At 43.4% G+C, this 72,089-nt stretch overlaps 1 protein-coding gene across 1 annotated transcript; it reads left to right on the forward strand.

Annotated features, from left to right (window-relative positions):
• The first annotated feature begins 19,050 nt into the window (after positions 1-19,050).
• BTBD3 (BTB domain containing 3) lies at positions 19,051-53,137 on the forward strand. Its single transcript, XM_055426640.2, has 5 exons — positions 19,051-19,180; positions 44,171-44,921; positions 45,406-45,496; positions 46,051-46,169; positions 49,191-53,137. Exons 2-5 carry the CDS (start codon positions 44,590-44,592, stop codon positions 50,221-50,223), a joined length of 1,575 nt encoding a protein of 524 aa, XP_055282615.1. The 5' UTR covers positions 19,051-19,180; positions 44,171-44,589; the 3' UTR covers positions 50,224-53,137.
• Positions 53,138-72,089: the final 18,952 nt, after the last annotated feature.

Genomic DNA, 72,089 nt, shown 5'->3' on the forward strand with positions numbered 1-72,089 from the left:
CTGGCACTCCCAAGGTTTTGCCTGTGCCTTCTAACAGTGGACTCTCTGTTTCCCCTCATCCTGTGGGAGTCCTGTAATCAAATCCCACGGGCCTTCACAGCCAGATTACCTGTGGATTCTCAGTCTTTTTGCCAGATCCCCAGGTTGGGCAGTTCTATGAAGACCTACAAGAACTTCTAGAACTGACACCAAAACAAGATGTCCTTTTCATCAAGGAGATTAGAATGTAAAAGTAGGAAGTCAAGAGATACCTGGAGTAACAGAGAAGTTTGACCTTAGAGCACAAAATGAAGCAGGGCAAAGGGGAACAGAGTTTTGCCAAGAGAACACACTGGTCATAGCAAACATGATTTTCCAACAACACAAGAGACACGGACACATGGACATCACAAGACGGTCAATACTGAAATCAGACTGATTATATTCTTTGCAGCCAAAGATGAAGAAGCTCTGTACAGTTAGCAAAAACAAGACTGGGAGCTGACTGTGGCTCAGATCATGATTTCCTTATCGCCAAATTCAGACTTAAATTGAAGAAAGTAAGGAAGATCACCAGGCCATTCAGGTATGACCTAAATCAAATCCCTTACGATTATACAGTGGAAGTGACAAATAGATTCAAGGGATTAGATCTGATAGACAGAATGCCTGAAAAACTAAGGACGGAGGTTCATAACATAGTACCGGAGGCAGAGATCAAGAACATACTTAAGAAGAAGAAATGCAAAAAGGCAAAATGGTTGCCTGAGAAGGCCGTACAAATAGCTGAGAAAAGAAGAGAAATGAAAGGCAAAGGAGAAAAGGAAAGATAAATGCATCTGAATGCAGAGTTCCAAAGAATAGCAGGGAGAGAGAAGAAAGCCTTCTTAAGTGAACAAGGCAAAGAAATAGAGGAAAGCAATGGAATGGGAAAGACTAGAAATCTTTTCGAGAAAATTAGAGATACTAAGGGAACATTTCCTGCAAAGATGGGCACAGTAAAGGACAAAAACGGTATGAACCTAACAGAAGCAGAAGATATTCAGAAGAGGTGACAAGAATACACAGAAGAACTATACAAACAAGATCTTAATGACCCCAGATAATCACGATGGTGTGATCATTCACCTAGAGCCAGACATCCTGGAATGCAAAGTCAAATGGGCCTCAGGAAGCATCTCTATGAACAAAACTAGTGGAAGTGATGGAATTCCAGCTAAACTATTTCAAATCCTAAAAGATGATGCTGTGAAAGTGTTGCACTAAATATGCCAGCAAATTTCGAAAACTCAGCAGTGTCCACAGGACTGGAAAAGATCAATTTTCATTCCAATCCCAAAGAAGGGCAATGCCAAACTCTTCAAAATATGGCACAATTGCACTCATTTCACATGCTAGCAAGGTACTGCTCAAAATCCTTCAAGCGTGGCTTCAATAGTCCATGAGCTGAGAACTTCCAGATATTCAAGCTGGATTTAGAAAAGGATGAGGAATCAGAGGTCAAATTACCAACATTCATTGCATCATTAAAAAAGCAAGAGAATTCCTGAAAAATATCTACTTCTGCTTTATTAACTACCCTAAAGCCTTTGACTGTGTGAATCACAACATCACTGTGGAAACTTCTTCCAGAGATGGGAATACCAGACCACCTTCCCTGCCTGCTGAGAAACCAGTATGCAGGTCAGGAAGCAACAGTTATAACTGGAGATGGAAGAACAACAGACCGGTTCTAAATTGGGAAAGGAGTACGGCAAGGGCAAGGCTGTCTATTGTCACCCTGCTTATTTAATTTATATGCAGAGTACATCATGGGAAATGCTGGGCTGGATAAAACTCAAGCTGGAATCAAGATTGCCGGGAGAAATATCAATAACCTCAGATACGCAGATGACACCACCCTTATGGCATAAAGCGAAGAGGAACGAAAGAGTCTCTTGATGAAAATGAACGAGGAGAGTGAAAAAGCTGGCTGAGAACTCAATGTTCATAAACCTAAGATCTGGCATCTGGTCCCATCACTTCATGGCAAATAGATGGGGAAACAATGACAAACTTTATTTTGGGAGGCTCCCAAATCACTGCCGATGGTGACTGCAACCATGAAATTAAAAGACGCTTGCTCCTTGGAAGAAAAGCTATGACAAACCTAGACACCGTAGTAAAAAGCAGAGACATTATTTTACTGACAAAGTCCGTCTAGTCAAAGCTATGGTTTTTTCAGCAGTCATGTACGGACGTGAGAGTTGGACCATAAAGAAATCTGAGTGCTGAAGAATTGATGTTTTCTAACTGTAATGCTGGAGAAGACTCTTGAGAGTCCTTTGGATAGTAAGGAGATCAAACCAGCCAATCCTAAAGGAAAATAACTATGAATATTCATTGAAAGGACTGAAACTGCAATACTCTGGCCACCTGATGTGAAGAGCCGACTCACTGGAGAAGACCCTGATGTTGGGAAAGACTGAAAGCAGAAGGGGAAGGGGGCTACAGAGGATGAGGTGGTCGGATGGCATCCCTGACTCAAGCATATGAGTTTGAGCAAGCTCCAGGAGACAGTGAAGGACAGGGGAGTCTGGCGTGCTGCAGCCCAGGGGTCACACAGAGTGAGTGCGACATGACAGAGCAACCGAACAACAACAGTGGAGCTGACTGTGTCTGCAGTGAAAAGAGAGACGGTCAACTATCACTTTCACGGCTTTGTTCCTGGCCACCATAATGGGGGTGATGTTTAAGGAGATCTGAGAAAATCACGCCAGCTGTGCTGGGTGCTGGTTGCAGTCTCAGATCATCCTGAGACTTGCTTCACTGCTGCTCTAGACTCACTCTGGGAATCTGGAGGAACTGAAAACTAAATTCGTGTCATCCTGCTGTAATAGGCAAAGCCTATTCTTTGTACTGAAAAGATAAATTTCAACATGAAATGTACAACACAGTCTTACTTTATGGTACAAACTGATAGCTCAGTTGGTAAAGAATCCACCTGCAATGCTGGAGACTTCAGTTCGATTCCAGGTGGTCGGGAAGATCCGCTGAAGAAGGGACAGGCTACCCACTCCAGAATTCTTGGGCTTCCTTTGTGGTTCAGCAGGTAAAAACCCCACCTGCAATGTAGAAGACGTGGGTTGGATCCCTGGGTTGGGAAGATACCCTGGAGAGGGGAAACGCTACCCACTCCAGTATTCTGGCCTGGAGAATCCCATGGAATTCATGGGATTCATGAGGTCCATGAGGTTGCAAAGAGTTAGCGACTGAGCGACTCACTTTCACTTTCACTTCATAAAAGAAACACTGTTTGAGGTGTTTTATTAAGCAAATGGTTTCACTGTTTTCTAATTTTCACATGCTGGTTCCAATAAAGATATTTAATTAATCATGATACACTCTCTGATTTGCTGGGTCATCTTTCATAATTGTGGTATTTTTTTGGACAGTTCCAAATATTCATGTCTTAAGTGTGTTTAAATTAAACTGTAACTTATCAGATGATGGCCCGCCCTAAGTGGGCTTCAGAGAATGCTTATGTATCTGGCATTCGTGTTATTTGAAATTATATTTTTTCCCATTTTAATTGCATTGCTGCCAGTGGTATTTTTTTCTTAAAAAGTCGTCATCCTCTGCACGCTCTGTACCAACAAAGAATTCAAATAAAGGACATCCTGTTTTAAAAAAATTAGGTTAAAACAAAATGCAGTACCTTTATGATATGATACCACACCTAACAGAAGGAATTAAATGAAAAATGACAGATAAGATGAAACGTTGGCAAGGATAAGAAACAACTCTCAGACAATGGCTGTTGGAATTGTAAATTTGTACAACAAATTTGTTGAGTGGTGTCTACTAAGCTGTCTTATACACAAATCCTGACTCTGCAATCCTCTTTCTAGGTATATACACGTTAGTCGCTCAGTTGTGTTCGAGCCTTTGCAAACCCATGGACTGTAGGCAGCCAGGATCCTCTCTCCATGGGATTCTCCAAGCAAGAATACTGGAGTGGGTTGCCCTTCTAGGTTTAAGTCCAATGGAAATATGTCCCTGTGTTCACCAAAGACATGTACACGTACACCACTGTGGCTGGAAAACAGCCACCATGCCCATCAATGGTCACACTGGTTGATGAAATTTTGAACTAGTCACACATGGGATGAATAATCAGAATAACCTAAAACCAAACCCATAATCTGAATGGAGTTCAGAAACTTAATACTGAGCAAGGAAAGACAGAAATGAGACACAGTTTATGATTACATTTACAGAAAATCTAAAAACAGGCAAAATGAACCAATACTGTCAGAAACAAGTAAGGTGTTACCCTCAGGGATTGTGCAGTGGTGTTCAAAACGGGTATGAGGTAGGCTTTCGGGATGATGGTCATGCTCTGCTTCTTGGTCTGAGTGCTAGTTGCATGGATGCTTTTAGGTTGCGAAAAGTAATTTATTTGCACACTTATGGTGTACGTGCTTTTCCACATGTATGTTATACTTTGATAACATTTTTAAAATTTGATATTAAACACTGTCAAAGAAATATGATGTGATATGATGTGACAAAAATTTGCTTGTTTTTACAAATAGCAACACTGTATGGTTTCAATGAAAGAGAAAGTGTTAGTCGCTCAGTCGTGTCTGACTCCTTGTGACACCATGGACTGTAGCCCACCGGGTTCCTCTATCCGTGGAATTCTCCAGGGAAGAATACTGGAGTGAGTTGCCATTCCCTTCACCAGGGGATCTTCTCAACCCAGGGATCAAACCCATGTCTCCTGCATTGCAGGGGGAGTCTTTACCATCTGAGCCAGCAGGGAAGCCCTTAGTGTTTGCTATTTGTAAGACAACCAGTTATTTTTTTTGTGGTGGCTGCTTGAATTGCAGGGTATAGGCTCTTACTTCCCAGATAAGGGATTGAGCCTGCACGCTTGGCAGTGAAAGCACAAAGTCCGAACCTCTGGACTGCCAGTGAATTCCCGACAACCAAACTTTTATTTCAGTAAACTATGTTCTCTGAATTTTAGCTTCTTAATTTTAAAAATGGGAAAAATGTTATCTACTCTGTCTATTCACAGGGTTAATTTGAAAATCAAGTGAGTTAACAGGTATGAAAAAAAAGAAACTCTGTAAACTGTGAAAATGCATACACAAGGAAGACATTCTTGTTGGAATAAAGCAAAGAGGGCTTTGATTTTAATTTTTAAATGATTTTTCACTGTTAAGGATAACTCCCTTTGGCATATGACAGTAATTGTGTTTTAGATCAAGTCTTAAAAAGCAGGTTTGTCAATTATATAATGGTCTTTAATGTACCCAGATTGTCACTTTTGTTTCAGAAAACAGAAAATTACATGATAGCTTGTAAATGGCACATTCAATTTCACACACTGAGAATGCCTGAAAAGCAAAAGGTCCACATATAATGCAGGAACTCAAATTTAATGACATCAAATGATCCATAATTTGATGCATTCAGCCACATTTCCAGAAATTAATCACTGAGTGTCAGTGTCATTCTGTCCTTCGTGATTTGGTTTGTCAAAAGAAAACTGCCCTTTTTGCCATATCACTACTAATCGGCATTAGTTGATTCTTTGGATTTAACATTTCAATTCAGTGCCCAGCATCTGAAAACATTTTAAAAGGTCAGAATGCTATTCAATTTACTCGAGTTTCACAAACATAATGAGCCTCCCAACATGCTTAGAAACACCTTTAGAAATCAATGGAAACTTTGTTAGAGCAAAAATTGGGAGTAAAGATTAGGAGACGAAATTGGAATGAATGACATGTAGCTTCTTCCTTTCCCACTGATGTTTTTTCTCTAGGTCAGAGTCCCTCAAGGCTGTCACAACTGAACTTTTAGGATGGCTAATTCTCTGTGACATGGAAATTGCTATCCAGAGCATTGTAAGATGTTCAGCAGCAGCCTTGACTTCTAACCATCTTGCCCCCCATGATGAGACAAGCAAAAAGGTCTTCAGCTATTGCCAAACATCTCCAGGAAGGAAGAGAGGGTTAAAATTTCCTCCAGGTGAAAGCAACTGCCCTGGATGGAAATTGCCTACTGCCCATTCTTTAGATCCTCTCCAAAGTGTTGTTACCTTGGTACAATTTTCCCAAACTTTCTGGAAACAATCTGGATGTAAGGTGCCCTGCTGAGGTGTGCAAGTAACTGGCTCATTTGGCAAACCCATGTTGTCCTGGGCATGAAGTGTCAGTCACTCAATCATGTTCGACTCTTTGTGATCCCATGGACCATAGCCTGCCAGGCTCCTCTGTCTATAGAGTTCTCCAGGCAAGAATACTGGAGTGGGTAGTCATTCCCTTCTCCAGGGGATTGTCCCACCCAGGGATCGAAGCCAGGTCTCCCACATTGCAGACAATTCTTTACCACCTGAGCAAGCAGGGAATAGTGGGTCACTATCTGCTATGCACATCTTTAGGGCATACCTCTACTGAGAGGTTGAGGAAATCAGAGAGGATCAGAGAAGAAATCAAGGGACAAGAGACTATCATTGAGGGAAAGTAAACTATATGTAGCCTCCCAAGCCCCTGGGATGGGCCTGATGATGCCCCTCCGTGTCCCTGTATCCCAGATGCACATGGAACTGCCCTGCTCACATCCCTGCAGGCTTACTGGCCAGCAATTGAGATTCTTTGCCTTTTTTTCCTGGTCACTGAACCACCTTTAACTCACAAGCAAGAGTTGAATGGAAGTGCAGAGAAATCAGTTTTCCTGGGAGCTCAGATCACTAAGAACTCCTCATTGCCAATTCAGACTGATATTGAAGAAAGTAGGGAAAACCACTAGTCCATTCAGGTATGACCTAAATCAAATCCCTTATGATTATACAGTGGAAGTGAAAAATAGATTCAAGGGATTAGATATGATAGACAGAGTGCCTGAAGAACTATGGACAGAGGTTCATGACGTGGTACAGTAGGTGATGATCAAGACCAGGCACAAGAAAAAAGAAATGCAAAAAGGCAAAATGGCTGTCTGAGGAGGCCTTACAAATAGCTGAGAAAAGAAGAGAACCTAAAGGCAAAGGAGAAAAGGAAAGATATACGCATCTGAATGCAGAGTTCCAAAGAATAGCACGGAGAGATAAGAAAGCCTTCCTCAGTGATCAATGCAAAAAATACAGGAAAGCAATAGAATGGGAAGACTAGAGATCTCTTCAAGAAAATTAGAGATACCAAGGGAACATTTCATGCGAAGATGGGCCCAATAAAGGACAGAAACAGTATGGACCTAACAAGCAGAAGATATTAAGAGGTGGCAAGAATACACAGAAGAACCATTAAAAAAAAAAAAGATCTTCATTATCCAGATAACCATGATGGTGTGATCACTCACCTAGAGCCACACATCCTGAAATATGAAGTCAAGTGGGCCTTAGGAAGCATGATGACAAATAAAGCTAGCAGAGGTGATAGAATTCCAGTTGAGCTATTTCAAGTCCTAAAAGATGATGCTATAAAAATGCTTCATTCAATATGTCAGCAAATTTGGAAAACTCAGCAGTGGCCACCTGACCTGCATCCTGAGAAACCTGTATGCAGGTCAGGAAGCAACAGTTAGAACTGGACATGGAACAACAGACTGGTTCCAAATAGGAAAAAGAGTACGTCAAGGCTGTACACTGTCACCCTGCTTATTTAACTGATATGCAGAGTACATCATGGGGAATGTTGGGCTGGATGAAGCACAAGCTGGAATCAAGATTGCCGGGAGAAATATCAATAACCTCAGACAAGCAGATGACAGCACCTTTATGGCAGAAAGCAAAGAGGAACTGACGAACCTCTTGATCAAAGTGAAAGAGGAGAGGGAAAAAGCTGGCTTCAAACTCCACACTCAAAAAATGAAGATTATGGCATCCAGTCCCATCACTTCATGGCAAATAGATGGGGAAATAATGGAAACAGTAACAGACTGTATTTTCTTGGGCTCCAAAATCACTGCAGTTGGTGACTGCAGCCATGAAATTAAAAGACACTTGCTCCCTGGAAGAAAAGCTGTGACAAATCTAGACAGCACATTAAAAAGCAGAGACAGTACTTTGCCAACAAAGGTCTGTCTAGTCTGTCTAGTCTAGTTTTTCCAGTAGTCACATATGGATGTGAGAGTTGGACCATAAAGAAAGCTGAGCACTGAAGAACTGTGGTGTTGGAGAAGACTCTTGAGAGTCCCTTGGACTGCAAGGAGCTCAACCAGTCAATCTGAAAGGAAATCAGTCCTGGATATTCATTGGAAGGACTGATGCTAATGCTGAAGTTCCAATACTTTGGCCACCTGATGCGAAGAGCCAATACATTGGAAACGACCCTGATGCTTGGAAAAATTGAAGGCAGGAGGAGAAGAGGACGACAGAGGATGAGATGGTTGGATGGCATCACCAACTCGATGGACATGACTTTGAGCAAGCTCCGGGAGTTTTTGATAGACAGGGAAGTCTGGTGGTCTGTGATTCATGGGATCGCAAAGAATCAGACACAACTGAGTGGCTGAACTGAACTGAGGGAGCAGAACCTCAGTCTTTATGGTCTGGAGGAGAATTGGTGCATAATGATCCCAGCTACCCACGCCCAAAGCAACAAGCTCCAGTTGGTAACTTGGCTGTTTCCTGTTCAGTGTTTCACTTCACCATCAGTGTTTCCTTGGACCACCTCCAACAACACTACTTGCACTTGAATTCTGTTTGGAGGGCTTGGTTCTGAGGAAAATCAATCCAAGACTGTCTGGTGGGATACAACTTCTTGCTATCACATTCCAGAATATTCCCAACTTACAAAGCTAACCTTGGAAGAATTAGACTCCTCAAGGCTTCTTCTATTCCAAGTTATTTGATCAGCAATACTACCTTTTCCAGCTTTATGGGGAGCTGCTCAGTAATAACCCTTTGGGAATGGCAAACAGAGCAACACGAGTAGGTGGTGTTTTCTTCGTCTATTTTTTGTCGTTACTCACGTAGGCACGGAATGTTACATGGTAATTCACAGCTCCATGAACTGTAATTTACTCTTATAAGGTTATAGTCTAGTAACAAACAATTTACAATGACTGTTTAAAAAGAAAAAGGATAAAGGTTTCTATAGGACTCTTAACCTCCACAGATGCCAAGTAAGTAAACCCAGAGAAGGAAATGTACTTGCTTTTATTTCTTAAAAACACAGCTCAGTCATATAACCAAGTGATAAAATACAATGCCTTTTACTTTAAAGTCTGAGTTTAAGAAAATCTCTCTATTTACTCTTTAGTATATTTTCCTGAAAATTCAATCAGAAATGATTTTATATGATGAATTGAGCCATTAATTACAAATAAATACATTGGAAAACATACATGTGAATGACAAATGTTAAATGGATAACAGACAAGCAGGAAGTATTTATCAACACTGTATGTACATAAGCACTGGTTTACTTAATGATTTTGAACTAGATCTGATAGATAGAGTGCCTGATGAACTCTGGACAGAGGTTCGTGACATTGTACAAGAGACAGGGACCAAGACCATCCCCATGGAAAAGAAATGCAAAAAAGCCAAATGGCTGTCTGAAAATAGCAAATAGCTGTGAAAAGAAGAGAAGCTAAAAGCAAAGGAGAAAAGGAAAGATATAAGCATCTGAATGCAGAGTTCCAAAGAATAGCAAGGAGAGAAAAGAAAGGCTTCCTCAGTGATCAATGCAAAGAAATAGAGGAAAACAACAGAATAGGAAAAACAAGAGATCTCTTCAAGAAAATTAGAGATTCTCAGGGAACATTTCATGCAAAGATTGGCTCAATAAAGGACAGAAATGGTATGGACCTAACAGAAGCAGAAGATATTAAGAAGAGGTGGCAAGAATACACAGAAGAACTGTACAAAAAAGATCTTCACGACCAAGATAGTCACGATAACGTGATCACTGACCTAGAGCCAGACATCTTGGAATGTGAAGTCAAATGGGCCTTAGAAAGAATCACCACGAACGAAGATAATGGAGGTGATGGAATTCCAGTTGAGCTATTTCAAATCTTGAAAGATGATGCTGTGAAAGTGCTGCACTCAATATGCCTGCAAATTTGGAAAACTCAGCAGTGGCCACAGGACTGGAAAAGGTCAGTCTTCATTCCAATCCCAAAGAAAGGCAATGCCAAAGAATGCTCAAACTACTGCACAATTGCACTCATCTCACACGCTAGTAAAGTCATGCTCAAGATTCTCCAAGCCAGGTTTCAGCAATATGTGAACCGTGAACTCCCAGATGTTCAAGCAGGTTTTAGAAAAGGCAGAGGAACCAGAGATCAAATTGCCAACATCTGCTGGATCATGGAGATAGCAAGAGAGTTCCAGAAAAACATCTATTTCTGCTTCATTGACTATGCCAAAGCCTTTGACTGTGTGGATCACAATAAACTGTGGAAAATTCTGAAAGAGATGGGACTACCAGATCATCTGACCTGCCTCTTGAGAAACCTGTATGCAGGTCAGGAGGCAACAGTCAGAACTGGACATGGAACAACAGTCTGGTTCCAAATAGGAAAAGGAGTACGTCAAGGCTGTATATTGTCACCTTGCTTATTTAACTTATATGCAGAGCACATCATGAGGAACGCTGGGCTGGAAGAAGCACATGCTGTAATCAAGATTGCCGGGAGAAATATCAATAACCTCAGATATACAGATGACACTACCCTTATGGAAGAAAGTGAAGAGGAATTCAAAAGCCTCTTGATGAAAGTGAAAGAGGAGAGTGAAAAGGTTGGCTTGAAGCTCAACATTCAGAAAACAAAGATCATGGCATCTGGTCCCATTACTTCATGGGAAATAGATGGAAAAACAGTGGAAACATTGTCAGACTTTATATTTTTGGGCTCCAAAATGACTGCAGATGCTGATTGCAGCCATGAAATTAAAAGACACTTACTCCTTGGAAGGAAAGTTATGACCAACCTTGATAGTATATTAAAAAGCAGAGACATTACTTTGCCAACAAAGGTCCGTCTAGTCAAGGCTATGGTTTTTCTCGTGGTCATGTATGGATGTGAGAGTTGGACTGTGAAGAAAGCTGATGGCCGAAGAATTGATGCTTTTGAACTGTGGTGTTGGACAAGACTCTTGAGAGTCCCTTGTACTTCAAGGAGATCCAACCAGTCCATTCTAAAGGAGATCAGTCCTGGGTGTTCATTGGAAGGACTGATGCTAAAGCTGAAACTGCAATACTTTGGCCACCTCATGTGACGAGTTGACTCACTGGAAAAGACTCTGATGCTGGGAAAGGTTGGGGGCGGGAAGAGAAGGGGACGACAGAGAATGAGATGGCTGGATGGCATCACTGACTCGATGGACATGAGTTTGAGTGAACTCCGGGAGTTGGTGATGGACAGGGAGGCCTGTTGTGTTGTGATTCATGGGGTCGCAAAGAGTCAGACATGACTGAGCGACTGAACTGAACTGAACTGAAATCAGGTAAAGAATTTTGATGAAATATAAAGCATTTGAAACCTTTTTGGAACTCAATACAATGCACAGTCTTTTGAACATATTATATCCGTTTACTGATTGTTGGGCTGATCAAAGATTGTATTTGTTTTTGCTATTCATCTATAGAATCAATTTTAAAAAGAGGTTTTAAAAGTATAAAAATGACTAAACCCCAAAGAAAAGTTCTATAAGACAGAAGGATACTAGCAACACTCAGAGAAAGAGAAATCCTATCTACAATAGGAAGAGATATTCAACACTGCAATACCCTGAACAGATTTATAAAAAACACACAACACACCCTGCAGAGTAAGAACAACTGGAAATACACAGAATCAAGTGTGATAAGACTAATCAAATAGGACCAAGGCATGGCAGATTGAATGAATCTGCCTGTATTCCCCCGCTCTGGGCTTGCCAATGGCTTGCTTTGGCCAATGAAACAGTGTAACTTCATGCAGTCAGATGCTTTAAAATGTGCCTGCACACTTTTAGTTTTTGGAGGAACACCACTGCTCTGAGAACACACTTGGCTAGCCTGCTGGAAGACCAGAGACCATGAGTAGCAGTGCTGGGTTATTCCAGTTGTCCAGTCTAGGCCAACTAGCCTCCAGACACCCCACCAGCTAAATGAGGATGCTTGAGATTTTTCAGGCGAGATTAGGCAAGCCTGGCCCAGAGCAGAATTGCAGAGCAGACTCAGAGGCTTGATGGAAGTACTGATAATAAAGGTTGTTGTTTTAAATTCACTAACTCTTAAAGTGGTTTGTTACTGAGCAGTATTAGAATATACCTGATATATGAGGTACAGATAATCAACAATCACGGAATAGAAACCAGGAGGGGAAATATTTGTCACGAATGTGGGTTAGCTCTTATATTTTCAGTAGGAAGTTGGACACAAGAGTTAAACATATTAAATACATGCAGATATCATAGAAAAATTTTGTGATTCCATTGTCAGAGGTGATTTCTCCATTAGGAGATTTGCTAAACAAACATAAAGTTAAAAATTCCAGGGAACAGATACAGAAATGCCACTACTTAACAGTTCTCATTCAGAACTGGAGTTAAATCTTAACTGGAATTGTCCACGTTACAGCTGAATTCATGGCCAGATAACCAAAACTTGAAATCTTATTAGCAACTGTTAATTTTATTAAGAAATACTAGTGGACTTCCCTGCTGGTACAGTGGGTAAGAATCCACCTGCTGATGCAGGGGGCCTGAGACTGATCTCTGATTGGGGAAGATCGCATGTGCCACAGAGCAACTAAACCCAGGCATTACAACTACTGAAGCCTGCATGCCCTAGAGCCCATGCTCCACAACAAGAGAAGCCATCACAATGAGAAGCCCACATACCGCAACCAGAGAGCAGACCCTGCTGTCCGCAAGCAGAGAAAGCCTGCAAGAAACAACAAAGATCCAGTGCAGCCAAAATAAATAAAATTAAAAAAAATACTAGTGATATACGTGTGCCATACATGCCACATCACTAGTATGTTTCAGCATGATTTTTAAATTCTATTGGTTTCAAGGACAATTGACACTGCTTTCATAACATTAAAGTTTTGATAATGCCTTAAATAAAACCAGTGATTGTCAAACTTTGTTGCACATTAGAATCACCTGAATTTGTTTTTGAATTCCCAATGCCCAGCTGACACCCCAAAGCAAATACACTAGAATCATGGGACCATGACACAGGAATCAACATTTTTTCATCTTTTCTCAGGTGATTCCACTGTATAGCCATGTTCGAGAACCAATGACCAAGTCCTAGATCTTTGCTGTCCAGTTCTATGGCAACTAGTCATAGGCAGCTACTGCCAAGAACTATTTGAAACTGTTGTCTGGATTAGGATGAGCTGTAAGAGGAAAATACGAACCAGATTTTGAAGATTCAGTATGAAAACAAATGTAAAGTAGGCCATTAATAAATTTTTACACTTATTACATGATGAAATGATAATACTTTGAATATCTGGATTAAATAAAAGACATTATTAAAGTTAATTCACCTAGTCTTACTCTTTAAAATGCTACTGGAAAATTTTAAATTTCATATGTAGCTCAAATTTGTGGCTAACATGTCTTTACATTAGACAGCACTCACCTCGACTCTTCCACTAAACTAGAATAAAAATAATTTTAATATTCATGTGACTTTACAAACTGTTGCTTAATGAAGTATGTGTTTACATTCTGGCAAACTAAATATAATATTCTGTAGGCAGTTTATTTTTAAAGAAATAACCCTCTGTAACCCAGTACTGGGTTTGCCACACTGTTTTTAATCATTGCTTACACAAAATAATTCGCTGTTGTTTAGTTGCTAAGTCATGTCCAACTCTTTGCTAACCCACTGGCCATGGCCCACCAGGCTCCTCTGTCAAAGGGACTTCCCAAGCAAGAATACTGAGTGAGTTGCCATTTCCTCCTCCGAGGGATCTTCCTGGCCCAAGTATTGAACCTGCAATCTCCTGCGTCTCCTGCACTGGCAGGCAGATTCTTTACCACTGAGCCATCACAGGAGCCCTGATGGAAAGTTTACTTGGGATTTAAAATTATAAGCATAATTAAAATGTGCAAAGTCATCTTATTGAAAAGCTATGTGTCAATCAATGACATCTGTCAGTGGGATAAAATATTAAAAGGGAAGAGGAAGGTAGGATCTGAAAAAATAACAGCAAATGTGACTGCTGGGCATTCTAATAAATTTTAATTTTTGATAATCAAATATTCTTACAGTAAGAAATAAGTTCACTGGCGGCTCAGTGGTAAAAAAGCTGCCTACTAATGCAGGAGACTTGGGTTCCATCCTTGGGTTGGTAAGATCCCCTGGAGAAGGAAATGGCAATCCACTCTAGTATTCTTGCCTGGGAAATCCCTTGGACAGAGAAGCCTGGTGGGCTACAGTCCATGGGGTCACAAAAGGACTGGACACAACTTAGTGACTAAACAACATCAGCAACAAGAAATAAGTATATTGCAATTCTCTTCATTGAGAACGCAACACTCAGGATATTAATCAAGTCGAATACTTTTGAATATTTTTAAAATAATAATTTTTAAAGATCACAGAAAGAAGATGCTGTGTAGGAAACTGTAGTGTAGAGCTAATTGTGTTTGCAGCTAATTTTAAACCATTTAATGCCAGCACATTGCTTAAATTTGCAATGCACCATTCCAGGGTTGGTAATTTTTTTAAAAAATTTGACTCAGCATGTATTTTTTAACTTATTTCACATCTCCTATTATTATCATTATTATTCATCAGATGATAATTAACATCCATGGCTGGAGGCCATTTCTTGCAATTTTATTAAAACTCTTCCTCTTCTAGTATAGAGTTTCCTTTAATCCCAGATTAATTTATTTCCCATTCACTGTGGCAAAGCTCCTGAAATGAATATATTCACAAATTCTTATGATAAAATTTAACATCCTGATTATTTAAAAATGACTAAAATTGCTGTGTATTTTCCTCCAAATCACTTGCTTTTGTCAGTCCTACAGTTGGCTTATTCTCATCCATGGTGGAATCTTTTATTCTCAGCCAAAAGGAAAAAGGAGGTCACATCATGGCAGCAGCTACAGGTAAACATGATGGCCATCTCTGGCCAGCTGGTTCATGGTTTCCAACTCAATTATTCCCAGTCCTTTTAGGAATACCAGTACCCACCATTTGCTATTGTCATGTTTGTTTTTTATGTGTTTTCCTCATAAATCGTCATGAGTTCAGGGGAATTTGCCTTAGGTTTGTTTTTGTTTTCTGTTTTTAACGCTAAAGTAAATTTCCCTTTAAACGAAACAGCCTTGACATGAAAAGAAAGACAATGAGGAAAAGAGGAGCTTTCACCTCTGAATGGCTTGAAAAGGCCGGCCGCACCCTTTCTTATTATACCCTGTAAGCTCCAAAGTGAGTGAGTCAGGGGAATGAGGTTATTTTATTTAATATTCATCACTTTGTTCAAAATGTTTTTAAAAGATACTCCTCTGTTTCACTGGTTTACATCAAACCTATTGTGCAGAACTGCAGCCCACAGTGGAGGCAGGATGAGGAAAGGGAGCCCCCAACATCAGCCTCCTGAACGAGGTACAAATAGCTCAATCAGCTATGTTCCTCCTGAGGCTCCTGACACATTCTGCCTTAAATTACAGCTATGGTTACTCACAGGCTATTTGATCAGTTCCCTGAGGTCAGGAATGTTGCCTAGTATGTAATAAATGGCAATATTTGTAGATTAAATGGAATATCTTATCCATTTTTGCTATAGGCTTGTCCCAAAAGGGATTCAATAAACACGCTGATTGAGTGCTATATCATGCACCTACTCTGAGATTGGGAATTATTTCCAGTGTAAACAATTTTAAGGTTTCTCCTTGCTAGTAGCCAGTAGAGTTAATTGAACTGGCACTTGAATTGAAATAAAATGCTCAGATGTGAATTCACGTCTTTGCTTTGCATGTCTGGTACAGCGATCTTTAGCTAATGACTCTTTAGGCATTTACTTGAAAATAATTACAATCTTCATATGCTATCACCTTTTCGGTGTATCACAGCTAGGGAGACCAAAATTTTGTTATCTCCTAAATCAATTTTTTAAATTTAATAGTAGTACCCAGGGAACTGAGGAAAATCTCACAGGCTCAATAGACACCTTCTCTCCTCTTTTGGTTTTTTCCTTTGGTATTCATTCAAAAGTAATAGTAGTTGCCATTTATTCAGACCCTAACATCTGCTGGGTGCTTTACTCATTTTTATTTAACTTTTCACAACTTTATAAATTAAAGATTATAATACCTATTTTTTAGATTCAGATGATAATTAACTTATGTTATATTCATAACCACACAAGGTTCATTAGTCAGGGTTCTTCAGAGAAGCAGAACCAACTAGAGAGAGAGAAAAAGAGAGAGACTTATAAGGAACTGACTCACGTGATTGTGGAGGCCGACTAGTCCAAAATCTTCAGGGTGAGCAGGCAGGCTGGAGGCCCAGGGAAGAGATGCTGTTCAAGACCAGAATTATTATTTTTTTTTCCAAGGGAGTTCAGTCTTTTTCTGTTGTATAAGGCCCACCCACATTATGGAATGCAATCTGCTTGACTCAAAGTCCACTGACTTAAATGTCAATCTCAACTGAAAAAAACTTCACATAAACATGCAGACTATGTTTGACCAAATATCTGAGTATGGTGGCCTAGCCAAATACACACATAAAATTAACCATCATACAAGGTAAATATTATGATTCCATGCTACTGCAGGGGAACAAAACTTGCCATCCCAAATGTCTCTTTGGTATGCAGATTTGTTTAAAACTGAAAACAATCAAAACTAAAAGACTCAGGAAGAAACTTTGACCTTCCTCATAACTGCAACAAATTTTAGTTAGGCACTTCCCTGGCGATCCAGTGGTTAGGACTCCACATTTCCAATGCAAGGGGCTTGGGTTAGATACCTGGTTGGGGAACGAAGATCCCACATGATGTACAGTGCAATCAAAAAAACGTTTTTAATTATTTCAGATAAAAGGCATATTCCAGGAATAGAGCTATTATTACCAGAGACACCAGTCAAAAAAAAAAAAAAACATATGGGCTAAGGGTGGCAGGGGAACAGAGCTTACAGATCAGTCTACTCAGTGTTTCCTTGTCTTTGCGGGGCCTAGAAAACATTTATTTACAAAACATTTGCTTTTCCACCTTCATAAGAATTGTCTTCTTCCCCTCTGAAGTCCCAGCCACAATTGGTAACACCTTTTGTCTCTAAAATGAAGATATTTAAGGTGGGGTTTGAGCCATTTCGGTGAGTTATTCAGTTAACACGTTATTAAACTTTTGTTTTTTCTCCTGTTTCTCTGTCTCAACCTAATTCTTAGACCAGCCAGAAGAAGGGTAGAGTCAAATTTCTTCCTTCTTGACATTACAAATGACTACAGTAAGCACTGAACAACTTGCACAACATCCAACAGTTTGCTATGGAGGATCTGGAGTTTACAAAAGAACTTTTTGTTTTCCAAAATCCATTTATTTTTCATTTTGTGTACTATCTCCCAAATTAATGTTGCTGTTGTTGTTGCTGTTTTTCAATTAAGAAGAAGTATATTCTCCCAGGGCCAAATTCATTTTAAAAGTATTGGGTTGGCCAAAAATTTTGTTCGGGATTTTCTCTCACATCATACAAAAAACCCAAATGAACTTTTTGGCCAACCCAATATTTAGGGCTTGTAGCTGTATATTTTTGAGGTCTAATTTATCCACTAATAAATATCCACCAAGGATGATGATCGAGTCTAATGAAGTAGGTATCTGTCATGAGAAAGAGAAAGTTATTTCTCAAACAAGCAGTGACAAAAACTAGGCAGTGACAAAAACTAGGGAATTCTGTCTTTCACAATCTGAAAACTTGTCCATGCATTCCCTGAGGCCAACACTCGAATTCAGGACCCTACTACTTCTATAGCATTTCATGTATGGCCTTCACTTTATGTTCCAAAATTCGGCATTAATCAGACCCCCACACCACCGGACCCTTCTCCCCGACATCTCTAGTAGTTATCAATTGTCCACTGAAAAAAGCTGAAAATTTGAAGTGAAGCATCAACAGTCTTTTCCAAAGGAACATCAATTACCTTTCTAGTCACCATTTTTGCCCTTCACTATGAACAAGACATTCAGGTTCAATTTTGGCTCCAAAAATAGTTCATGAGTTCATGTATTATTTGCTTGTGTGTGTGTGTGTGTGTGTGATTTCTGCCTTTGCATTCACCCAGGTGATCTTGTCTTCTGACTCCATCTCTTTCCCCTCTAGGCTTCTCAAAGTTTTCTCAAGACCCCAGCCAGCGGCAACTCTCATTCCCCAAATTGCTTAACAGTGTCGTTAAGGTTTGCAGGTTCAGGTACTGGGTAATACTCTGGCCACCTGATAGGAAGAGCTGACTCATTTGAAAAGACCCTGATGCTAGGAAAGATTGAGGGCAGGAAAAGAAGGGGACGACCGAGGATAAGATGGTTGGATGGCACCACTGACTCAGTGGACATGGGTTTGGGTGAACTCCGGTAGCTGGTAATGGACAGGGAGGCCTGGCGTGCTGCGGTTCATGGGGTCGCGAAGAGTTGGACATGACTGAATGAATGAGGTGAACTGAATCTCTACTTATGCGCCTTTCTCATCTGGTCAAAGAGAGGGCTGGAACCAGTGCCCGAAAAGGAATCCCAAAGCCAAATGCAATAGGTTCCCCATGACCTGAGTATGTCCCGCGTTCTGCACGAAGGCTCCACCAAAGTAGGTGCTCAATAAATATTTAACACCTTAACTGACAAATGACACCGAGTAGAAGACTGCAGCCTCTCCGTGAAGGGTGCCTTTTGGCGCTCGTCCACCGGCCTAGGTTTCACTGGTGCAGGGTCAGCGCCCGCCGCCGCCAGGGCAGGGGCTGGCAGGGCAGTGCGCATGCCCGGTGTCCAGGGGTGCCTCCGGGCGCGCAGACCGCGCGGCCCCGCCCCCGGCGCTCGGGCGCGCGCACTCCTCGGCCCCGCCCCCGCGCTCGGGCGCGCGCGCGGCCCCGCGGAGCGTACCCTGCGTGCGGGTCCCCGCCGAGCCCGCCGGGCGCCGCATCCCCGAGAGCCCTGGTCGGGGCCTGAGCAGCGGCCCCCGGCCCGGGCGGCGAGCGGAGCGCGGTGCGCACGGCGGCGCCGCCTGCGGAGACGGGACCGGCGCGCGGTGAGTGAGGGCGCCGCGGGCGGGCGGGCGCCTCCGCGCGTGCGCAGCGCCGGGCCGCCGAGCTGGGGCGCGCGCCCTACCGCGGGCCGCAGGGGCCGAGCGCGGCGGGCCCGGGCCGGGCTGCGGGCGCGGCGGGCGCGGCGGGCGGCGTGGGGGGCGCCGGCTGCGGGGGCGCGGGCCGCGGAGGCGGCTTCCGGACGCGCTCCCGGGGCGGCGCCGGCCCCGCGCTGGTCCCGGCGTCCGGCCCGGCCCGCTGCTGCCCGGGACCCCGGGGAGGGCCGAGGCGAGCCCCCGGGGCCCTGCCGGCAGCTCGGGCGCCCGCCGCGAGCGCGACCCCGGGAGGCTGCCGCGGTCGGGAGGGGCCGCCGGGCAGGTGGCGGCCGCGCCCCCCGCCTGGGAGCCGAGGGCTGAGCGCGAGCAAACTTCCCCGGAGTGACTGTCCCGGGGCGCCGGGGGTCCCGGGGGCCGACACTCGCCCTCGGCCCCCCTGGGGGCTGCGGGGCCCCGGCGAACGCTGCTGGGCTTCTGCGAGTTCGGTTTCCTTGTGGTCCTGCAGCTCGTCCTCCAAGTTCTGAGCGGTGTTTACGGCCCATTCGCTCTTGAGATAGATGTGCAGGTTTGGTGTTTTGGTAAGGGTATTTGCTCTCTTAGGAAGAATAGACTTATTGCCTGGTCTTTTTATCTCAAAGAAAGTATTGTTAGGACATGCCGGGGACTCCTATTTATCAAGAAACCTATTGTCCTGTGTGCACTTGGAGAAAGCCAGCTAATTTCTATTATTAGCCGTGAAAAGACAAAGAGCGATGATTGTGCTTTCTTTCCCCCCTTCTCTCTTTCATCCTTTGATTTAAATACTCTCGGCCACATCTTGGAGTACTGTAGTTCCCAAAACTGGCTGCACGAAAGCGTCACCGGGGAGTTTTAAAACTCTAGGCTCAAAACTGCAGACCAATTAAAACGCGGTATGTAAAGTTCCCTCAGTGATTCCTGCAGTGCAGCAGAGTTTGGGAAGCGCCGGTTTAATATAAGAAAGTCAAGTTTTGAGTTTTACCAAGTAGCAGTTTGATACTGCTGAATTGAAACGTTCCCCATATGCAGGAACTCACAAAGAGTAGCTTGTTCCCGAACCCTTGGGACGGAGGGAAGCGTCTCTCAAGGTTCAAACTTTGTCTAAACACCACTCTGGCGTCCAGACATTGTTCTAACTGCTGCGTTGAATTTCTTAGTAGTAAGGCCACCCTCTCTGACCCCTGCCTTGGCTTCTTCTAACTCGCTCTCAGCCTCCCTCCCCACCCTTCCCCAGCTACCCCTTTTTAGCCATCCATCCCTGGACCTCTGGGAGGATCCCCTCCCCCAGCAAGTTCTGATTGTCTTGACGGGGTGTGTGTGTGTGTGTGTGATGCGGGTGTGTGAGTGAGTATGTGTGTGGGTGTGTGGGTGGGTGGGATGCGGGTTACCATAGCAACGGGTCTTCCAGGGGAAGTGGGTGGGTCTACCTTTGGTTTGCTGAATAGGACGATTCCTTTTCTAAAGAGTTTGAATCTCCCTTTTCTTTGCCTCGGCCCAGGTAAGGGTGCCTTCATACAGTCCCAGTTTTTCTTTCTAAGTGATTACAGAATTATTTATCAGTGCTGTTGTATGGAGTGACAGTACGAGCAGCTCTGCTGTTCTCCCCTGAAGAGATTCTCTTTACCAATCTCTGCACTAAGAACTTGTGTAACAAAGTTCTAAAAGAGATGAAAAGCACCTTTTAAAAAAACTTGATTTTCCTTTGGGGCACACATCTTCGAAGGGTAAGCTCATTTTTCTAAAGTCTGAAGACATAGTTAAGTTTTAAAAGTGAAATATAACCCTACATCCTTGCCAAAACCTTTGCTAATTTGTGACCAGATACCATTGTCAGCTTGTAAATTGTTTCATTCCTAGAAAGTTCTTTGCCATGATTCTTTGCAAAAAGTTAGACCACTTGTAATGTTATACTTTAACGAAGGAAAGGCACAGTTCTACAGATTCACCCACTCCTTCCCTTCCCCAACACACACACATCCAAAGACAGGTTTTTATTCTAATGTTCGTTCTTTTATGCACAAAACAGTTATTCCCTCGCCAACTCATTCCAGTTTATTTTGCAAGGAACTCTTAAAACTGTTCATGTAAAATAGTTCAGACGTGTCTTCAGGCTTTTTTGTGTTTTGAAATCTTTCAAACTTTGCCGTGTAGATGATCAGAATTTGATCAGTCAATCCAAAATGCTTATGTTAGTATAGAGATTTCCAGCATGTATTAGGGATTGAAGAAGTTTTCTCTACTCTGGTGTTATGTGCTAGTTAACTTTTGGACTATCAAGCAAATTCTGTAAGGCTGATTTTCCCCATTTTATTCTGAGCAAAGAAAAATAGTGGAAAACCCTTTGATTTGATGGACCTTGTATTTCAGCAGTAATGATGTGCAGCTAAAAGTGGTAACTTCTCACCTGATCTTAAGGACATAAAAATCACAGCAATATCATCCAGAAATAAACAGCTGTACATGGCATGATATACTTCCATTTGTCCCATTTTATTTGTCTGCATAGATACACTTTTAAGCAAAATTGGTACTTTAATTTCATTTGTAGTTTTAAATATTGCCCCTTTGCTAATATATCACAGACATTTCTTGTGCCCTTAAGTCGTCCTCAAAAATAAAATTTTAAATGATGGATATGTCAGAGTTTGTTTAACTAGTTTTCTCTTGTTTGACGTATTCCATTGTTAGTGTTTCGGAATATGATATTAAACTGTAGTTGCAAATCTTGGCCTTTTCCGATTAAGTGACCTTAATTGCCTAATTATTTGATTGTGCTTCCTTTATGCATAGAATGGGGGTAATAATTGTGCCTGCAACATAGAGTTTTGGAGCAATGGAATGAGCCAAATAGAGCAAGGTCTTCAGCAGAGTCTGGCAGAGGAGGTAGGCTCAGAAAGTAATAGACACACAGGTCGAGCTGGGGTAAAGGCGCTTGTCTGAAAGCCTCGCTGTCTCTGACGTCTCAGGTTAGATTTATAGCAGAACTCTTGGGGCACAGGTGAACTCCTTTATAACTCTTGAGGCCTGTTGCCAAATTGCTTATACCAGGACACGTCGATTCCCTTACATGCAGGATGGTCTTCCTATAGTGTCAACACTCCAGTGTTTAATCTTTCCCAATTTGCAGGAAAAATGTGGCCTTATTTTAATTCATATTTTTTTGGTAACTAGTTGAAATTAGTAATTTGCTTTTTATTCATTCATTTGCCTTTTGAGAGTTGTCTGTTCAGGTACTTTGCCCATTTTATTCTTAATTGATGATTTTAAAAAATGATTTTAAAATGTCTGTTTAATATATATTAGATTTGTACATACAATGGCTTCCCTGGTGTCTCAGTTGGTAAAGAATCCGCCTGCAATGAGGGAGATCTTCCCTGCGTTGGGAAGATCCCTTTGAGGAGGGCATGGCAACCCACTCCAGTATTCTTACCTGGAGAAAGAATCCCCATGGACAGAGGAATCTGGCAGGCTGCGGTCCATGGGGTCACACGGCTCAGTGGCTTAGCACAGTACAGGTTTGTACATTTACTTTTCTGTTAGCACACAGGTGTGAACTGTCTTACAGCACCCTCTCCTTCTGAGTCAGCCCTGTCTACCGGCAGGTCTGTTAGACAGTCCATCCTTTCTTCCCTGGGTTGTGGTCTTCCATTTATTATATTTTAAGATCTTGACTAACTTTTGGGTCTGATTCTGTTTTAGGTCTTATTCTTCAGTGATTGATCTCTAATCTTAATCAATGGTAAATCTTTTTAATTGTACATTTAGAATATATGGAAATATCTGCTTGAGCAAGTCACACTGTTCTTTTAAAAATCCTACTTATAGCCATCTGTCCCTTCAGGTTAAGATGATCTTATTATCTTTATACTAATACATGCACATAATTAAACCTAAGAGTACTAAAATACTTACTTAAAATAAGTGGCCGTCTCGCCCTCCCCTTCGGCTCCTCAGTGGCAGCCTTCCGGCTCTTGATGTTTTTTTTTGAGTTTTTCACTGGGGCCACAAGTATGATCTTTTGCTCTTGGTCTAGTAAGAGGCTGGTCCTCTGGTAGCACCCTGTGCTGGGGAGAGGGTCCAGCTGCCAGTGATCCTGAGGCCTCTGGCTGAAATCTTAGCATCCTTTTCATTTTGGGGAAGGTTCTGGTGCTCTCGCAGTCTGAAGACTTCATCAGGTCCAGTCTGGCAGGGCTCTGGGACTGTGGACCAGAACTCCACAGTGAGAAGGTGGCAAGGGCATCCAGGAAGTCGGGCTTAGTTTACCCCTCCTTGACCCTTTCTCCTCCAGTCCTGGAGCAGACTGGAGTGCTTCTCAGCTCTCCACGGGTGCTGGGGCATCTCACTCTCAGGTCTGCTGAGTTGCTGCTTGTCTGTCTGCTTTCCACTTTCATGATTTCGTTGTCATTTTTACTACAGGTCTTTATATGCTTGATGCGTGTCTTCTGGAAAGATCTCTTTACTGACATCAATGTGAAATGTAGAAAGAGGATGTTTGAATGCTTGATGTTTTGTTAAACATGCCATCTTAACCTGGAAGGCTCTGCAGATGAATCCTTAGAACTGAGAAGTATCCAGTGATTTTGGTTCTTTGACAAGGACCATCATGTATACATAGAGTAGTCTGTTTTCCTGAAGGGATGTGAAAAGTTACACAGAGGTGTTTTGTTTGTTTGCCTAATCGTTATTAAATCCTAACATTTCTTGTTAGGGTTCTCTTAGGTATTTATGTTTTTGTTGCTGTTGTGAAGGGTTCATCAAGTTGGCTATTGTTGGTATAAGATGGTTGTTGATTTTTGTTCTTTGTATTATACCTGGCTCTTATTGTAAGAGCTTTCCAGTTTATTTTCTTGGGTTTCCTAGTTATATAATCAGTTCTATATAGTGACTTGTATCTACTTCTTTCTAATAATTATACCTTTTATTTTGGTTTCATGGCAGACTGCACTAGTATTAGCCTTCTGGAATATTATAAAATACTTCTGCCACAAATAGTAGTGGCAATAATGTGCAAACTTTTGTTCTTTAATAGGAAAAACAGTAGTACAATATTGGCTTTTGTTTATCGTAATTTCTCACCAGGACAGAAAATCTATCGTTTTATTTCCAATTTACCTAGAGGTATTTTTTTTTAAGAGATAGGACTCATTTGAAAAGACCCTGATGCTGGGAAGGATTGAAGGCAGGAGGAGAAGGGGATGAGGATGAGATGGTTGGATGGCATCACCACCGACTCAGTGAGCATGAGTTTGAGCAAGCTCTGGGAGTTGGTGATGGACAGGGAGGCCCAGCCTGCTGCGGTCCACTGGGTCACGGATAGTCGGACACCACTGAGTGACTGAACTGAAGAATGGAATATTAGCAGATTACTGTTAGCAGCTGCAGTTTATCACTAGTATTTCTTAACAAATCTACTGACTTGAGTCCCAAATATTAAACTGAAGTAAATCCTTCCCTTTAGAATAGTTCTTTAGAAAAATAAATTCCGTTCGTGACAGAACTAAGAGGTAAGGTCCAGGGCTTCCTGGCGGCTCAGTGGTAAAGAATCTGGCTGCCAGCGCAGGAGACGCGGGTTTGATCCCTGGGCCAGGAAGGTTTCCAAACGCTGCTGAGCAGCTGAGCCTTTGTGCCACAACTACTGAAGCCCGTGCCCCGTAAACCCTGCGCTGCTCAACCAGAGAAGCCCACGCACGGCAGCCCAGGGTAACCTTCGCTCGCTGCAGCTGGAGAAAGCCCGTGCAGCAGCAGAGACCAAAGTCAAAACAAATAAATTATAAATGTAAGTATATAGTAATTATTATTATATAATTATAAATTATGTAATTATTATAAAATAATTATTTAAAAAATCTGAAAAAAAAGATAATGTATTTAATAAAATATTCATGTCTTTGGGGTGGGGGCTGACTGGTATTTTTCCAGGGATTTTTTGGAATAAAATATTGCAGATTGCAACAGTCATCTCTCATCTTTATCTCTTGGCAGCATTTGATATAATTGGTCATTCCCTTTTTAATTTGGCGTTCTTCATTTGATTTTGAGGACACCACAGTCTTCTGCTTCTCCCTCTGTATCACTGACTTTTCAGTCATTTTTTTGTGTTAATGTGTGCTTTTCTTTCCCCCTACACAGCCTGTTAATTTGGAGTGCTTCCGGCTCAGTTTTTGTAGGACTCTTGTCACAAACAGTTGTAAGAGTTTAATAAAATACCATGCAGCTTCTTAAGATTCCCAGTGTATACTTCCAGCTGGGGTGGCACTCTTTAACTCCTGATGTGTGTTATCCATCTACTTTCTTGACTTGAATATGTGAAAGATACTTCACTTTTAAAGACTAAAGCAGAATTTCTGATCTTCCTCTGCAGACCTGTCCTCCCTGTAGCCTGCCCCAGTTTCTGTGTCAGGGTAGTTCCCTTTTTCAGGTTATTTAAGTCAGAAACCTTGGAATCATCTTGACTCTTCTCTTTCTCTCCCACTCTACATCCAGGCTCTTAGCAGATCCTACTGCTTTATCTTCCAGATGTTTCCACAATCCTGTCCTGAAAATAAAGCCAGCAGTTCAGCCCATTTTCCCCTCTCTGCTGCAAGCGCCTTCCTGCGGGTCTCCAGCACCTCCTGCCTGGGTGGTTTCAGTGGCCTCTCCTTTCACCTTCCTGACTTCCCTTTACTGTGTTACCAGCATAACAGCTGGAGTGATCTTCTTAATACATAGGTCAGATATGCTTCAGATTCTTCACCTGCTTTCCATGTCCCTCAGAGTAAAAGTCAGAGTCTCACGATGGTTCACAAAGCCCAGTGCATCCTGTTTTCCCCAGCTCTGACCTCCTCCCCAGCCCTTTCCCTGGGATGGAATGCTCTCCGTCCAGCCAGCCTTCCCTCCTGACTGACCCTGGAACCCTGCAGGCACATTCCCCCTTGAGATCTTTGTGCAGGGTGTTCACTCTGCCTGTGTCCCTCTGCACCTTCAGTTCTTCACTAAACTACAGTCTCAGCAGTGATGTCCCCGCTGTTTACAGCTGCAAACTATTCTTTGTGTCCTTCGTGGATTGCATTGTTTCCATTTTTTGTGGCATCTACATTACTGTATGACTTATTTATTTATTATTTTTGGTGAATCTCCCTGTCCCTGCTAGACAAGAAGTTCCATGTGGCCAAGTATTTTTATGTCTGTTCATTAATGTGTCTCAAGTGCCTGATACACAGAATGTGGTCAGTAAAATTTTTTTGAATAAATAAATATAGTCTGCTCCATTTTTTTTCCAATGACTTTCTCATAAAGCAGGGTAGTTGTACAGCATCTTGGATCCAACACTGGTGATTTAGCGTCCCCCCAGCAAAACAGAAGTTGCAGAACATGTATAATTCATAATGGATATAATAATACAGAGAGTGGTTATGAGGATTAAAGTGCTGAACCCTGCCAGAGTTTAGGAAAAGGCCACTTAACTGTCAGAAGGCCTTAGCCAACTGCATGAATTCACATCTGAATGATGTGAATTGAATTCTAGAATCTGCTCTCTTTGGCTTTCAGTTTTTAACCAGTGGGGTGAGGAACATTTCAGGATAAAGGGGCCTGCGATCCCTGGTGAGTGTCAGCGATCTGCGGTTTGTTTATTCTCTAACCTATCTCAGAATGGGACGCAGCCACTTGTTTTCTCTCTTCTGTGTTTCCTTGCTGTTCAGACATCTTCCCATCTCTGAGCCCATCTCTCTCCCCATCTTTAAGTCCTTTTTCCTCCAATGTTCTAGCTGAAATAAGTTCTTTTATAAGATGATTTTGAAGTCCTTCAGAGCCACAGAGAAGCACGTGGTTGAACATGGTATTAAATCCACAAAATCAAAGGCAGTCAGGCCTTTGCCCTCAGTTTCCCTGACAAGCGTGTCGTGGCCGTCCCTGCAGCAGTCATCAGAGCAGTCGTTTAAAGTTCTACGTACAGTCTCTTAGTCTCTAGCATCTCCTTTGCTGTGCTTCAAATCTCAGTACACCTCAGAAACGTCAGACTCCCTCTCTTTCAAATAGGGCACAGAATATTTGTGTGTTTTGTACTGTTGGATTAATTAAGTGGTGTTATGTGCCAGAAAAAGATGATTTTAGGAATTATGTCAGCAGCCAAAGAACAGACAATAAACCAAAACCATGATGTGTGTTATCTCTAGAAATGCATAAAACCATTATCAGTGAGTTAAACAAAAATAGGAACATTTCCTTCAATTTCTAAATTGTTTCCTACAAAACATATCTAGTTCCTTATTTTTTGAAAATCTTAATTTTTCAGTAATAGTGATGTGAGCAGGTTCAGTTCAGTTCAGTCGCTCAGTCGCGTCCAACTCTTCGCCACCCCATGAATCACAGCACGCCATGCCTCCCTGTCCATCACCAACTCCCGGAGTTCACTCAAACTCATGTCCATCGAGTCGGCGATGCCATCCAGCCATCTCATTCTCTGTCGTCCCTGTCTCCTCCTGCCCCCAGTCCCTCCCAGCATCAGAGTCTTTTCCAGTGAGTCAACTCGTCGCCTGAGGTGGCCAAAGTATTGGAGTTTCAGCTTTAGCATCACTCCTTCCAATGAACATCCAGGATTGATCTCCTTTAGAATGGACTGATAGGATCTTCTTGCAGTCCAAGGGACTCTCAAGAGTCTTCTCCAGCACCGGAGTTCAAAAGCATTAATTCTTCGGCGCTCAGCTTTCTTCACAGTCCAACTCTCACATCCATACATGACCATGGGAAGAACCATAGGCTTGACTAGACGGACCTTTGTTGGCAAAGTAATGTCTCTGCTTTTTAATATGCTATCTAGGTTGGTCATAGGAGAAGGCAATGGCAAGCCACTCCAGTACTCTTGCCTAGAAAATCCCATGGATGGAGGAGCCTGGTGGGCTGCAGTCCGTGGGGTTGCTAGGGGTCGGACACGACTGAGCGACTTCACTTTCACTTTTCACTTTCACACATTGGAGAAGGAAATGACAACCCACTCCAGTGTTCTTGCCTGAAGAATCCCAGGGAAGGGGGAGCCTGGTGGGCTTTCGTCTAAGGGGTCACACAGAGTCGAACACGACTGAAGTGACTTAGCAGCAGCAGCAGGTTGGTCATAACTTTCCTTCCAAGGAGTAAGCGTCTTTTAATTTCATGGCTGCAATCAGCATCTGCAGTGATTTTTGGAGCCCAAAAAAATAAAGTCTGACAATGTTTCCACTGTTTCCACATCTATTTCCCATGACGTGATGGGACCAGATGCCATGATCTTTGTTTTCTGAATGTTGAGCTTCAAGCCAACCTTTTCACTCTCCTCTTTCCCTTTCATCAAGAGGCATTTTAGTTCCTCTTCACTTTCTGCCATAAGGGTGGTATCATCTGCATATCTGAGGCTATTGATATTTCTCCCAGCAATCTTGATTCCATCTTGTGCTTCTTCCAGCCCAGCGTTCCTCATGATGTACTCTATATAAGTTAAATAAGCAGGATGATAATATACAACCTTGACGTACTCCTTTTCCTATTTGGAACCATTCTGTTGTTCCCATGTCCAGTTCTAACTGTTGCTTCCTGACCTGCATACAGGTTCCTCAAGAGGCAGGTCAGGTGGTCTGGTATTCCCATCTCTTTCAGAATGTTCCACAGTTTATTGTGATCCACACAGTCAAAGGCTTTGGCATAGTCAATGAAGCAGAAATAGATGTTTTCCTGGAACTCTCTTGCTTTCTCCATGATCCAGCGGATGTTGGCAATTTGATCTCTGGTTCCTCTGCCTTTTCTAAAACCTGCTTGAATATCTGGAAGTTCACGGTTCACATATTGCTGAAGCCTGGCTTGGAGAATTTTGAGCATGAGTTTACTAGCATGTGTGATGAGTGCAATTGTGTGGTAGTTTGAACATTCTTTGGGATTGGAATGAAGACTGACCTTTTCCAGTCCTGTGGCCACTGCTGAGTTCTCCAAATTTGCTGGCATATTGAGCGCAGCACTGGTTAGGTCCCCATATTTAGAAGGTGTACCATTTTAGCCATGATTACAATGCATATTAGAAATAAAATGTCATAAGCACCAGTGTTCTGAATGCGTCACTTGATGCATTTGTGTTGTCTCTGAGGCTCTGATCATTGTTTTTGTGTTTCGTTAGTACAAAGATTCATTCTTTAAGAGTTATCACTGTTACAGTTTATTTTGAACTCTTAAACAGTCAGTGCTGTTGGCCAAGTTTGAATGGAAAGCACTGGTCTGCTTTTCCGCTGTTGAATTACAAAATACCCCTTAGTTTAGGCTGTTAATGGATAGCCCACTTGGAAAGCACACCTTGCTTTTTATAGTTACACACCTGGGCTGGGGACCTGGGTAAGTACAATGTTTGTTTTCTTTGTAAAGATTTTGATTGCCACCTTTTCTTGTATCCACCGGTTTTTTAGAAGTGGTGATTTTGCTTATCTAGCACCAGCAAACACACCTACTCTGTATGTAGCAAGGGGCTGGTTTTGGCCGTCAGGCATTATACTGTGAGTCTCTGGAAAGACAAGGTCTTGCATCTAGACCATTACCTATAGTCATACCTGTGTTCATGGGATGTGTAGTAGAAAGTCAAGTGTAGTAGTCAAACTCCATCTAGATGTGTCCTGGGGAATAACCTATATTCCTAGAAAGTTGAGAAAATAATAAAATTCTTGACTAGGGTAACAGCAGGCCTCTCTTCTTAAAATAATGTTAACGTTCACATTAAAAGTGTGAGAAGCTGCTCCCCTTGCAGGTTCAGACACCCAACAGCTGTTCTGGCTGTTGCTTCCTCTCTGGCACAGCCCTCCCCTGTCCCCAGCCCCTCTTAACACACCCACTGTGTGCACCCCAGAGTGCCTTCTCCACTCCCTGGTCTCTCCCCTCACCCCTCCTGCAGCTCAGGAGATGGGCTGAGGAGTTAAGAGTCTGGCCTGGCTGCAGGAGCGGGTCTCTGGCGGCCGACTGCCCACCCCTCCTCTGGAGGATTTCAGCACATCCTAGTAAATGCTGGAGAATGCCTTTATGGGAGTGAGTAGGTTTTCTAGTTAATGTAACACTGTTGAGCCAGTCTGTCTTTGGGACTATAGGATCAGCCCGTGTGTACGTGAGACTCTGGGCTGTGTTGTTAGCTGCTTTCCCCTGTCCTTGCCAGGAAGGATGCCTCATTATGCCAGAGTTGGGCCTGGACTCCGGGACAGCACACGGCTCCCAATACATTCTCAAAATCCTCACCAGATTGCGACTACTCGACCTGGAGGGTGTCAGTTAGGGATGTCAAAACCTAATGGTGTTTGGATTGGGCTATAGGGAAATCAGATTCTTGAGATCAGATCAACCTGTATTTTTATTTTATTGTCTTTCTTAATAATAATAAATTACTGAGTGTAGGAAGGTAGGAGAATCACACACCTACTGACACAAGCTCTAAAATCTTTTGAGAAAGTAAACACCAGCTCTTTAAGAAAAGGCAGCTTTTAAACGAAAAGTCACAGCTGGTAGATATATTCCCTTTGGACTTCTGCAGAGTCCTAACCTAAACTTTATTTCCATCGCACTGTTTTCGATTATTTAATACAGAGGAATATTTTGATACTACATAAACCACAATTAAAATGGTGTGTTGGAAGAGGAGGCAGTTTCTGATTCTCCAGGCAAGAGTACTGGAGTGGGTTGCCGTTTCCTTCTCCAGGAGATCTTCCCAACCCAGGGATCGAACCCAGGTCTCCCACATTGCAGGCAGATGATTTACCATCTGAGCCACCAGGGAAGCTCAATGTATCTCTAAATGAAGGCAAATGTGAACAAATTCTACTAAATGTTGGCAACCATGTTTACCTTGCAGAAGTTACTGCTTCTCATTTTCCCGTAGCAGAGAGCAAACTATCAGAGAGAAACTTGCTTCTTTCTTGATGGTTTATGTGACGCTACTAGAGATAGTAGTCTAAGTCTACTCAAAGCTCATTTAATTTTTTTCTTAAGATCTTTGAAGAAGGTGTCTACTGGTGCATCCTGTGTCTTGCATTTGCAGTCTCTGAGGACAGGACAGGGTTAAGGTGCTGAGCAGTGTAAGATAACCTGGAGTGTTAGCTCCTTGGCTGTTGTTAATTTTTTCTGACAGAGATTGTCATTCTCTCGTGTCTTTCATTCTGTCTACCTGATAGTTGAGAATTACGCTCTGGGAATTAATTATTGTTTTCTGGAAGAGTAGAACCAAAAAACAGGCATGTGTAAAACCCTGGCCCTGATCACTTAAAGTTGTTGTTTTTTTTCTTTTTTTTAGGAATCTTCACTAAAACTGCTAATAGCTTACCACAATTACACTTGGAGTAAAATCCAAACTCCTTGTGTCAAGTGGGCAGCAATGGTTCTTACACTTTTTGACCTCAGGATTCTTATAGTTTTGAATATTTCAAGAAACCCAGAGAGCTTTTGTTTATGTAATATTTACTGAAATAGAAATGAAAACAGAGAAAAAATTTAAATATTTGTTTGTTTAAAAATGTGTTTTGATTGAAGCTTATGAAGAAAATATGACCTCACACAGATAGCAGCTGAGCATGTTAATAGTCTTTTGAGATGACTGTGGATATTCTCTGATACCTCAGTGAAACTTGAATGATAATTTCTTAAAGGTTGATTGCTGTGTGGACTCAACTGATGAAAACCATCAGTGAACTTTCTGTATTCCTCTCATACTAAAATCCATTGGTCTGTTGTGTACTTTGAATGAACCTTTTACCAACATACATGATTCTTTAATGTAATTGCAATACTATTAGAAAATACTGGTTCACTGAGTTATGCAAATCTTTAAAATGTTGACATGTTTCTTTATACAATGTTAAAAAACTAATGTCACCAACCGTTAATCAGAAATGGTCTTTAAGAAGTCTGTGACAGTCTTGGGAAGCTATCAAGCTCATAGTGACATAATCAAGAATTCCAAAATTCCAGCTTTTGCTCGAAGGTTTGAATTTTTTCGTTTTCAATAAATAGTCAGCTGATTGCATTCATTTTTAAGAAAATGTCTTCTAAATACCTAAGTGTGAATAAGCATATTTTGCATATTTTCTCAAGTGCATTGGTGTTCCATGAAATAAGTGGCTGGTTCGGCTCTCACACAAGTGTTGTTTTTTTTTTTCCCATGCCAACCATTCTGTTTCAGTTTCACCAGAAATGCTTTAAGCATACTTTCCATTTCATCACATAAAATGTTAAGAAAATGTATACTCAAGGGTTGAGATTTAATAAAATCAGAAGTTTTTACTGCTGCATCTCCCGGAGATTGCCCGTGAGATAGTCCATTGATTATGACAAAAGAACACACAGTAGCTAGTCTGCCTTCACACAAGCTGTTTGATCACGGCTCCCAAGTCCCTCAAGTCCTCCAAGTATGAGTTGGGGAGGCACGGGGAACCCAAAACCACTTAACGTGCCTTTCCGTAATGTTCACTCTGGCTGCTGAGGGTTCACTGGAGTGACCATCCAGGTTTAGGAACCAGCAACTTCAACTGTGAAAGGGAAAGAGAGTCCCCGAGCCTGGTGGTAGACCAGTCCCTTATGTGTTTGAAGCTCCCTTTTCCGTTTGGGGCAGAAGGCAGGGCTTTTGGTGACGTGTCACCACCGCCAGTATCACAAGGCAGTTTCAGAGGGCTTCAGTACCTATGTCAATTACCCTTTGAACCAGCGCAATTCAGACCTGCTTAAAATACTTAATATGTTAAAACACACACACTTTAACCAACAGATGCAAGACAGTATGTTTACTTCAGCCCACCTTCCCCAAAAATGTGTTCTTCCAGCGAGTTGAACTTGTTGCTTAGAAATTCAAGCTATATTTTTTGCCAGTACACAATTCAGGCCATTACTTCTTAGCAGTTTAACCCTACTAATGATTTTAAAAATCGCTGCTGGTGGTAAGACTGGAATAAACACACCAGCAAGAGACTGCAGCCGTGGCTAGGCTGTTCAGCTCCTCCACTGTTGATGGGATCATTTCCGTTTATGCTTACTCCAGTAATGTCAGATAGTATGTAAACTGAAGTTGAGAATTCTTTATTTTGGGGGAAAAAAAACAAACATGATTACTTAACACTCCGGTTCGTTACAGTAGAGTGTTTTCATGGAGACAAGCACATGTTAAGAAGTGAGTTTTTCTGCTTGTGCCTATGCTGTGCAGTAATCTGAAATGTGACATTGCCCGTCCCTAGCTGTGTGGCTTGTTTGCAGGATGGGGGTGAGTTTCCACACTATTCATATACTCAGCCCTAAACACACAAGCCTGTTTTATTACTTTGTTTGAAGATTGGGTGTGTCTAATGTAGTGGAAATTCACCCATTCAGCGTTAAGTACAAACGAAACACATTTCAAAGCCACATGTAAACGTCTTTTTAATTACCCATTTTTTAAGATTATTCATATGACTGCTTTCTTCCTTTCATGTGAGTCGCTGAGAATTTATTATCCTTCCTAGTTCATTAAATCACTAAAATCCTCTCCTGGTGCTATGAATAAATGCGCTAGGCCGTGAGCTGAGACCACTTGATACAGGCAGCTTTGTCCCGGCGACTGCGTCTTGCTCCTCGTTAGCCCACACTTCTCTCGGAGTGTGTGAAGATCTGTCTTCCAGTGAGTTTTAGATGCTAATGAAGCAAAGCCTTGGTCTGAGCACATGTGGGGACTTGCTTTAAGTCGAGCTTTAATATTGGACTAGATGCTCGGTGGATGCAGGGTTATAAAGCCGTGTTTGTGCTCAGACATGTTCAGGAAGCCTCAGGACACTGTTGCCCAGATGTCTGGGTTCTTTAGCCCTGTCTCTTGTGTTAACCTGCGTTTCAGAAAGCTAGAGGCTTCGCTGCCCTCCGCTTCAGCCCAGGACCAGTTGCGCTCCCCGAGGCAGTTCAGGGTTCCAGGAGGGCTCAGAAGTGCTGCACTTGCTCTTTCCTGCTGCAGAGCAGCTGGAAGCCGGCTGTGGGCGTGGTGCTCTTGGGTCTTGCTGGGAGGCCCTCGGAGAACTCACCTAGTCAGACCACCCGAGGCAGGTGAAACGTGAGACAGTGCGTCTTGGGGAGGCCCAGAGACCCTCCCTGCCGAGGTGTCCCGGGACTGCAGTGTGAAGGACGGGCGGCTTCTAACAGTGAGGATGGCAGGAGGCCGCGGGCTCATTTCGGTTCGAGGACAGTCTTGTTTGTAAAGGGAGTGAATGAGGAGGCCAGGTCACAGGCATCGGAGGCCGGCCGTGGAGATCCAGGATGCACTGCAAGTTGTGGCTTCCCCTCACCGAGAAAGGTGAGGCAGGGTTCCTTTTACTTATTTTCTTCTGGATAGGTGCTTGGTGTGCACTCCGAGCATGCTGATGTGAAGACTGGCCGCCCTTCTTCCTGTGATGACCCTTTAGGAAGAGCAGCACAGAGCAGTTGGTTAAGACCTGGCCACAGGCCACTTAAATAGCACTTTCCGTTTCCTTTGTGTGTCATGTTTTAAATTCTTTGGAACAGTGTTGCATTAAACAAACACTGACCTCGGCCAGGTCTCCCGCACTGGACACTCCGTGGATCGCGGCGTCCCTACAGCTGACTAGTGGGGTGCTTATGCAGAGGCCTGGCTCTTGTAAATTTGATCACCCTTTTCAGAGACTGTCAGCTCTGCCGTGGTTTGGTTCCAGTCATTATTATAACAGTGGATCTTGTATGAGTCCATGCATTTCTTGACTGTGATGAAATGGTTGCCTCTCCAAGTGTTAACTAAAAAAAAAAATCCCAAACCAAAAATTTGAGGTACTAACAGTTACGTTGCTGCTTGTTGAAGATGTATTTTGACTTGAGTGCATTTAGTTTGCTCATTGGAGTTGGGTGCACTTGTAAATACTCTGTGTTTATGTGGTGCAGAGATTGGGGAGCCCCAAATCTGAGTACATATTTTCATGAATAGTCTTGACTTTCTAAGTGAGGCTTACTTGAGCGTTGTTTTACAAGCAGTTTTTATTCTATATCTGGGCAGATCAAGTATTGACCTACTTACAGAGTAGGTTTTAATTAAAAAAAAAAACTTGCTGACTATATTATTAGAGTGGAATTTTTGTTTGAAACACCTTATTTTCTTAGTTCTGACACATGCAATGAAACTAAGTATAGAAGCCCCTCAACTTTAATTCTGCGCAGTAATTATTCCTGCAGGAAGTGGTGGCTGTCTCTGAATGCTCCTTGGTGTTGATACGGTTAAGGGTATGCCAACATTTACAGTCAGTGTGCCTTTGTATTGTGTCCTTCAAAACATCGTTGGGGAATTATAGACTTTAAAGCTGATTAAAAGTAGCATAAAACATATTTTTTTTATTTGGACTTAAAGCAGAAACAGATTTTACTTTGAGTTTTTGCCAGAAGCTGGTTTCTATAATAACCCTCTGTCACAGGCTTCTAATTCTACTTAGATTATTTGTTAGAAGATGTTTTTGTGACTCAGTATAGAAACGTGTGTGCGTTTTTCGTTTTTATTTGGCGGTCTCCACTCCAGAAAAGAGAGGTTAAAAGTTGGGCGTGAAGATGCCTGGTGATTTCAGATGTGTCTGTGCTTCCCTGCAGCACGGTTTCTCTGTAGCGCATCTCTTATGTTTAGATCTTGTATTGTTTGCCTAAAATAACTATATTTCATTCTAGTCACATACATTATAAAAATGAAGGGAGGCATTTCATTAGATAGTAATTAATTGAGGCCTTTGTGGACATGTGTGGTGATGGTAAAAACATAAAACGGGTAACTAGTCTTTTCTGTGTGGCTTTGCTACAATAGGAAATGAAATTTTTTTCTTTTAATCTGGCCTTGCCATTACCAAAAATATCCTCCTGCTTTTACAGTGGTAAAAGTCTTTATGGTAACACATAGCAGTCCTTCAGGTGTTGTGGGCAGTGTAGTTGAGGGAGCAGAGCTGTGTTGTTGTTGCTGCTGTTGTTCAGGCGCTAAGTCGTGTCCAACTCTTCTGCGACCCCATGGACTTGTAGCTCGGCAGGCTCCTCTGGCCGCGGGATTTCCCAGGCAAGAATACCAGTCCGAGTTGCTCTTTCCTTCTCCAGGGGATCTTCCTGACCCAAGGACTGAACCCACATCTCCTGCATTGGTAGGAGGGTTCTTTACCGCTGAGCCACCAGGGAAGCTCTGGGGGAGAGGAGAAGTGAAGTGAAGAAGTGACGTTGCTCCGTCGTGTCTGACTCTTTGCGACCCCATGGACTTAGCCCACCAGGCTCCTCTGTCCATGGGATTGTCCAGGCAAGAATACTGAAATGGGTTGCCATTTCCTTCTCCAGGAGATCTTCCCGAACCAGGGATTGAACCCAGGTCTCCCACATTGTAGGCAGACGCTTTGCCATCTGAGCCACCAGAGCAGTGCTTATTTCTAAGTGCCATTGAGTGACTAGGGCAAACACACACGGTGATGTGACTTGTATTTGGGAATCTTATTTTATCTTGCAGAGCATTTTTACTACCTTGTGGAGGTTGGGGAAGTTGGTTTGCGACACCTACCCTGTTAATAGGCCTTCCCAGGTGGCGCCAGTAATAAAGAACCTGCCTGCCAACGCAGGAGAGGTAGAGATTGAGGGTTGATCCCTGGCTCGGGAAGACCCTCTGGAGAAGGAAATGTCAACTCACACCAATATTCTTGCCTCGGAGATCCCGTGGCCAGAGGACCCTGGTGGGCTACACTCCATAGGGTCGCAAAGAGTCTGCCACTACTGAACGTGCATGCATTCACCCTGTTAACACCAGAACTGATACAGAACACCCGGTGGTGTGAAGGCTGTTGGGATTTCTTCTTCCTGTTCCTTGTGCTCTTCGGGAAAGGGTGGCTTCATCTGATAAAACCACACATTCTTTAGTTAAGTGCATAAGTGAAGAGGCCTTTGAATTTTAATGATCTGATTATGAAGGTATTTTTGGTTATTATCTTCCCAAATATCAGAAAATATATATATACTGGCCGAAATAAAAAATACTTAGGAAAAAATTTTTTTCTTTGACTAAAACATTATTTTCCTCCTCTGTCAACTAAAGCCAACAGCAGACCTGGAGAAAGCTGCAGCTGTGGTGGGCAGGGCCGTCCTTGTGGCGTCTCCAGTGGGATGAATGTCCCCTTTGGGGTCAGAGCAGCCCCCGCCTTGGGCCTTCTCAGAAGAGACCTCCTGAGGCCTGGCTTTAGTTTATCCAAGATAAGCCTTGCCGTGCCATCGGTTGTCAACAGTAGTAGTGGCAGTTGAGAATTTCGATTATATATTAATACTTTATCAGATGACTACTTGATGAAAGCTCGATTATTCTGATGTAGTTCAGCCAGAATTCTGAGCTCTCATTTACTGGTTAGCAGAATAATTAGCCAACCTAAAGAAGAGAGCCCTTTTTTTTCCCTTGTGAATTATGTATCTTTTACTTTATTTCACTGACTGTAAGGAGCCATCAGTTGTAGGGCATGCCTTTATGTATCAACAAGAACGTGGAGGAGCTTAAAGTTATAGAATGCCATCGATGATAAGATCCAACCCAATTTCAGAGATGTTAAAATGTTGGGGAGTGAGAGGAAAAGGAATCTTACAATCAGTAAATCATGTCTATATAATACATACATAGAGTTTTAGGTGGGTTTTGATCATAATCATAATCTTAAAATATAAAGAAGACTATATTAAATAAATCATTATTTTTGCCAAACATTATACAGATTCTCTAATTCTAGAAATCTGGATAAGAGAGATTATGTAGTCAGCACGTTTACACATGAGGACACTCAATATGAGATCACCCAGAGCACATGTAAATCAGCAATTGATTGCCTGGTTTACTGAAGCATCTTAAACTTCACAAAAGAGATCATAGTAGTAGTCTTTTAAGTATCTATCATTAGCGTATGTTGTATGATATATTTTATATGGTCGTTTTCAGGATCACCTCATTTAACATATGATAGCGAATGATTTGGCATTTAGATGAGTTAATAGTCCAAACAAAGCACACCCAGACACAGCTATAATCATCAAATATCATGTTAACTGTTATATGAAATTTTAAAAGAATCATTGTTCTTGCCTTCACAGAATTGTCACATTCTACCTTTGGGACAGTTTGCCCAAATGTAATGTACAGTTTAAGGTTGTCTGGGACTTGGTGAGGAGGAAACGCAGTGAAGCAGCCCGTGAGCTTCCTCCCTCCAGCCACACGGAGGCATGCCTTGCCCAAGGGTTTGTCTTAGCTGTCATCGTAGTTGGTGCTAGAATCACATCACGTCACTGTTGAGAGGCCAAACTGAGTTGCTAATGTGGCCATTGCTGAGTGGCTCTGGACTGCCTGCTGCTTTGGGCTCTCTCAGGAGGAGGGCACAGCTGGGCATCTACCAGTATCTATCTTGAAGTCTTGAAGTCCAGGGACACTCAGCCTGGAGTGTGTCTTCCAGGGGCACAGTCGAGCGTTGGGTGGGACCTCACCACAGTGCACCCCAGACATCCTGATTGAACCTCACCTGCAGCTTCAGAAAGAGAGGCACAGCAGCCCGGGGCCAGCTCGGCGGGGCCGAACAAGCCTGCAGATGAATGAAATGTCCATTCTGTAAAGCAGGAAGATGAGGAGGGCAGGGAGCCAGATGAATCTTTGGGTGTTTGTGTTTTGGAAGATAGTATCACAAATGTTCCCTGCTTTGGGTACCATTGTTGCTAATAGTGGAAATTTACCTTTGCAGAGTGTTTTCAGCTTTTATCAAAGTAATCTTGCCTTTCAGGATAATCCTGAAAGGAGTGAGCTGAGTGGAATCACCCCATTTGACAGACTAGGAGAATGAGGCTCACAGATTCTGAGTAACTAACCCTAAGGTCATGTATTATTGGCACTTACTTTTTTCACTATTGTGTTGCCAATGCTTGACTCAATATTTATTTCCAAATTTAGCATACATATAGTCTTGTTTTCCAGCAACTGCTGCTATCTTTAGGAACTGTCAACATTTTGTCATTTATATATGTATTTCTTTCCCTCCAAAATCACAGGCGTAACTTTTGCTCAGTATTGAAGAGAAAAATAAGCAAAACCAAAACTGTTCCATCGTAATGTATCAGATTACATTACTCTTCTCTGTTAGGTTCTGGAAATGTCCAGCCTACCTTCTTTAAACTTCAGTCACCTTCCCTGCTGGAGCTGTTTAGGTCTCTTGCAGTAAACCAAATACAAGTCCAGGCAAGAGTGCAGGGTTAGAGCAGGTTAAACAAGAGTTGCTAGTGTTGTTAGTTGTTGACATAGGATTTGTTGGTGCTAACCGTGAATGGCTGGTTTTTTTAATTTTCATTTTGCTTGAGAGCCTGTTCTGTTCCTGCTTCCCCATGACTGCTGTGCTCCTGTGTTCCTTCCTGTTACAGGTCCTGTCCATTTCTTTCCAGAAAGGGGCTTCACATTTGCCTAGCAGTTTAGAATATGGGTATGTTCATGGTTTTCATAGCTGTAAATTTGGACCTGTAGTTTTCTTTTAAAATAGATTGGAAATACAAAGATAAAGCATTGCATAAGGATGTGGAGTGATTACTGTGGGTGAAAATTAGAGTGAGTAGAACAGACACAGCTGAAAAAGCAGTCAGGGAATCTGCAACCTAGTCCAGACATTGCCCACAACCTAACTGTGGAGTTTGCTCAAATCCCTTAATCTTTTGGACCCCCTGGTTACCTTATCTTTGGGACAGAGTTGCATTAAATGATTGCTCTCATCTTTTTAATTCCCAATCTTACTTAGGTCCTCAAACTGAATAGATTCTCCTATAGAAAGGTAGTTCAGTTCAGTCACTCAGTCGCGTCCGACTCTTTGTGACCCCATGGAATGCAGTGCGCCAGGCTTCCCTGTCCACCACCAATTCCTGGAACTTGCTCAAACTCATGTCCATTGAGTCGGTGATGCCATCCAACCATCTCATCCTCTGTTGTCCCCTTCTCCTCCCGCCTTCAGTCTTTCCCAGCATCAGGATCTTTTCCAGTGAGTCAGTTCTTCGCATCAGGTGACCAAAGTTTTAAAGTTTCAGCTTCAACATCAGTCCTTCCAAAGAATATTCAGAACTGATTTCCTTTAGGATTGACTCGTTTCAGCTCCTTGCAGTCCAAGGGATATGAAGGTAGGGTGTCTGGCAAACCTTCCAGTGGTAAGGAAGATGAACTGAGTGAGTCTAAATCCTGTTCATAGTTTTATTTTTATTGGGAATTGGATGGAAAGAGATAAAAGTGATTGAACTTTCTGGCAGTTATAAAATTATCTGAAATCCACTGCTGTCAGCTAACCTTTTAAGCTTGGATTCTAATCTTGGTCACCATTGCATGCCCGACACCTAATATACTGCATGATCAGCATGTTGTATTTTGAGAATACTTTCATAAAAAATTGATGGGCTTCTTGACTTGACCTAATTATTTACTTTATTAAGGCAAATTAACCATGTCTCATAACAGCTTTGAAAATTCAGGACATGTAGGAACAAGTGATATGCTAGACAGAAAGAAATTTTAGAGGTGAAATTTGATGGTAGTTACCGGGCTGGTATTTATTCTTCAACCTACTGGGTGGTGTTTCTGGGTTACAGATTCAATAGAGAGGGTTTTAACTATTTGAATTTAATTTCAAGGAGAGGAAAGAAGCCATTATTTGTGTTTAATAAATAAACTATAGAAATAAAAGCAGAAAATAAGTGATATGATGAATATTTTGACTATTCAATTTACCTGAGATTTCCATAATGTTTTATGGTGTTCTGCATCATGAATTATTCTAAAAGATAGATATGGCTTCTCTTTTCAAAAAAAAAATAAATGCAAACTCTCAATTTTGCATGCAGTTTGAGGGGTTTCATGGGCTGCATTAGGTTGATGCAGCCTTGTCTTCTTTTTCCTTATCTGGTGGCTCTTAATCCAAATTCCCGGTAGGAAAAAACCCTGGATGTTAAGCCTTAGAAGTCCTTAGAAATAATCTAGACCAGTGTTACTTCAGCTGTGGTCTTTAAGTCAAGTGACGGTACGCATGCACACATAAACACACACAGAGCTCTAATTTGTCGAGGCTAACCAGGACTGAATCAGACTATTTGATGCTAATTGTGCTGCACCACAGTGCTAATTTTTTGAAATATAACTGTGAGGTAGATTTAAAAATTAAGTTGTTCATCTGTTCCACACTTGGCATTGTTTTTAATCCTTCATTTTTCCCACTAATTGTCTCTTTCATCAACCTTTAAAATAATTTGGGCTTGAGCTTCTTTTCCTGAGTATTGAAAAGGATTTGGGGGCCTCCCCATTGGCCCTCTCAGTCTGCACTTCTGAACCATAGAATCTGACTCTTCGGGGCTAATCAGAATTTCAGAACAAGACATGAAGGTTCAAAATGAAGTTATTTTGAATTATTTGTCCATTCATTTGAAAATTGAATGTGATATGTGGCCCCAGATGTTGACACCGATCCTTGAGAAGCCATTACAACATTCACTTAATCATCTGTATGAGGTTTTCTCAGACTTGAATATCATACAGATGACTTGGAGGGTTTTGTTGAAAACGCAGATTCTGATGCAGACGTTGGCTGAGATCATGGTTTCTAGCAGCTCCCCCCCCAGGAGATGTTGCTGCTGCGCCCTGGACCACATGTGCAGGCGCAAGTGCCATATATTAACTGCCTCATTATCGTGTTAAGAGGAGGGAACTCTCAGTAAGCTTTGTCATGGTTTTATTAGCATTTTCATGCCTTTCCAAATTGGCTACAAAAATTTAAATGTCTTTCTTGTTTTTTAAAAACTGGATTAGTTTTTGTTATGAAAGACATGTCTTTGAAACAGCCATGCTCCTCAGACCCCACATCTGAGAGGAAGGGCAAGGCCCCTCTTTGGAGCACTGTTCTAAGGGATTCCAATTTAACACACATTTCCAAGTTTCTCTGCAAAACTTAATTTTCTAAGTAAAGAGCATTTTCTAAAATATTATATAATTTTCTTTCTTAAATTATTACATACACTTTTTCCTTTATTCTAGCCACATAAGGGCAGTGTTTTTTTTGTAGGCACAGGTGAAGGCTGTTGAATTATATGAAAAAATGAATAAAACCCACAAAACTACATGCTTCCATTCCGTCTGCCTGTTATACTTTTTCTATTTTGTCCTTCCAGCTGCTGGTAAGTCTGTCTCAAAAACCTTCATTTCTCTTCCATTCTAATTGATTACTTCTGACCTAAAAGCCAGCTACTAGATTTGTTAGAAATACGCAGGGAACGAATCCCAGTCAAACTGCGCTCCCTGGCGTGGCGCCTTTCCTGGGAGGGTGGTGGTCAGGAAGCTCAGCAGCGCTTGAGCCTGAGACGCTTTGGCTCTGATGATCTGAGGAGTCGGCTCTGGTGGGGACTCGCCCGTCCCTCCTCTGTGCCTTTCTCCACGGGTTGTGCTCCCTCCCCCGCTCTGTCCTCGCCCACCACACTGTGGTGAAGTGTGTGTGCGGGCAGGCAGGTGTGTCCGCGTGCGTTCCCCCTGCGACCGGGAAGGCGGTGCCCGTGGCTCGAAAGCGGCGCTTCAGGGTCTGTGCGAACCAGGGCTGCAGAACCTGTGCAAAGAGCGCGGTTCTCTGTGCTCACAGTCTGCCCTGCAGTGGCTTCCTAAACAGGCCTGAGAATAAAATGAAGGCAGTAAAGAGGGTGTCCCTCGATTGACTTCAGTGATTCAGAGTCCCAGGGACTTCAAGCCTAGTTTCCAGTGTGCTGTCTTCAGTAGGTGGTTGGGCGACCGAAGGGCCCGTTCATCGGACCCTCGCTGTCACTGTCAGGCGCTGACTGTTCCGTTGGCACTGGTGCAGCCCCGGGCAGTGGTCCTGAAGGGGGCAGGTGGGGCCGCCCTTGGGAGAGCCAGAGTGCCGGGCTGCAGTCTCATCAGGCCCCCTGGAGGTACCTGTGCGTGTGTGGGGCTTGTCCTTACTCAGCAAAGCTAGAAACTGTTGGACGATTCACGTCTGTGAAAGCCACACAGTAGTTGGTATTATTCTGATTCAGAGCAGAGGGAACCTGTTTGCATCTTAACCTCACAGCATCAGAACATACATCATTTTGGATAGCCTTGTTAATGACTGACTGTGTGTTAGAATTTGTGGATTATATACTTTAAAATTGTGATGAAGCTAAATGTAACCATAACAGTTTGGGTTTTTCGAAGTTCTGAACAAGGCCCCATTTCACATATTTTTAGTGAGTTGTAACCTTTAAATGCTGATTACCAGATTGCTCTCATTTGAATCTTATTTTTACATCCAGAATGTGTCTTGTGTTTCAGTGCAGCTAAACCTGCTGGTATCATTTTAGTCTAATTAACACTATTTTGTGATCTGGGACTCCTTTCAAAGTTCATTATAGGAGCTAGAAAACCCTGGGAGGTAAAGTCAACACATGACCTCATCCCCTGTTTTGCACTAGACTCTAACTTGCATTAAAACAGACTAAAAATGGAAAAAGAAAAATTTCATTCTTTTATTACGCTAAGCATTAATAAATGTGTTTAATATGACTTCTCTGTGTATAATCCCTTTTAGCTGGTAAAATGGAGGGCTTTGTTTGAAGTACTAGAAACTAAATGCTGCCAGGAGAAAGATTTTACTAGAAACATAGAGTAGATATCAGCCCCTAAGCTTTGTTAATTGATCCTGCTTGTTTAACTGGGGAAATAAAAATGCACGTCTGCTGAAGAGAAATCTGTGGACATAAACTCTTCCTGTTTTCAAATATGTTTCATAGGTGTTTATCTTATTTAAATGTACAGTCATATAGTAGCCAAGAGAATGCAACTGCTGTTCCTTTAACGTCAGAACTATGCACGCTACAATAGGTGTCACTGTTTGGCTTGGTCCAATCATGGTTGGTGACTTCAGCTATTGGCTCTGAGCACTGGCTGTCTGACTCCATCTGCAGGGCTGTAATACCTACTCTCCTCCGGTCCATTCACCACACAACTTCAGCCGGCTGAACAGACTCGCGCAGCTCCAGCACATCTTGATAACCTAATTCAGAAAACAAGCACTACGGCTCTCTGCCTGTCGCCTCCTCTCAGTGTAGCATTTTCAGGTGATCTAGGAAACTGGGTTATTTTTATGAGCAAATAAGAGAAACAGGAATCATGATGGGGATGTATTTAACAGACCCAGTACTGGATAAAACTTAAAACCAGTGTCTCATTCAACATAGTAAAAAGGTCACCTTGCCCGCCTGAGAAAAGAAGCAAAATATCAGCTTGTTGGTTTCTGTTATCATCTCAGCTCGTGCTAGCCTCTTTTCCCTGATGCTCGCACCGACTTGGGATATCTGGCTATAAAGAGAGACCTACTGTACTCATGGTAGATGACAAGGAAAGGAACATGAAATGTCTCACCTTCTTCTTGATGCTTCCAGAGACGGTAAAGAACAGGTCCAAGAAAAGCTCGAAGAAAACAAATCCCAGCAGCAGCAGCAGCAACAGCAGCAGCAAGTTGCCTCCAGTTTGTTATGAAATAATTACCTTGAAGACTAAAAAGAAGAAGAAGATGGCTGCTGATATATTCCCCCGCAAAAAACCAGCCAGCTCCAGCAGCACCACTGTCCAGCAGTACCACCAGCAGAATCTCAGTAACAACAACCTTATTCCCGCCCCGAATTGGCAGGGGCTCTATCCCACAATTAGGGAGAGGTAAGTGCTGGGCCAGCATATTTACTTAAAAAGTTTTCCTGTGTTGAAGTCTCTGCTTTTGCACAACCTGTAATGTATTTTAACATAAATCTGTGTTTCCTCTTTTCCCAGAAGCTTTATTGGTAATGGAAAACTGCCTTGTATCTTTTCCAGAGCAGTACAGCTGTTTTCCTCTTAGATAAAAATGTTTTTGTAAGCTGTAACATTGAAGTGACAGGGTTGTGTCTTTGGGTTATAGGAGAGAGAAACCTCTTATTTGTCCTTAAGTCTAAAAAAATTTTGGATAACTTTTTTCTTTTTAAACTTTAGTTACTTCCATGTGTTTGCAGTGGTTACAAATGCAGTTGTATAGTTGGAACCTTTATGTGTAGTTTTACCCCGAAGTTGCTCAACGGTTGTTTATCTTGTGACTTTTTCCTGGGTTTTTTTTGTCGGGGAGGGGGTGTTACAGTGCTGTGAATTAATGAATTGCTTCTGTTTATAGAAATGCGGTGATGTTCAATAATGATCTGATGGCAGATGTACATTTTGTGGTTGGGCCACCAGGTGGGACTCAGCGGTTGCCAGGACACAAAGTAAGCAACAGCTGCATTACCGGTTTCGCCCTGAGCTCTCCACAGAGGGACCCTCTCCCTGAGCCCGGAACGGGGCTGGGCAGCTTGCAGGCAGTGCTTGGTTTCCCTCCATCACAGAGCAGGCAGAGCTTCTCCAGAGGGCCCTGGCCACGCTTAATTTTTTTTTTCTTTGTTTCCTTCTACCCTGCTTTGTATCCCCCACAAAAACATGCCCTCTTCACTCCCCAGTCATGGGAAGTTGTTGTGATAGGTTTGGAAAGTCATATGCTGATCCTTCTAGAAATCAGTTAGATATGCTTTTATTTATTTTATAATGAGGGACCTTGTGTATTAATGTGTGAAAGCCTTGATAATTAGCAGCACAGAGGCTGGTTTGCATGAACTTTTGCCTTTTGCTTTCGCAGCCAGATCCTCGGGACCTTGGCTTTGTCAGTAGAGCAGGTGTTAGGCTCTGTGTCCACTAAATCTGATCACTTTAGAGTTGTTTTTCTGGAATGATTTGCTGAAAATGTTTTCAATTTGGTGCATGAAATAAGATTTCCCCTTCTCCACAGTACGTTTTAGCTGTTGGGAGCTCTGTGTTCCATGCAATGTTTTATGGAGAACTTGCTGAGGACAAAGATGAGATCCGTATACCAGATGTCGACCCTGCTGCTTTCCTCGCCATGCTGAAGTAAGCATCACACGTATGTTTGGAAAGAGTTTGTTTGTGCTGTGTTTGTGCTCTGCTGGCTTCACAGTTAAGTGTAACTTCCAGGTAATACAAAAGAGAGGCCGATGAAGAAAGAGGGTGCTGCTTTACCTAATAAATGTTTTCAAAGAAAACTCCTGTGCGTCTTTCCATGGAAAGCATGTGGAATGAAGCAGGCGTTTCTAATCACACCTTGGCGTGGGATTTGGGGGCAAGAGGCATACAGTGATTTCATCTATAATGACTTATAATTAAAAATAACTTTCTGGTTAGGGATTATCTAATAGACTATGTTCCCTGTGTGAAGTCTTTAAAAACACATAAATTATATTTTGGTGTCACAATTCCAGAAATTGTATGCATTATTTAAATTCTACCAGTTAGGAAGTTTTTAAGTTTTCTAGGAGTTATTGTCTCCTATCAGCAAATATAAAATTAATTGTCTGATCTTGATGCACACGTACATACACATGCTCTCACGTAAAGTCACATACCATTTCTCAAGGGTAAGAAGCATTTGCATTTTGTAGTAAAGGAGAAATTTTTGAAAGATTTGGTTAATTTTCTATAGTTTTATATGGATTTGTTCAGAAAAACTTTAATTGGTCATTCAGAAATACAGTTATAAGATATACATTTATTTAAAAAATAGTTTTCTGTCTCATGATTCTTTTTCAGAATCCAGTACATGTTAACCAGATAAATAGAATCTTCTTCTCTGACATGGGTTGATGCTGGACAGTGTTATAGTCTACAGTGTGTGATTAGAATCCAGTGATTATTCTAAGTGATGTTCAGGTGATTTTTGTTGAGCCTTATTCTAGCAGACCAAAGTGTATCAGAGTTCAAGGTTATGTGCTGCTGTGGGGATGTTGAGTCATTGGAGTGCATTGTAAAATGTTTGTTGAAAAAAATTATTCATTGGGTCAAGTGGACAGTAATCCCACAAACAGTTAAAATGTTAATATATATTGTTTTCTGCCTACTGAAAAGTAAGTATTATAGTTAATTCCTGAACTTTAAAGTGTTGTAATTTTTTATTTATAGTCTAGTTTTGAAATCCATCTGCTACTCTTTAGAACTTTCACAGTGGGAGAGGTTGGGAAATTAGAGGCAAATGAGCATGTAAAGTACCAAAACATAAACTAATCCACCACTTTCAACCAACAGAGACTTTATGACTTTTGTAATCTCTTAGAGATCTACTTACAGAAACCTGTCTTACCTGTAGGAATTTTTGTGTGCTGTTTTTCCCCCGTGAAGTTAGCTTTGTACATTTGACATTGTTTCTGTTGCAGAGGAGAGTGCTGACACTAGTTTGGTGTTTTGGCATCACTGTAGTCAAGCAGAGTGTTCTGTTGCTGCAGAAATATGTACATAATTAGAAAGCCCAGTACGCGTCACAAAGTTCCATTTCACCCAGGCCGTTTGATTCATCATTTGACAAGCATCTTTTCTTATAAATGTGTTGCCTAGAATATATCTTGACACAGCTTTTAAATTATACGTGCAGTCCCTGTAAAGCAGCGAGAATCAGAAACATAGCAGGTGCCACTTACTGCCGTGCCATGCTAGGTCAGGGCTGCGTGTTCACCTGGGCGAGCGGAGGCCAGGCTTGCTTCACCCCTGCGTCGAGGGTGAGGCACCAGTACTTCTGAAAGGGCGTTGTCAGGAAGGAGGAGAAGACTGCTCACTTGCCCCTTCCAGGGCGAGAGCTGCATAGTGCGCCCATGGTCCCCATGCTCCGCTCAGAGCATCCCTGCTGCGGGTATTTTGTCCAGCAGTCTTGCCATCTTGCCAGTAGCTGTCTTAGTCTCTCAGAGAAGAGGAAGGGCTTCCTCGGAGCAAAAATGCAGGTTCCATTTGTGATTGCGGTTCTTTTTCTCATTGCCATCCTTACATTTTTTGTATTTTCTTCCAGAAGCCGTCTAATTTCTTGTTTCACTAAGGAAAACTTAATATCAAGTTGCTAAACACCTTAGCTAGAAATTTTTTTAAAAATTATGTTTATTAGTATGTATTTTTCACCTGTGTGCAGTTCTCACTGACTTACCTCTTGGTCAACAATAGAATATGAAAGAAGCAGATGATTTCCACCTTGACATACCATCCTGGGAGATTGCCACTGTCCCCCAAAACAGTAAGAAGTGTCTTTTGGAATACAGACACTTCACAGAAGCACACAAATAATGCATATTTAGACTTTCTTACTTTGTCTTTTAATTAAATATATCTGGAAATAATGTATTCTTTAATTCTGAAGGTGGAAGGAATGTGTGGAGGAGAAGAAAGAATTTAGAGTTTAAAAAAAAAAAAAAAGCAGATACAAAGCCTGCATTGGATTCTATGTAAAGTTAACTGTGAGATAGCATCAGGCATGGAAGCCCATACTTAAAAATCCATTGAACTTGGGACTACTTGAAAAATATCTGTTTAAGATCAGCTTTATTTTGTGCTTCAGGAAAACCCAAGTCATTGTTAGCTAAAAGCATCAAGATGGAATCATTCCTATCATTATAATATTAAAGATATTTGTTTCCATCTGAATGCACAGAAAAATTTTTAAGTAAAACTATATACATATATTTCTCCTAAAACATGGGGATTATTTCTAATTAAATATAATACAATATATATATATAAAATATAATTTTGCTATTTTTTCCCTAATATTAACTGTCTTTGATCTCAGTCCTTTCTCAGTCTCGAATCCTTGATTTTTTTTTTTTCCCCGCTTTGAGAGGACAGGGAACATAGCTTTAAAATAGAGGCTAGAATGGTTACATGAAGTTAATGTCTTTAATTATACATACTTTATACTAAATTGAAGTGTTGATGATTTATGAATGTATTTCAGATGTCGCTATAATGTCTAATCATTTTTGTAATAACTGTCACATAAGATGATTTTCTTGGAACTAACTTGAAAGTAGTTGCATCTTTTCTTGCTGGACACGCTCATTTGGTGAAAATTCCATTTACACGCCGAACTCTTTCTTGCAGATACATCTATTGTGATGAAATTGACTTGGCTGCTGACACAGTCTTGGCCACTCTTTATGCTGCCAAAAAGTACATCGTCCCTCACCTCGCCAGGGCCTGCGTCAATTTCCTGGAGACCAGCCTGAGCGCCAAGAACGCCTGTGTGCTGCTATCCCAGAGCTGCCTGTTCGAGGAGCCGGACCTCACCCAGCGCTGCTGGGAGGTGATCGACGCCCAGGCGGAGCTGGCGCTCAAGTCCGAAGGGTTCTGCGACATCGACTTCCAGACCCTGGAAAGCATCCTCCGCAGGGAAACTCTGAATGCCAAAGAAATTGTGGTCTTCGAGGCCGCTCTCAACTGGGCTGAGGTGGAATGCCAGCGACAGGATCTGGCCTTGAGCATTGAGAACAAGCGCAAGGTGCTGGGCAAGGCGCTCTACTTGATCCGCATCCCGACCATGGCCCTGGACGATTTCGCCAACGGTGCCGCGCAGTCCGGCGTCTTGACTCTGAACGAGACCAACGACATCTTCCTCTGGTACACGGCGGCCAAGAAGCCCGAGCTGCAGTTCGTGAGCAAGGCCCGCAAGGGGCTGGTGCCGCAGCGCTGCCACCGCTTCCAGTCCTGTGCCTACCGGAGCAACCAGTGGCGCTACCGGGGCCGCTGCGACAGCATCCAGTTCGCCGTGGACAAGAGGGTCTTCATCGCGGGCTTCGGGCTGTACGGCTCCAGCTGCGGCTCGGCCGAGTACAGCGCCAAGATCGAGCTCAAGCGGCAGGGCGTGGTCCTGGGGCAGAACCTCAGCAAGTACTTCTCGGACGGCTCGAGCAGCACGTTCCCTGTGTGGTTCGAGTACCCGGTGCAGATCGAGCCGGACACCTTCTACACGGCCAGCGTCATCCTGGACGGCAACGAGCTCAGCTACTTCGGGCAGGAGGGCATGACGGAGGTGCAGTGCGGCAAGGTCACCGTGCAGTTCCAGTGCTCGTCGGACAGCACCAACGGCACGGGCGTGCAGGGCGGCCAGATCCCCGAGCTCATCTTCTACGCCTGAGCGCGCCGGCTCCCCGCTTCACGCTCGGCTCGGCCGCAGCCAGCCATCGGCGCAGGCTGTTCCTAAGGAACGGAGCTGTGCGCCAGTTCTGATTTCTTTCAACCTTTTTCGTTATGTACAGGCAAAAATGCAGCACTCAGCTTTTAACTGTATGCCGGAAAGCCAAATTCTTAGCAAGCCTTGTGGTTCTTAGAGTTGCATCTATCCACCCGGGGAGATTTTGCATTCTTTTCCAACTGCCCCACTGACCTCCCAGTTTAAGATTTTTGGATCACCTCAGATTTCCTTTTGGGCTTTATTTTGACAAAGAGAAAGAAATACTCTAAAATAACAGTAGCAATTATTTTTAAACGGAAACCCTCCCTCTCCCCAAACAGATAAACCTCAGTGTACAATTTTGAAAGACATTTTGCTTGATAAGTAACAATTTAGAAAGTAGACAGTAGTCATCTTTACCTTCTTATTTCCTTTTAATTTTTTTGGGCATTTGCTTTTGGACATTGCTTTTTCTTAAATCCTAAATTCATAAATTTGTTAAATTTTTAAATTGCAGCTGTCAACGGAAGGTAAAACAAGTAAGAAATTGGAAGTTTTAGATCACGACTTTTGCTACAAGCAGATTTATGTTCTTTTAGTTTAGAAGACAGGCAGTTCCAGTACAGAAGCTTCTTTTAGAAGTAACTAAATTGCAAAACTTTATTGTTAACTAGAGAAAAATTGCAGGTTAATTGAAACTAAAATAGTCTTAAAAGTAAGCCTGAAAAAGTCCCACATGACAAATAGTTTAATTGATGGCACATTATAATCCAGAGTTTGAAAAAGTCAAGCTTTTTTCTCCCTGCTTAACTTCTGATCTCTGTCACTTGCTGGTTTTCAAAAGTTGTACTGTATAGAATTCCTATTCCCCCATTCCCATGAAAAGAGGACCAAACGATTTCTTCGGATGAATGGAATAACAGTTAGTTTTATAGTGCCACATGTTAATGTAATAAGATACTTTATGCATTGATTTTTTTTTAATCTGAAATATATTTTACCTAATCTACTTTGACCACACTCTCTCTTCTTCGTTAATTATGATTCTGTCCCGTTCCTGGACTGCTAGAATCTGGCCTGTTACCATCTGAACGAGCCAATGTATGCCTGCAGGGTTTTTAAAAAATATTCCGGAGTGATAAACTCGATGATACTTTAATGTTCACTGCCTCAGCATCACATCCAGTTCTTTTTTTTTTTATTCCCATGGATAGTGTAAACAAAGGAGGGAAAAGCTCATCAAAACGTTCTCCTTCAGCAAAGGCTTGTCTGGCTTAGTGCCCGAGACCTTAGTGGTGTACACTGTGGTCGCTCCCAGTTGAAGTATCCACGTGTTTCTGGGCAACTTTTCTGCCCAGTGTGATCCTGAGATGGCTTCCCCGCCACCCAGAGTGTGGTCCCTGGCCACCTCCTTCTCCTGTTCTGTGAGCCGGAAGCTGGCTCTGGAGCGGGGGCTAGTCCCGGGGTGGGTGTGTGCGTGGGTGCCCGTGCGCATGCGGTGCGCACCGGCTCAGGAACTGTCTCCTGCTGCCCGGCCCGCGGGGCTGGGACAGAAGGGTCCCCCTGCCGGGCCCACCCGGCCCGCAGAGGGGGACTGCCTGTGCTTCCGGGCCGCTTCTCCCCCGTAGACGTGGGCTGCTGCTTCGGCCGGCTTCCCCGATGGAGAAAAACACTGGATTACAAAAATGTTTTAATCGTCTTTGCCCTTACCTATGTCTGTTAGCATGGGGGGTCAGAAGCTGTTACCAGTGATTAACAGATGAGTGCTCCCAGGACAAGCTTCCAAAATTATCTAACAGTTACTTCTTATTAGCAAGATGATAGTAGTTGTGGCAAACCGTCTATAAAACGGAGGTACGTTTTCAATTAAAAAAAATACTACTACAAAGGGTCTTGTTTATAAATTATGGTTAAACATTTCGGTAACTCATAGCTACCTTGCAATTGGTAGACTGTAGATTTACCTGAATGGAAGGCACTTATTTATAAGCCAGAGGAGAAGAAACTTTTTAGCACTAATTTCATCATGTTAGATTGTTGTTGCGGGGGAGTGTGATGACCTTGTTCATTCAGTAACACCCACGATCAGTGCTCTATTAGTAGCTGCCCTCCAGAGGCTGGGAAACTGCTGGGGGAGAGCCCCATGAGATCCTATATACTGAGGATGGAAGAACTTAATTTTATGATAATTGCTGTCACTTGAAAAAGAAAAAATATCCGTCATCTGATTGGCTGGTGCCAAGAGCTGTGGTATAAATTTGAAGATTGTATTTAAAAGAAGAAAATGTTACCTTTTAAATCCTGTTCTCCCTTCTACATTTTCAATGACATGGAATTAAGGCTAATGTGCTTGCTTTATTTTCTTTGGTAATCTCAAATTTTGTAGCTTTCAAAACTAGAAACCATTGTTCTGACAAGGCAGGCAACCATAGGGCATAAACACAATTTTATTAAACACTGCCCTGTAGATGCTTTTCCCCACGTATCTGGCAGTCTTTGTTGTCGTTTATATCCTGGGGATAAGGGGAACTAGGCTAGCAGTTCTAATGTAACATTCTTTAAGCATATCTTAATATAGTATTTAAGTAAATGGTCTAATTTCTACATAATTATTGCACTGAACGGTCTTTTTTTTTTAAGGTGTCTAAATAAGCTTGCTAATTCAAGACACTAGCCAGTTGTGCATCAGAGTGCTTGAATTCAGGAGCTTACAGCATTATTTATGAAGGAAACATATATTAATATGAAGTACCTCATGTTGAATGTTATCGTACTGTATTTTTAATGTAACAGTGCAGATCTTGTTAGACAACTGAATGTGTATGATCATGTTAAATGCAAATAAAATAAAACCGGTTCATATATTTGTCTTCCTTAACATTTTTGTAGGTTCCTTAAAGTAGTAAAAAACCCATTCTGGCATTTTGGTGCCACTTCACCTTTCACAGAGATGGTTTTTGCAGGAGCATGTGTTTGCTAAGTTACATATCATTGATCCCTAAAGAAGTGAAAATCCGGTAAAGAATAATAGAAAAATGAATATGTTCATCAGTTGCATTGTTGAAAAGCTGCGTGTTAAGTCGAAGCGAGAGAGTGAGTGGGTGCGTTTGTGCTCCGGTCGTGGAGTTTTGTGGTTGGCTGGCATTCTGATGGCTTGCTTGCTCACACGCCTGTAGAGCTAGCTCCCTGAGCTCGCTGCTGTTGATGGCAGATCACAGCTAGAGTTAGCGTGGCCAGTGCTGCTTATCCCTGCTGTTACAATAGCTTACATCTAGGAATAAAGATCAATGTGACATGACAGTGATGAATATAATTTTATGTCTTCAACTGGTTTTCCATTACATTTCCCTATATCAAGTACATTTATATACACACATCATTATATACATGCATTTTTTTCACTATAGTTTTCTACTTTTATACTAGAGTTTATTGTGAAGCCCTGTGTATTTGCTTAACTACTTAGTCTACCCTTAGTTCAGTTTCTATAACATATCTGCTCAAAGGAATTTTGGAATTATTCATAGAGTAAGAGAACTGGAAATACCCATTCTTATCAGCTTAATTACAGCCTGAATTGCAAAGATCTTTAATCCAGCAAAGTCTTAGCCATTATCTCCTCTCTGGTTCTCTTTAAGCTTAACCCACATGTGTTTGTTTTCAATATCCCAAGACAATTGGAAATGATCCTCTTTTATTGTTGGCACTCAGGATCAACACTTCACTGAAATTACACTTTCTTCCCAATGACTCTGACTTCCCTACAAAAGCCATGGGCTTAACGTTGAGGAGAAAAAAACAAAAAAAACAGGAAGGAGAAAAATTATTCCCGAGGAAGTAAGTAGCATGAAACTTAGAGGCCAAAGCAAGCAAGTGACTCTGAGAGCCTCCAGTATCTTGTGTTAACAAGGGCTGTGTGTGCCTTTGAGCTGCTGCAGTGGAAGATGACTGTGCTTTTTGATTTCTAATCAATATGTTTCAGCATATTTTCTGAGCCATTTACATTAATTGGCCAGCTACTTTTCTTTGCTCAAAACTTCATGTTATCCTCCATTTTTTTTAAGAAAAGATCATCTAACAAAACTAAAACCGGGGGTAAATTTCAACAATAGAATCTCTTTGTTTATTTCTATAACTACCCTAAGGGCTGGTGAGAAAAGTTTCTCAACCAAGATACAGTTCGGTAAGGTTCAAGAAAATATTTGTGAGGAAGACAGTGGCTGACTTGGTCACACACACACCAAGCAGTATATGACTCTAGCATCTGTAGATTAGTCACTGAAGAGTCTGGGTACGTTTGCCTAACGTGGGCACCCCGTCTGTCATTTCTTCTCGGCCTTTTTGAGTGGGGTGATGGGGCGGTACCGTTCCTTTTGATGCAGATCTTAAATGTCCTTATATGGTAGTTTTCTATTTGCCTGTTTACTTCAATGTCCATTGGACAGCAGTTGTACCAGCAGATGCTACTGTTTTATATACTTGGCCACCTGAAAAGCCAAATATCAAGAGAGATAGTTAAACAGAAAACCCACTACTTACTTTGTCACGTCCATACTTTGTGTATAGGACATAGTTAACGTTTCCTGTTAAACTGCTGCCCCTGAATCGTTGGTTTGTTCCCACTAACTCCGGTAGCAACCAAGCTGAGTGGTAAGACGAGGGGCTGTGCTTTAGATGGCAGGGATGATTTTTTCACTTCAGCAGCAGTAGTACAGAAATTATTTCAAAATAGAGGTGTATTTTTTGTTTTTATGACTTGGATGAACAGTTTACATTGAATAGACCATCTCTTTTACATCAGTTTATTTTAGAAGAATGAAACTATACCTGGAAATTTTTAAAAATAAGTCATACTAGTGGGCTTGTTAATTTAATTTTATATTTTTTAACTTATTGAACTATAGTTGATCTGCAGTGTTGTTAGTTTCTGCTGTACAGCTACAGTCACACAGATGTGTGTGTATATATATATGTGTAAATACATAAATGCCAAAGAATGCTCAAACCACCGCATGATTGCACTCATCTCACATGCTGGCAAAGTATTGCTCAAAATTCTCCAAGCCAGGTTTCAACAGTACTTGAACCGTGAATTTCCAGATGTTCAAGATGGATTTAGAAAAGGCAGAGGAACCAGAGATCAAATTGCCAACATCTGTTGGATCATCAAAAAAGCAACAGAGTTCCAGAAAAATACCTACTTCTGCTTTATTGACTATGCTAAAGCCTTTGACGGTGTGGTTCACAACAAAGTGCAAAGGTCTTAAAGAGATGGGAATACCAGACCACCTGACCTGCCTCCTGAGAAATCTGTATGCAGGTCAGGAAGCAACAGTTAGAACTGGACATGGAACAACAGACTGGTTCCAAATTGGGAAAGGGGTACTTCAAGGCTGTCTATTGTCACCCTGGTTATTTAACTTATATGCAGAGTACATCATGAGAAATGCTGGACTGGATGAAGCACAAGCTGGAATCAAGATTGCTGGGAGAAATATCAATAACCTCAGATGTGCAGATGACACCACACGTAATGGCAGAAAGTGAAGAAGAATTAGGAAGCCTCTTGATGAAAGTGAAAGAAGAGAGTGAAAAGTTGGCTTAAAGCTCAACATTCAGAAGACTAAGATCATGGCATCTGGTCCCATCACTTCATGGCAAATAGATGGAGAAACAATGGAAACAGTGACAGACTTTATATTTTCGGGCTCCAAAATCACTGCAGATGGTGACTGCTGCCATGACATTAAAAGATGCTTGCTCCTTGGAAGAAAAGTTATGACCAACCTAGACAGCATATTAAAAAGCAGAGACATTACTTTGCCAACAAAGGTTTGTCTAGTCAAAGGGATGGTTTTTCCAGTAGTCATGTATGGATGTGAGAGTTGGACTGTGAAGAAAGCTGGTCGCTGAAGAATTGATGCTTTTGAACTGTGGTGCTGGAGAAGACTCTTGAGAGTCCCTTGGACAGAAAGGAGATCCACCCAGTCCATCTTAAAGGAAATCAGTTCTGAATATTCATTGGAAGGACTGATGCTGAAGCTGAAACTCCAATACTTTGGCCACCTGCTGAGAGGAGCTGACTCATTTGAAAAGACCCTGATGTTGGGAAAGGTTGAGGGCAGGAGAAGGGGACGACAGAGGATGAGATGGTTGGATGGCATCACCGACTCAATGAACATGAGTTTGATTAAACTCTGGGAGTTGGTGATGGACAGAGAGGCCTGGCATGCTGCAGTCCATGGGGTCGCAGAGTCGGATACAACTGAGCGACTGCGCTTTATGGCTTATTACAGAGTGTTGGGGGATACAATTCCCTGTGCTATACAGCAGGACCTTGTTATTTATTCATTCTGTATAGCAGTTTGCATCTGATAATCTCAGCTCCTAATCCATCCTACCCCCCACCCCCTTCCCCTTGGCAATCACAAGTCTGTGCTCTATCTGTGAGCCTCTTTCTGTTTCAGAGATAAGTTCATTTATGTTATGTTTTAGATTCCACGTGGCAGCTCTCCCTCCTGGTATTCTCTTTCCGACTTGATCCAGTGTGATAATTTCATGGCCTGTCTCTGTTGCTTCAGGTGGCATTATTGCATTCTTTTTATGGCTGAGTGGTGGTTCGTTGTGTATACACTACATCTTCTGTATCCACTCATCTGTTGATGGGCAGTTAGGCTGCTTCCTTGTCTTTGCTATTGTAAACACTGCTGGTGTATATATATATAGTACATTTTTGAATTATCTTTTTTTTTTATCTTTTAGAATTACAGTTTTGTCCAGATACTTGCTCAGGGATGAGATTGCTAAATCATATGGCAACTCTGTTTTTAGTTTTTTATGAAAAATTCCATACTGTTTTTCATAGTGGCTGTATCAGTTTACGTTCCCCCCAGCAGTATAGCACAGTTCCCTTTTCTTCACACCCACTCCAGCATGTTGGCCATTCTGACTGATTTGAGGTGTTACCTCATTGAAGGTCTTGTTCATTTTAACAAGAATTGCTGCAGTGAGTCTTCATGACCAGTATACAGCCTAAAGACTGTTTTGCGAGAGTTCACTTTTCACTTTCACACATTGGAGAAGGAAATGGCAACCCACTCCAGTGTTCTTGCCTGGAGAATCCCAGGGATGGCGGAGCCTGGTCGGCTGCCATCTATGGGGTCACACAGAGTCGGACACAACTGAAGCGACGCAGCAGCAGTAAAGTACAAAATGATATTTTGAAAAAAAAAAATGATATTTTGATATGTGGCAGTCTTTACTGTGTCTATACAATTTGCATTTTCCTTCCTAAACTATTATGTTCAAAAAGTAATCAAAAGCAAGATAATAACTATTTAAGGAAGCTTCAAATAATCTTTCAAAGCTTGAAATGGAGGGTACCACCTTCTGCTATATAGTAGAATCCATAAAAATACACTTCTGAGATTCTTTACATCTTCGAGAATTTTCACTTTTATGCTTGCCTTAATCAGCTCCAAACTTAAATTTTTTTCTGCACCTTGTCCAATAGTGCTGAAACAAACACTCAGAACACCTGAGTCTTATCCAGTTCAAAACTTAAGAAAAATTTCAATACTGAGAATATTTGGAGGCATTGGTGCACTAAGGAATTGTAGTATTGTAGTTTCCCAGGAAAGACAGGTTTAATGAGTCATTCGGGGGATTAACTCAACATTCATTCATTCATTGACCATCCATGGATTCTTGGCTTCATCCCAGGAGTACGGTGCTAGGAGACAAGTGCTTTCAGCAGCTTCTGGTCCAGTGCAGTGCTGCCTCCTATTAGCACCGAGCCTTGTGCACTGCTGGCCTCCACCTGCAGAAGTGCTGGTTTGGTGGCTCTTGGGTGGAGCCTCAGAAACAGCCTCTCCTAGGAGCATGCACACGATGCTGACTGACAGCCTTGTCTGCAGATCACACTTTGAGTAGCTCCCACCTAAGTGAATGATGATCAGGGAGGAGTCTGTACAGGAATACACCAGTAGTTCTAAGAGGCAGTAGAAAAATGCCTTGGTTACCAATGAGAAGGAACATCTAGATCAGCCTCCCATGGAAGAGAAAGCAATGCTGAGCTGGACTTTGAAGAATGTGTTAGAATCATCTAGTGTAGACTCATGACACAAATTAGAAGGGAAGGAATAAGGATTGCGGCTTTCCATGTGACGCTGATAGTGAAGAACCCACCTGGTAAAGAACCCTGTTAATGCAAGAGACAGAAGAGACGCGGGTTTGATCCTGGGTTGAGAAGATCCCCTGGAGGAGGAAATGGCAACCCAATATTCTTGCCTGGAGAATTCCATGGACAGAAGAGTCTGGTGGGCTACCATCCCTAGGGTGACAGAGTAGGACACAACTGAGGTGACTTAGCACACACACACACGATAGGGGTGAAGGGAATTCCAGAAGAGAGAGCAGAGGGATCGTATTGGAAACAGCTTAATACAGCTCACGCAAAGGGTACCTGCGGGAGAACAAGACTTCCTCCTGTGTGCCAGCTGTGCTACAGGATAATGAACTGGGCAGGCACGGGGAGCATTTGTATGTTTGGCTGAATTATTGACTTTTATCTGCAGAATAAAGCAGTGACATTGAAGATATTTGAGATAGATAAGGCAGCAGTTTCATGTTTTAAAAACATTTTTCTGAACTTAAGGAAGGCCAGCCTGGATCAGACTAGAGGCAGGAGGAGAGGGTGGACCTATGAGTAAGGCACGCAAAGAGCAGAGAGGGCTGGGGAGTGGAGAGGAGGAGGAGGATTCCTGAGCAGCAGAGGAGAGACAGCCGGGCTCCAGTGGCTGTAACAGCCAGTCAGAAGTGGGCTTGTGAAACTGGAGTGAAGCCTCTTGTCTTACATGTACCTGTATGGAGAGGGAAAGAAAACAGCTTTTATTCTACCATCCTCTGTAGATGGTTTATAGGTACCCATCCTTGATTCTAAGATTCTTTTCAGTTCAGTTCAGTCGGTCAGTCGTGTCCAGCTCTTTGCGACCCCATGAACTGCAGCATGCCAGGCCTCCCTGTCCATCACCAACTCCTGGAATTTACTCACCCTCATTTCCATCGAGTCGGTGATGCCATCCAACCATCTCATCCTCTGTTGCCCCCTTCTCCTCCTGCCCTCAGTCTTTCCCAGCATCAGGGTCTTTTCCAATGAGTCAGCTCTTCACATCAGGTGGCCAATGTATTGGAGTTTCAGCTTCAACATCAGTCCTTCCAGTGAACACTCAGGACTTTTTAGGAAGAGGAAAAATAAGAGAGGCCACTTAGGGTGCTGGTTCATAACTCAGGCTGGAGGAAGACTACCTGGATTTGAAGCTCTAATAGCATGTGGCTTCAGGCAAGTTACTTAACGTCTCTGAGCCTCAGCTCTCTTAAGAAGGCAGTAATAACTGCTTCCTCACAAAGCTATGTTGATGAATAAATAAATTAATATTTCTAAAGAGCTTGTGAAAGTATCTGGCAAACAGGAAGCATCATTATAGTGTTACGTGAAACAAAAATAAAGGGCCACAAATGAAACCCAAGCATTTTCCTCTTATGTACGCTTGTACGAAAATCAGGTTGCACACACTTTTAAGAAGTTGTCAGTGCCGAAAATTAAAAAGTCATTTTGTTGGTATCCTTTAAAATATCCAGTGAATAGGGAGTATATAAAGTTACAAGGAGTTGTGTTGTTGTGAAATTCTCATATTTTAACTGAATTTTTAATAATTATTTAAATTCTGTGATGGTAATGAGAGGCAAATGAGATAGATGGATTCTGGTGTATCAAATGGCTTCTGTGCTAGGAAATTATCTAGGATTCTTCAGAAAAGTACCCTAGAAAAGCTGTGTGAGAGTACCTGGTGAGTTTTTGAAAGACCTTTTGAAGACATTTTCCAGGAGGAGTCTGTTTTTTAGGTAAAAGAATATCCCCTTTCATATTTCTGCTAGAGTCAAAGTAAGCTGTTTTCTTGGCTAAGAGTCTTAGACAATTTCAGATATAACCCCTTTTCCAAATATTTGGGAATTAAAATCGGTTTTAGCTTTGACATTATTTGCTGTGTGTTGAGAGCAGGTTTGACCTTTATCATGAGTGATGTGACTATTACAGGGACTGTTTCAACAGCTGATTGCTTTTACTCAGGTAAACACAGGTGTGTCAGGAGCCCTGGCAGCTAAGTCGTGTCCCCCCGAGGGTGGCACTCCACCCCCCACCACCACGATGCACCCATCTGCAGGATCAGTGCTGGGCCCTGGTTTCCCGGAAGTTCGTTTCTGATCCCTTTATTCTGTATTCTCGGTTTTACAAAATATTACTTCAGGAGCCTCACCCCCAGAGATTCTCTTTCAGGGGCCAGTCACTTCTTTGCAAAGCTGACAGCATGAATGAGTGACTCTGACGCCCGTGAAAGGTTGAGAAGCCCTGGTGTAGACAAGTTGTGCTAAAACTTTCACACACGTGCACATCTAGCTTCTGTACTCTGGTCCCTGCTGGGGACTCCGGCATCACACATGCCCTGAAATCAGTCTGATGCTTATGTTCTGAAACCGTGGGCGCTGCAGCTCACCCCAAACAAAACCAAACCACTGTCCGCGGCGTTAGTGGATGAAATAAATGCGGGGTTTCAGAAGGCCCAGTCTCTGATTCCCTGACCTCTGCCTGTTGGGCTCACTCTTGTCAGTCTCCATGTACCCCTCCAGCCCTCTAACCTGCACCCCAAACTTGAGAGACCCAGCCCTTTCACCAGTGTCTGGCCCACAGACCATGCCACTTGTTTTAGTTCAGATCACCCGTTAACTGGTCTCAGTGCCTGCCCACGTCTGGGACTCCAGTTCTCAGCCCTGTCTCTGGAACATTCCACCTCCTTCAGGAGTGTGCTGGCCACTCAGGCTGACATGTCCTCTCCCAGCCTCCAGGCCCAGGCCAGTCTCCACTCCAGGCCCAGTGGATCTCCCAGGGAGATCTCCAGCCGGTTCTGTGCTGTCGCGCTCTGTTCTGTTCTTCATACCTCTGACCCGACCCCCCAGAACTGTGTATTTATAATACTTGGGTTTGCCCAAATGATGCATAACAAGCACACACACCCTCAGCGGCCCGCAGAAGTCCGTCTGTGCTCCCAAGTTTTGGAGCTGCCTTCAGCTGGGCAGCTTTGCTCTGTCCGTCCTCCAGCAAGCTGGCCTGGGTGTGGTCCCATGGTGATGACCGAGGTGCAGGAAAGTCACCTGCATCAGGAGGAAACGGGGGCCTCTCGAGGCCTGGGTTCAGAATTTGTGTGTCATCACTTGTGTCCTATCAGCCAGAATGGTCAGAAGGCCCCCCGATACGGGGGGTGGGGGGATTTAGACTCCATCTCTTTACTGAGAAGTGCAGCAAAGGCACGTGACGAAGGCTGTGAGGAAGTAAGGGGAGGCTAATGGGACCATTTATTTATGTTCACATTTCCTTTTTAAAGAATTTTTAGTAAGTTTTTAAAATTACGTTTTACCGGAGTGTAGTTGCTTTGGGGGAGAAGGCAATGGCAAGCCACTCCAGTACTCTTGCCTAGAAAATCCCATGGATGGAGGAGCCTGGTAGGCTGCAGTCCGTGGGGTCGCTAAAGGTCGGACACGACTGAGCGACTTCACTTTCACTTTTCACTTTCACACATTGGAGAAGGAAATGGCAACCCACTCCAGTGTTCTTGCCTGGAGAATCCCAGGGACGGGGGAGCCTGGTGGGCTTCCGTCTATGGGGTCACACAGAGTCGGACACGACTGAAGTGACTTAGCAGCAGCAGCAGCAGTTGCTTTGGATTCCCAGGTGGTGCGGCGGTAAAGAATCCGCCCGCCAGTGCAGGAGACGAGAGTTTCATCCCTGGGTCGGGAAGATCCCCTGGAGGAGGAAATGGCCACCCACTGCAGTGTTCTCACCTGGGAAATCCCATGGGCCGGGAGCCTGGCAGGCTGCAGTCCCTGGGGTTGCAGAGTCGGACACGGCTGGGCAGGGCAAGCATGGCATGGGCAGTGTGTGTGTGTGTCCGCCCCGGTGCCGCCCCGCCTTTCCCCCTCCGTGTGCGTGCGTTCGTCCACTGTGTCCGTGTTTCTGCTTTGCCAATAAGGTCTTCTGTATCGTTTTTCTAGAGCCCACATATATGCACTAGTGTAGGATGTTTGTTTTTCTGACTTACTGCACTCTAGGACAGAACACTGTCCATCCGTGTCTCTGCAAATGACCCAATTTCATTTAATTGGACCATTTATGGCATCAGGCAGTGAGCACATTGCCCTGGAATGTGGGAGGGGCCCACACGTACACAGGGTGCTCCTTCTAACTTGGCCCCTAGACAGTCCCTGCTGACCTTGTCCACAGAGACTCCACTTGAGCAAAAGGCACTAGTGAACATGATTACTTCGTAGGGGAGAGGAGAAGGAATCCCTTTCGCGTCCTTAAACTGCCGAAACGTTCCCTCAGCAGGTCTCCTCCCCAGGTAACTAGTTGGTGGTTCTACCAAGAGGTGCCCGGTCCCCCAGGCACAACTGTGTCTTCTCCCCAGACCACTTCTTGCCTGCTAGCTCCAGCTCCTCATCCTGGAGCCTCCACCTGGAGCTAGTAGACACCTCGGTGTCAGATTTGTCTTGTCACTTACAGCATCCCTTCCGCTCTTGTATACCTGCCCTTGGCATTGCTTTGCAGTTGTACTCAAAAGCCAGGCCCAGGGAAACAAGAAAGGGCTGTGGAGGTGGGTGGGAAGGATCCTTTCCCTTCTGTGTGTTTTTTTTTTTAAGTCTTTTAAAAAATATGGATGTGGACCATGTTTAAGGTCTTTATTGAATTTGTTACAATATTACTTCTGTTTTATGTTTTGGTTTTTTGGCCACGAGGAATGTGGGATCTTAGCTCGATCTTGCATCTGCTGCAGTGGAAGGTGAAGTTAACCATTGGGCCGCCAAGGAAGTCCTCTTTCGAATGTCTTCATCATCGTTAACAGCAGCACTCCAGGAGACCTGTGCTGATCCAAGAGCTTCGTCCAGGAACGAAGACAGGCAGTGTTGGCCCTCAGAGGGTCAGGAAGGAAAGAGGGAGCTGGACTGAGATATCACAGCTCAGTCAGTCCTGGGGGGATATAGGTAGGGAGTGGCAGGAGCAGAGAGGAAGGATGGGGTCTCAGGTGAGCAGGAAATGTCATGTAACTTCTCTCCTGGGAGCTGCTCACTTCCACATCTAGAGAATTCCTGACCTGGGACCACCCAGGAGAAGCTCAGCAGGTGGGAAAGTTTAGGAAGAGCCCAGCAGCTGATGGGCTGGCTGTATCACCTGCTTTCCTAAGGTCTGTTTGGTGAGAACCTGCTTAATCTGCTCTGTCTTTTGTGACCTTAATGAACAAGTATTCTGTGTGGCCTTTGTCATGCTGCTTTGTCACCTCACACGTGTATTTGTCAGTCTGCTCTTTCCTCTCTGGTCTTTTGGGAAATAAGGCAATGTCCTTGATTCTGCTTCCGTTCCTCTCCTCTCTCACCAGCCCTCCCTCACCAGCGTCCCTGCTTTCTCTCTGTTCCTTTCCCGCAGTACAGAAAGTTTTCACTGGTGGAGTACCCTAGATCCTGTGTTCCCCTCTGAGGAATTATGCTTGGTTACTGTTAGTAATCAGCCAGAGCCTCGGTTGCTAAAGGAGTTGCTATAAATCTGGGGGAGAATTGCATGCCTTCGCCGAATGTCGGATTTATTTGCCATATGGGTTTATCAATCCAGAAAGAAGCAACTCATGCCCTAGACAAATCAGTCTTCCCCTTAGGAAAAGCCCCATGACTGTAGGTCCAGTTTGGTTTGGAGGGAGCATCCAGTGTGAATGGGTGCCTCAGGCCCGGGGGCTTCCCAGAGATTGGCTGCCATCCACCAATCAGAAGCCTGGGCTGAACATGACCCTCTCCTGGACGAATTTCTGCCCAGCGACACAATGTGGAAGGTTCCCATCCCCCTTTCCTGCGCCTCTTCACACTCGGGAGGAATGTGCTTCCCTCTACAGAGGGCTCCCGAGAAAGCCAAGAGTGGACTGCAGCCATTGCCGGTAAGGGTCCCGTGTCCAGACTGACCAAGTGTGCAAGAGAACTCTTAACGTGCGATGGATTTCGGGCGTCCGTGGTGGGTTTTGTTGCCATTCTTCAGTGTTTATTCAGACCGAGTTCCGAAGTCAGGAAGGAAATTAACGGAGCTCTTCCCTGTAACCGCAGAGAAACTCCCTCCTTTCCAGGCAGACAGTTGTCAGATGGAGAAAACCAGATCTTCCATCTACAGGTCACCTTGGCCTCCAACTCCTGACGGCTTCAGAGATGAGCAGGAAAGTGACTAGAAAGGGGAAGGTGCAGCAAGGCCAGTCAGGAAAGGGATTGGGAGGGAGAGAGACCGACGCGGAGCTTCCTCTAGAGGCGAAGCTTCCTCTAGAGGCGAAGTCTTTGGAAGGCGGAGGAAGGGAAGCAGCGCTTCCTCGGGTGGAGGAAGTCAGTCAGGAAAGGGATTGGGAGGGAGAGAGACCGACGCGGAGCTTCCTCTAGAGGCGAAGCTTCCTCTAGAGGCGAAGTCTTTGGAAGGCGGAGGAAGGGAAGCAGCGCTTCCTCGGGTGGAGGGGGTGATACCGAATCATGACAAGCCAGGAAGGGCTGGGACTCTCCCTGGCGCGCCTCCCACGCTCCCCAAGGAGCCTTTGAGGCTTGCCAAGCCTTCCGTGGGAGTTCGAGAATGGCCTCCCCAGGGCTTTTGCTCAGAGGCTCTTCTGCTTCGGGGCCTGCAAATAGAGCCCAGAGCTCAGGGCGGACCCAGCGGACATTTGAGGATGAGGGAGGAGATGAGAAACCGGGCCCCCCTTGACTCATCTTTGTCAAGCATTGCCCTCGGGCCCTGGAGGCGCTGAAAGGATGTGTCCTTCACCATAAAGAACCGAGTCTGTACAAAGTATGCATAAAATAGATGGCAAATGAGAACATACTGTAAAGCACAGGGAAGTCTGCTCAGTGCCCTGTAGTGACCTAAATGGAAAGGAGATCCAGAAGAGGAGACGTGTACACGTAGAGCGGACTCACTCTGCTGTGCAGAGGACACGGGGACAACACTGTCAACCAGCTACACTCCAGTAAGAATAAATTTAAAAAGAAAGAAAGAACCAAGTCTGCCTCGGGGTAGCCTCAGAATACCTGGAGCCTGTGATGGTGTCGAGTTTCCTGAAGTCAGCCTCCTCTGGGAAGTCTGAGACCCTCCTGGCTTGCGCATGCCCCTCCCTTTTCTGTGTCTTTCCTCAATGGCAGCACCGCTTTGCTCCCCAGCTTCCAGCTCTCACCCTTGAGCTTAGGCAATCCATCCCATTCCCGCCCCACCCTGTTCCCACATTCATCAGGAAAGGTGGTGGGTGAGAACCGCCCTACCCTCTCACAACACAGGTGGGGGAGACGGAGGGGCAGAGACCCTGAAGAGGCCACAGGCCCCCATCCCATGACGGGGGCAAGTGGGAACCTGGGCAACTGCAGCCAGACCCCTGATCTCCGACCAGCCAGTGGACAAGGAGAGGCAGAACACGTGGCTTCTTGCAGCCTAAACTGATAAAAGGAGTTCGTTCTCAGGCTTTGCCATATGCCTGCCATTTACGCAGGAGCTGTGCTGTCTTCTTAAAATCCCGCTAAGACTCCCTGGTTAGAGAAACAAATTACCAAGTGCAACCAGAACACAGTCTTTCACAGGTCATTATCAAGGCCTTGTCAATGCCACGCCTGATTGGGAGCGGCTCTCAGAATCAGTTAGCTTCTCCTGTCGGGGGGGAGCTCTTTCTACTGCTTCCTGCTGACCTGTCATTTTGTGCTAACCCCCAAAGGCAGTGTTAAATTGATGTCATCTTTCCAATTTCTTCCAGGAAGCATTTTCCTTTCTGGTTAACAATGGGAACATTTGCACAATAATCAGAAGAGAATAGTAGCCAAACAAGAATTCTGTGAAAACCCCTAACTGGAATGAAGGCATTTATTTCTGCCCTGGTCCCAGGCCCCATCCTTCTGGGGCTACAAAGGATGAATCACACAGGTGACAAGATAAAGAAAAATAAAGAAGTAAAATAAAAACATCTGCTTTATTGACTGTGCCAAAGCCTTTCACTGTGTGGATCACAACAAACTGTGGGAAATTCTGAAAGAGATGGGAATACCAGACCATCTGACCTGCCTCCTGAGAAATCTGTATGCAGGTCAGGAAGCAACAGTTAGAACTGGACATGGAACAACAGACTGGTTCCAAATAGGAAAAGGAGTACGTCGAGGCTATATATTGTTACCCTACTTATTTAACTTATATGCAGAGTACATAATGAGAAACGCTGGGTGGGATGAAGCACAAACTGGAGTCAAGATTGCCGGGAGAAATATCAATAACCTCAGATATGTAGCGGAGAAGGCAATGGCACCCTACTCCAGTACTCTTGCCTGGAAAATCCCATGGACAGAGGAGCCTGGTAGGCTGCAGTCCATGGGGTCGCTAAGAGTCGGACACAACTGAGCGACTTCACTTTCACTTTTCACTTTCATGCATTGGAGAAGGAAATGGCAACCCACTCCAGTGTTCTTGCCTGGAGAATCCCAGGGACGGGGGATCCTGATGGGCTGCCGTCTATGGGGCAGAGTCAGACATGACTGAAGCGACTTAGCAGCAGCGGCAGATATGCAGATGACACCACCTTTATGGCAGAAAGTGAAGAACTTAAGAGCCTCTTGATGAAAGTGAAAGAGGAGAATGAAAACGTTGGCTTAAAGCTCAACATTCAGAAAACGAAGATCATGGCATCTGGTCCCATCACTTCATGGCAAATAAATGGGGAAACAGTGACAGACTTTATTTTGGGGGGCTCCAAAATCACTGCAGATGGTGATTGCAGCCATGAAATTAAAAGATGCTTGTTCCTTAGAAGAAAAGTTAGGACCAACCTAGACAGCATATTAAAAAGCAGAGACGTTACTTTACCAACAAAGGTCCGTCTAGTCAAAGCTGTGGTTTTTCCAGTAGTCATGTATGGATATGAGAATTGGAGTATAAAGAAAGCTGAGTGCCGAAGAATTGATGCTTTTGAACTGTGTTGGAGAAGATTCTTAAGAATTCCTTGGGCAGCAAGGAGATCCAACCAGTCCATTCTAAAGGGAGTCAGCCTTAAATATGCATTTGAAGGTCTGATGCTGAAGCTGAAACTCCAATACTTTGGCCACCTGATGCGACGAATTGACTCATTTAAAAAGACCCTGATGCTGGGAAAGATTGAAGGCGGGAGGAGAAGGGGATGACAGAGGATGAGATGGCTGGATGGCATCACTGACTCGATGGACTTGAGTTTGAGTAAACTCTAGGAGTTGGTGATGGACAGGGAGGCTTGGCGTGCTGCAGTCCATGGGGTCGCAAAGAGTCAAGGCATGACTGAGTGACTGAACGGAATGTGAAAGCAATTCCAAAATGAGAAAAAACTTATTGCCTTCAATCGAGAAGAGGATTCAGTTTGAGAATTGTGGAAGTGTAGAATTACTACCAAACTAAAAATTGAAAAGAATGTTGATAATTGTTGAACCGGGTGAGAGATACATACATGAATTTCGCTGTACAATCTGTGTTTGTGTATACTTGAAAATTTCCATAATAAAAAATTACTTTAAATTGTGGTAGGAATTGGATCAAAGAGGCCATGCATGGCACAGTAGTTCCTAGGCAGAGACCATTTCCCCCCTAAATTTAATTAGCTAGGCCGACAGAACCCATTCAGTCAGTTATAGCTGAAAGCACGTTTGAAAGTAAACCTGGCTTTTTCAGACACATGTGGGCAGAGGGGTCCCTGATCAGCCTACCTCTCACATCATGTAATGCAGCCTAAGGTTTTCATAAATGCTGGATTTTGGAATTTTAAAACAAAATGTACATCCACTTAAATGAAGGGATTGACATGTATGCTTAATTGCTTAAATGAAGACTCCTACTTCATAAAATTCTTAATTAAATGGGAAAAGCATTCTACACTCTTGATCTTGTTAATCATATCGGGGAGAAGCCTGGACGTTTAGATCGTGATTTCATTAGGGCATTCTTACAGTTCCCTGGGTGGCAACCTAATCTAATTTTAGCAAATTTTAATTGCAAGTGCTGTGAGGGTTTGTCTGAACTGGAGTTGAGTCTGAGATATTCTGACTTCTGGAAGTAGTACTACCAATCATTCTACCCCAGACCCTCCATTGAACCAAGCTCAACCTGAAGACTTATACAGCCCAGGACCGTTGTACAAGTGGCTACCTGAATATTATGTGTTTAAATATTAAAAGTTGTAAGTCCAGCTAACAAACCACTAAATAAAATATGTTCTAGTATTCTACCATGACAAGTATGACTCTGTAGTAGCCTGTAAGGCCAGGCTCCAATTTTGAGTCCTTGGTTGCTGAGAGGCCTGCCCCAGGGAGCGTGGTGGTTGGGGAGAGGTGGCACCTTGCTCCTGGGCTGTTGCCCATTAGCCCACATTCTTTCTCCAGGAATCCTGTCTGTATCTCACAGCACAAAACAGGAGCCTCCTTGCTCATGCATGGTCTCCTCAGCCCATACATTCAGCTCCGTCGATCCCAGTCCAACACCAAAGAGTTACCCCTTGGCCAACCCTGGGGCCTAGAGGTGCACAAGTCCTTGCTTGTCCTGTCCGCGTGAAGAAGTGAGCTGGAGGCCACGAGGACAGAATTCCAGAAAACCAGATACTATGTGATCCAGAGACTGAAGAAAATGTTCTAGAAAGACACGTCCCCTTGACTGATTTTCAAGAGTTAAGGGGATCCACAGGAAAGAACTCTGTCTCTTCCTCCTCCTCTGCTGGACCTCAGATGTTGGCATGTTCCCCAGGGCTCAGTGTTGAGCTCTGTAACCCTCCAGTACTTTCTTCCTAAGTGATCTCATCTGTTTCCATGGTTTTATATCCCTATTCATTCATTCAGCAAATATTCCTATTTCGAGGTACTGGGTATACAGTAGTTTAAAAAAGAGACAAAAATCCATGAATCACAGAGCTTTCTTTCCACCCAGTAGACAGATGATGAGTAAGATGTGGCAGTTTTAAGCATGACCCTAAATTCTTTGTTACTCCATTCAGTGTGAGATAGGGTCCATGGCTACTTGGTTGAACTCCAGTGGTCCTGAGAGTCCAGAGGAAGTGATGCTGTGTGACTTCAAAGGCTATGTCAACAAAGGACATGACCTTGTTCACTGGAAATGCTTACTCCGAGAGCATTGCATGGTCACATTGGAAATATCCTGAGACCACCATGCTGGAGAGTCTACATGTTGGCATTCTGGTCGACATTCCCAGCCGAGTTGGCCCTTCTTCCCAGGCATGAGATGCGAGAGGGAAACCAGCTTGGAAGTGGGTCCTGCAGCCCTGCTGCTCTAGCCCCAGCCATTTCATCACTTCCAGATGAGGTCCCAGACATCGGGGGCAGAGAGGACCTGTGCTTACTGTGCCTCCTCCAGTACTGGCCCCAGAGTCTATGAACAGGATAAAATGTGTAAATGGTAGGCACACGGCAAAGCCCAAGAGCTAGCTCCACTGTTTGGGGGCAGGATGTATATACTGAGTTCTAAATTCATATCTAAAGCCGAGACCTGAGTTCCAGGTCATATGTATAGCTACCTTCTCACAACTTCATTTGAATCTTTAAGCAGACATCTCAAAATTTCCTCTTCCACCTTCCTCTGCATCATAGTAAGGAGGGAAATGTAGACCGATTAAAACAGGGAAATGTGTTTCACATGCCTCTTTTGTTAAATTACTTAGCTGTGCTGGGCCTTTGGTGCTGCACCTGGGCTTTCTCTAGTTCTGTGAGTGACAGCTACTTTCGAGTTGCCGACTTCTCACTGTGGTGGCTTTTCTTGTTGCAGAGTGGGGCTCAGTAGTTGTGGCATATGGGCTCATTTGCTCCACAGCATATGGGATCTTCCCAATCCAAGGATCGAACCTCCTGCATTGGCAGGAGGATTCTTTACCATCAGACCGCCAGGGAAGCCCCCATGCACTTCTGCACACAAGCACATACCTACACAGGCACACATGACGAAAAAGAAGATTCCTTCCATTCAGCCAGAGAGGTGACCACCAGAGATCAGAGAGTGGCTGGTGGCTCTGAGAACATGACCCACTGGAAGCCTCTTCAACATCAGAGCATCTGGAGGCATCTGGGAACGGAGGTCCAGGTAGCAGCAGCAGCAGCAGCATCAGAGAGAACAGGCGCCCAGGACAGCTCCGTGCAGAAACGGCCATGTGGACCAGTGGTGTAAGAGAAGCAACTGCAGTTGACAGAAGCAGGGGTTAGAAAGAATTAAACATGAGACAAATACGACTATCATCTGCCAACGCTGCTGGCTGCTGGAGAGATACAAGGAAAGGGATAGACTGAGATCTCGCCATCTGGTAGCCAGTGAGTCTACAGATTTCAGGGTAAACCACTGAAGTAGCAGTCCCTGGATCCCGCAAGCTGGTAAGGTGAGAAAACATTGGGTGATACAAGAGATTGATCTGGAAGGACACATACGGTTCTTGGAGCACTGGCTTGTAGATCGAATCTATAAAATCATGTGTGGAAGCCAGCCTCTGAGATGTCCTCATATTCAGATCACTGTGAGGTTCCACACACATGGCATGGAACTAATCTGTGAAACCAGTAGAATATCGCACAAACAATGGTGTGGGATTCTGACAACCAGGCCATGGAAGACACCATCAATTCTGAGCTGCCGTTTTGGGCCATTCGCTCTGGGGAGGCCAGCAGCCATGTTGTGAGGAGCCTCAAGCCGTGCCATGGAGAGATCCATGTAGTGCAGGACTGAGGTGTCCTGACAACAGTCTTGCAAGTTAGTCACCTTAAAAGCAGGTACTCCAGCCCCAGCCCAGTTTTCAGCTGCCTGAACCCATCTTAGCTTCAGCTTCATTAGAAACCCCAAGCCAGACTCATCCCATTAAGCTGGACCCAGATTTCTGACCCACAGCAACTCCATGGGAAATAAATGTTTATTGCTGTTTAATTACCTACATTTCAGGGCAATTTGCTATTCTCAAGTAATAACTAATACAGGTATCGGCAGCAGAGGCGAGGTCAGACAAAAAATTCTTTAAAGATTTTATGACTGTATCTTCTCCCAGATTTTCTGGATGCAGTGTTTTCATGGGTTCAAGCCCCACGAAACTGAGGTGACTTTGTGGGCTTCATGGACTGACTTCAGCAGGCAAGGCTGGGCTTGTAAACACAAGAATGATAGGAATCGAAGAGAGAAAGAGAAAACACACAAGCACTTTTGAAGCGTCTGTATGTGTCAAGTTTACTGGTTTCGTTAGCCAAAGAGCGTCACATGTCCAAGCGCAGGCTTTAGGGAGGCTAATACTGAAGGACATGGATACAGGCAATTGTGATGAATCGAGGCTATCAGTATGGTTAATGCACCACAATAATCTACTGAGGTCGCTTTAAATATGTCAAGTTATAGGAACATTTTAAAGATGAAAGGCCTCTTATTCATATGTCCCTGTTTTCCACAGCTGTTTAATCTAATCCAATTTTCCATAAGTTTTAATGAGTGAGTCCTTAAATGCCCACCGGGTTTTTAGCATTAAATCCACTCCAGTCCATTTGGCCAGTTTTCACACCAAAATTCCTTCTTTCATCGGTTGCCAGAGGCTTCCCCTAAGCTTTGATATGCTGTCTAGTAATAAAAGCCTGACTGCTTACAAATACAATTTTTAAAATGCCTTTAAATTGTTTTCTTAGGACTGCAGCTCACTTCTCCCAGTACATGCACGCAATAGGTCTTTTTCTTCCAGAAGCAGAAGGAA

This window comes from Moschus berezovskii, chromosome 15, assembly GCF_049115385.1.
Source record: "Moschus berezovskii isolate FMDL1 chromosome 15, NW_MosBer_1.0, whole genome shotgun sequence".
NCBI lineage: Eukaryota > Metazoa > Chordata > Mammalia > Artiodactyla > Moschidae > Moschus > Moschus berezovskii.

Coding starts and splice junctions, on each gene's coding strand:
- BTBD3 (XM_055426640.2), top strand. CDS start 44,590: ATGGTAGATGACAAGGAAAGGAACATGAAATGTCTCACCTTCTTCTTG. Junction 44,922..45,405: donor TATCCCACAATTAGGGAGAG/GTAAGTGCTGGG, acceptor TTCTGTTTATAG/AAATGCGGTGATGTTCAATA. Junction 45,497..46,050: donor AGCGGTTGCCAGGACACAAA/GTAAGCAACAGC, acceptor CCTTCTCCACAG/TACGTTTTAGCTGTTGGGAG.